The sequence below is a fragment of the Pleurodeles waltl genome, chromosome 1_1, assembly GCF_031143425.1.
Source record: "Pleurodeles waltl isolate 20211129_DDA chromosome 1_1, aPleWal1.hap1.20221129, whole genome shotgun sequence".
NCBI classification, from domain to species: Eukaryota; Metazoa; Chordata; class Amphibia; order Caudata; family Salamandridae; genus Pleurodeles; species Pleurodeles waltl.
Window position 1 is genome coordinate 553,144,442 of NC_090436.1, and position 72,089 is coordinate 553,216,530.

The window sequence follows — 72,089 nt, forward strand, 5'->3', positions numbered from 1 at the left end:
TTGTTGCTGTCATCATGATTGCAGTTGCTGCCTCACTTACAGAAAGGCCCTCATTACGAGTCCGGTGGTCTTAGTACTGTCAGACTCGAGGTGACAGTTTGACAACCACCAAAGCGGTGGTCGGACCGCTTTGGTGGTGGTCAGACAGCCACACGATGACCATGGCGAACAGGGCCTCAGTCGGACCCCTGGCACCTCTAATTTCCCACCACAGGAAGGGCTGGAAGTGCCGGTGGTCCTAATCCACCAAGGCAGCGCTGCATGCAGCGCTGCCCTGGGGATTACGAGTGCACTCTCCACCAGCTATTGCATGGCGGCAGCACCGCCATGTAAAAGCTGGCAGAGACAGGATCAGGGGCCCCATAGTGGCCCCTGCACTGCCCATGCACTTGGCATAGGCAGTGCAGGGCCCCCCATGGACAGCCCCATCCTGCTTTTTACTGTCTGTTTAGCAGACAGTGAAAAGTGCAACGGGTGCTGTTGCACTCTACGCACAGCAACATTGCCGCTGGCTTGATTGCAAGCCGGCATCAATGTTGTGGGCCGTTTCCTCATAGTAGGGGCCACGGAAAGGTCAGTGCAGGAGTTTGGTAGGAGGTCATTCCGCCCGCCAAACTTGTAATGAGGGCCATAGTCTTGGGCTTAGGTTAGGCTTGTGCTATTGATGTGGGAGTTCTGCTCCCAGGTTCCTCCTCTGCAGTCAGTGTGGCAGGCATACGTCTCCCGAAAAAGGTTACGGTCGGAATGCCACTGGTGGAAAGCTGCTTCTTCGCTCTGACCACTTTTTGCGAGCAACTTTATTTCGGGCCATGTTAAAGCTCTCAGTTGTCAGTGGCACTGACCTACACAAGCAGAAGAGATTAGAGGTCTGAAATCAGTGTACAGGCCTTCTCTTTGGCAGTACTGTGAGTGATGTGACATCTATTCTGTTGTGTACCTAAAAGCAACCAAGCAAGAAAAACATGCATTTAATGAAATGTGACATTGTTGCAGTTTGGAATAGTACAGACAAATGCACTATGAGTGCAGTTGGTTACTTGTGTGATAAATACCAATTTAATTAAACATTGTAAAGTCAAACCACACCACCACACCATAACATTTAATTTTAAACCAGGTAACACAACATGCAGATATAGCTCTTTGCTTTAGCTCCATCTGTTTTAAAGGGGATAGTAAGAGAGAGGCACATGGGTAAATGGAATAATCCTTAAAAAACCTATGGTGGCAATGTGGTCCAGGGTAAATGGGATAATCATTAACAATGTATTTATGCTGCTGATCTGTCTGCAGTGCACCGCAGCCAGGGTGTCCAGGAGGAAATGAAATTATCATACACCTGAAAAAATCAAATGCTGTAGCACGACTGTGCGCCTATGGTGGAAGGAGGAACGGATGGATCAAGACAAAATGCAGAATAAAAAAAATGTAAGAGCAACAAAATTCTAAAATAAAAATAAAAAAAGTAATAAAAACTTTAACAAATCTAAATAAAGAACAAGAAATTACACTGAAAAAAATAAATTAAAATACAAAATTAAAATACAAAAACGAAAAAAAAAAAAAAACGTCAAATAAAAACCTAAAATATAAACTTCAATGAAACAAATTATCAATAATATTGATGTTTGTGTGGGGGATAAAAATGAAAAAATGAAGGAAATCATGCAAAGTTCATCAGAATCATGTTCTTTTAATATATATATATATATATATATATAGATATATATATATATATATCTATATATATATATATATATATATGTATGTACACACATATATATAACAATGATCCCCAAGCATATCAATACTAGAGTGGTATCACATGAATCCATGGAAGCCTATGGCAAAGGAACACTGGCTGGATGTACAAAATGGCCACCAGCCACATGGTCAAACAACAACAATATGGACGAAGGAGGCATGGGGAACAAAGAACAAATGCAAGCCTATGGCGAAGGCACACTGGCTTGATGCACAAAATGGCTGTCAGCCTCATGGCCAAACAACGAGCAAGGTGGCATAGGTAACAAAGAACACATGCAAGCATGCAAGCATAATGGCAAAAGCACATTGGCTGGATGCACAAAATGGCCACCAGCCACATGGCCAAACAACACCAACAAACAGCAATGAGGTGTGGGGAACAAAGAACATATGTAAGCCTAGGGAAAAGGCATGCTGGCTAAATGCACAAAATGACCACTAGCCTCATGGTCAAACAACAACAATAGTGAGCAAGGAGGCATGCAGAACAAAGAACATATGCAAGCCTATGGTAAAAGCACACTGGCTGGATGCATAAAATGGCCAACCACCACATTGTCAAACATTCTATGTCCCTTCCCTCTCCATTCCCTCTTGTGTTCTGCTTTCACCTTGATTTCTCTTTCCTGTCCAGTCTCTTTTTCAACTCCATTATTTCTCTCACTTTCTCTCCACTCCTTTGTCTCTCTTAAGCATTTTTCCCTCTATTTTCTCACTTTCTCTTGCCCCATTCACTTTCTCTCTCTCTTCTCCATGCTCATCTTCTCTCAACCCTTTCTCCTGTCATTCCATTCCCTCCCTCTTCTTAATTCTCTCCCTTTGCTCAGTTATTTTGCACAATCTCTCATCCATTCTCTATTTCACTGTCTTCTCATTTCTCTTTCTCACAATGCACTCCGTTCTCTCTCAGCCTCTACTCTCCATTCACTTTCACTTTATCCTCCATTCTCTTTCTCTGTCTCAATGTTCTCTTTTCTGCATTCTATTGCTCTCTCTTCTAGATTGCTTGAGTTTAGTGAATTCTGAAACATGATCCAAGGGCCACCAGTCAGGACTTGGGTGCCCTAGCATGCCTAGACTAAACATATCATCTTCCTGTGGATCTTTAATCACTCCTTTTTCACTCTGACAATTCTCCTTTTCTCATTGTCCATGTCTTAATAGTCATCACCATAGGCTTCAAACACATCCTCATTTAAGGTTATCTCATTAAAACTTGACCCATCTTGAAAATACAAACTTTTCTCATAGGTCTAAAGCCAATGTGACTCTACCCTGAAGACCAATAATCAATTATTTCAACCATAAAGGTTTGTTTTAGAATATTAATCCAACAAGAATATATGCAAAACAGTACATTTAAAAGATATAACAACACCGTCTGAAGATCAAAGACCAAAATGTGCCTGTAAATTTAGTCATAATAAAACAAGAAACAAAATAGTAATACCCAGAATGCAAAGGAAACAGATTGACACCATCAGATGTTCCATAAAGGAACGTTCTTTTTCTAATATAAGCATATTTTAGGACCAAGTCCCTTTTGGGGGATTTCTAAAGGAATACAAGAAGGTATGTCAATCAGTCACTGTGTCCATTGAAAGTGTGAATCCACATAGTCACACTTGATGCGTGGACGAGCCATATAAAATTGTTAAACATGGTACACGGGACATACCTAGGAAAATAATGGTGTTATTACTGCAATGTCATTTCTTACCTCTATTATGACTAGGAAATGGATACGCATGTCACTGAAAGTCTCAGTGATAATGACATTCTTATCATATTTCACATGTGATAGGCACTAATACCATCTATCCATTTGCCATGAGGTTCCAGGCCATGCCACTAATGATACAGCACTGAAAACTGTGGTGTAGATGTGTTTCTGACCTTGTGACGTAACTTTATTTGAACTTTTATGACCATCTAAGGATCTTAAAATGACAGCTTCCTGACCTACTATACTAGTCCTTAAGAAGTCGTCATGACAGTAGGCAGTTACTACCCGGGTGGATATTGCCATTGGAACACATTGCTGCCTTTGGCAGTCTTGGGCCAATGGCGATGTCTGCCAGTGGTGAGGGTGTTTTACATGGCGGACGTGACCGCCATTTCATACTTCATCTCTCACTTGACTCCTGATACTGCTGCCAGTAACACCTCCATGACTTAAGCTGTTGTGTGCTGCATCTGGGAGCAATCATGCAACATCCTACAGGTGATAGGGCCCCTGCTTTCTCACCCAAGGAGCTTGAGAAGCTGGTGGAGGAGATCCTACCCCTGTATGAACAGCTCTATGGTGCACAAGATGAGCAGGTAAGTGCACCATGTGCACAAACATTTCCTTGTCCCAACTATATTTCGTGAAACTAATCAAAGGTTTTTTTTTTATATATATTTTTTATTAACATTTTACTTACAGACATAATTTCAGTACTGTTTACATTACTTGTTTCTATGTTCACACTTATTGCTTCATCATACATTTTGGGTTATGCATCAATATCAAACTAATTCTTGGTAACAAATCATTCGTGGTTGTGATATTCCTCATGCGTATAGGTAGTGATTTTTCATAGTCATTTATGTAGTAGTTACCTGTCTGATTCCATTCAGAACTATGTACACGATGGTGGTATGCAGTGCTAGTACGGTGCTGTGTTGAGGGGGGTCCATTGATATTAGTTTATTCAGTTCTGAGTTAATCCTTAATTACTGAATCTAGTAATGTAGGGGGGAAGGTCTCTACATGTGCATGCAATGTGTTGATGCCGTTATGCCCACTCCTCCACCGGGTCTGTTATGTTGTGGTGCAGTCTGACTCTATGGGGGTCATTACAACATCGGCGGTAAAAACCGCTTTCCGCCGTGCAGAAGAACGCCAATACACCACTGCAGCTGCGGAATTCCGCCACAGCTATTATGACCCACATCTCGGTATTCGCCGAAATTCAGACACCCACACAACTCCGCCACACCAAAGGTCAGTGATAAACTGGCGAAAACAAATCCTCCACCGTCACGCCAACAGAAACACGCCCATGCTATTACGACACACGAATCCACGCAGCGGTCTTTCAACCGCAGTATTCCATTGGCGGTACACACCGCTGCGCTCAAAATACACACACATCTCCAAAACACCGCCACATTGGACAATTCAAAATACACACACCTGATACACATACAAACACCACTCCCACACACCCAACACAATATAAAACACACACTCACATCACCCACAAACACCTACGACCAAAAAATAGAGACGAAGGCGACAGAGAGAGCACAGCAGTAGACAACCCCACCACACAGAGGCACACAACACCATCACCCACACAACATCCACGCACAAAACACCACACACCACTGCACATCACCACACTCATTACCACATACACCACCCCACACATCACCTACACCACCCCATGGCACGCCAAAGACACCCCAGGTTTTCCGAGGAGGAGCTCAGGGTTATGGTAGTGGAAATCGTACGGGTAGAGCCACAGCTATTTGGATCACAGGTGCAGCACACCTCTATAGCTAGGAAGATGGAGCTATGGTGAAAAATCGTCGACAGGGTCAACGCAGTGGGACAGCACCCAAGAAATCGGGACGACATCAGGAAGAGGTGGAACGACCTACGGGGGAAGGTGCGTTCCGTGGTCTCCAGGCACAACATCGCGATTCAGCGGACTGGCGGCGGACTCCCACCCCCTCCCCCACAACTAACAACATGGGGGGAGCAGGTCTTGACCATTATGCATCCTGAGGGCCTCGGAGGAGTCGGTGGAGGAATAGACACTGGTAAGTCAAATCAAATCAAATCAAATCAAATCATTAACATTTATAAAGCGGGCTACTCACCCGTGCGGGTCTCAAGGCGCTAGGGGAAAAAGTGGGGGTTATCGCTGCTCGAACAGCCAGGTCTTTAGGAGTCTCCGGAAAGCGGAGTGGTCCTGAGGCTGGTGGGGAGGGAGTTCCAGGTCTTGGCTGCCAGGAAGGAGAAGGACCTCCCACCCGCCGTGGAGCGGCGGATGGGAGGGACGGCAGCGAGCGCGAGGCCAGAGGAACGGAGGAGACGGGTGGGGACGTAGAAGCTGAGGCGTCTGTTGAGGTATTCCGGTCCCTTGTCGTGGAGGGCTTTGTGTGCGTGGGTGAGAAGTCGGAAGGTGATCCTTTTGCTGACTGGGAGCCAATGCAGGTGTCTCAGGTGTGCGGAGATGTGGCTGCAGCGGGGTACGTCGAGGATGAGGCGGGCCGAGGCGTTTTGAATGCGTTGCAGGCGATTTTGGAGATTGGCTGTGGTCCCGGCGTAGAGGGTGTTGCCGTAGTCCAGGCGGCTCGTGATGAGGGCGTGGGTCACGGTTTTTCTGGTGTCGGCGGGGATCCAGCGGAAGATCTTGTGGAGCATGCGGAGGGTGAGGAAGCAGGCGGAGGACACGGCGTTGACTTGCTTGGTGAGAAGAGGGTCCAAGATGAAGCCGAGGTTGCGGGCGTGGTCTGTGGGGGTCGGTGCGGTGCCGAGGGCCGTGGGCCACCAGGAGTCGTCCCATGCGGTCGGGGTGCTGCCGAGGATGAGGACTTCCGTTTTGTCTGAGTTCAGTTTCAGACGGCTGAGCCTCATCCAATCTGCGACGTCCTTCATGCCATCTTGTAGGTTGGTCTTAGCGCTGGCGGGGTCCTTGGTGAGGGAGAGTATAAGTTGGGTGTCGTCGGCGTAGGAGGTGATGATGATGTCGTGCTTGCGTACGATGTTGGCGAGGGGGGTCATGTAGACATTGAAGAGTGTCGGGCTGAGCGATGAGCCTTGAGGGACGCCGCAGATGATCTCGGTGGGTTCTGAGCGAAATGGAGGGAGGTAAACTCTTTGGGAACGGTTTGCGAGGAAGGAGGCGATCCAGTCCAGGGCCTGGCCTTGGATCCCAGTGGAGCGGAGGCGGGTGATTAGGGTGCGGTGACAGACGGTGTCAAAGGCAGCCGAGAGGTCGAAAAGAATCAGGGCGACTGTTTCACCGTTGTCCATCAGGGTTCTGATGTCGTCTGTGACTGAGATGAGGGCGGTTTCAGTGCTGTGGTTGGTTCGGAATCCGGTTTGTGAGGGGTCGAGCAGGTTGTTGTCTTCCAGGAAGGTGGTCAGCTGTTTGTTGACGGTCTTCTCTATTACTTTGGCTGGGAAAGGCAGAAGAGAGATGGGGCGGAAGTTTTTCATGTCGCTCGGGTCAGCCGTAGGTTTCTTTAGTAGAGCGTTGACTTCGGCGTGTTTCCAGCATTCGGGGAAGGTAGCAGAAGAAAAAGAAGAGTTGATGACGGTCTGGAGGTGCGGGGCGATGATGTCGTCGGCTTTGTTAAAGATGAAGTGCGGGCAGGGGTCCGAAGGGGCGCCGGAGTGGATAGAGTTCATGATGGATTTGGTTTCTTCCGTGTTGATGTGGGTCCAGTTGTTGAGGGTGATGGCCGGGGATGCGGGTTCGGTGGTGTTTGGTTGGGTCTGGTGTCCGAAGCTGTCGTGGAGGTCGCTGATCTTGCGATGGAAGAAAGTGGCAAGGGATTCGCACAAATCCTGTGAGGGCGTGACGGTGTTGGCGTTGGCGCTGGGGTTGGAGAACTCCTTTACGATGCTGAAGAGTTCTCTGCTGTTGTGGCTGTTTTTGTCCAGTCTGTCGGTGAAAAAGTTCCTTTTGGCAGCGCGGATCAGGTGGTGGTGTTCGCGGGTAGCGTTCTTGAGGGCGGTCATGTTGTCAGCGGTGTGGTCCTTGCGCCAGGCTTTCTCAAGGGCGCAACAAGTTTTCTTAGATTCTTTGAGGGTGTCAGAGAACCAGAGAGGTGTTTTGGTGTTGGTCTGTCGAGGGGAGCAAGGTTGTCTGCGCAGTTGGAGATCCAGTTTGTGAGGTTGAGGGCTGCGTCGTTGAGGTCGGTGGTGAGGGTGGGTTGGTTGGCACCGAGTGCGGAGAGGAGTTGCTCTTCAGGGATCTTGTTCCACTGTCGACGTGGGATGGGTTGAGTGCGGAGGTGGCGGGTCTCGCGTCGGAATGTGAAGTGGACGCAGCTGTGGTCGGTCCAGTGTAGGGTGGAGGTGTGGCTGAAGAAGACGTGTTTGCTGGCGGAGAAGATAGGGTCGAGCGTGTGTCCGGCGATGTGGGTGGCCGTGTTCACCAGTTGTTTGAGGCCGAGGTTGGCGAGGTTGTCGAGCAGGGTGGTGGTGTTGAGGTCGTTGTTTTGTTCCAGATGGAAGTTGAGGTCGCCTAGGAGGATGTAGTCCGGTGAGGCGAGGGCGTGCGGGGAGATGAAGTCGGCGATGGCGTCGCTGAAAGGGGCGCGTGGTCCGGGAGGACGGTAGACGAGGGATCCTCTGAGGGTGGTCCTCGGGTCGGTGCGAATCTGAAAATGCAGGTGTTCAGCGGCGAGAGGGGTGTCTTCGGTGTAGGTGGTGACGCTGATGGAGTCTTTGAAGACGATGGCGATACCTCCTCCTGCTTGGTTGGTGTGGTCTTTCCTGGAGATCTTGTAGCCTTCGGGGATGGCGGTGGCGATGTCTGGAGCAGAGGAGGCGTTCATCCAGGTCTCCGTGATGAAGGCGACGTCCGGTGCTGTGGAGTCCAGGAGGTCCCAGAGTTCAACGCCGTGTTTGTGGACGGAGCGAGCGTTGACTAGGATGCACTTGAGGTGGTTGATGGAGCGTGGGCTTGTGGTTGTGGTAGTTGCGTGGTGGAAGATGCGTTTGCAGGAGTTGCAGGCGAAGGGTCCATGGGTGCGTTTGGGGTGAGCTTGGAAGCAGGTGTTGGAGCGTCCTGGGTTGAGGGCGTGGTGGGTGGTGGGGTCGTAGCGGATCAGCGGGGCTTGGGAGAGCTGGGGACCAGGGGTCGTGGCGCTGGGCGCGGGCCAGGCGCGGACGGGCGCAGACGGGCTTGCCTCTGGCACGCCAGCGGCGCGGTCGCGCAGCGGCCGCCATATGTGGTAGGAGGGGTCAGCTGGGGGCGAATGGGAGCTGGGGGGCGGGGGCGTGCAGGAGGTCGCGGCGGGAAAGCGCGAAGGAGTGGGGGGACAGGTAGAGTGAGAAGAGCTGAGGGAGGGGGGTTTAAGGATGGAGGGGGGTGAGTGTTAGGAGGTTTAGGAGATTAGGGAGAAAGATAGGAGTAGGGTTGTGAAGATAGGGGAGGGGGGGTTGTAGAGGTGGGTGAGGGTGAGAGGTAGAGTGAGAGGATAGGAAGATAGGTAATAGAGGGGGTGGCGGGAGGGGGGAGAGATAGAAAAATAGATAGAGAAAATAGATAGATAAAGAAATCGATAGATAGAGAAATAGATAGAGAGATAGGAAGATAGGAGGAGGTGGAGAGTGAGGGAGTTAGATAGTGGGATAGAAAGATAGAGAGATAGGTAGATAGGAGGAGTGAGGGAGGTAGATAGTGAACGGGTTAGATAGGGGAGATAGAGAGGGGGATGCGAGTGAGGGAGGGGGATGAGGCAGGAGCAGGAGGGCAGGCGTGGGGAGAAGAAGACGGAGGAGGCAGAAGAGCCGAAGGCAGAAGATAGAAGACAGAAGACCAGAAGACCGGAAGAACAGAAGAACAGAAGAACAGAAGAACAGAAGAACGGAAGACCGGAAGAACAGAAGAAAGGAAGACCGGAAGAACACAGAAGAACACAGAAGAAGATACAGAAAACGAAGAACAGAGGGCAGAAGACCACAGAAGAAGATGAGGAGGAAGAGAGGCGACAGGAGAGGCTGAGAAGCACACAGAAGAAGAGAGAAGAAGAGAGAAGACGGGGAAAAGAAGAGTACAGAAGAAGATTACAGACGAGGAGCGAGGAGGAAGAACAGAGAGAAGAAAAGTCTAATCTTAACTATCATATCCCCCACCCTACCTGCATGCTATCGCACACCCCCACCCTCACCCCCTCCCCTATCACTCCACCTCCTCACTAATGTACTAATAACACAAACCACACATCCCAACACCAAGCCCTGCATGACACAACAAAGCATGGACACCCATCACTAAAGCATGCCCACTGCACATACCCATAACAACCCCTAACCATCATCACACAAGCCCCCACACAGGAAAGCTAGCACTGGGGTACACGCTCCACCCACCCATTGCACACCATGACACACACACATGCAATAATCATGCTTTTATACCCCTACAGGACCACTACCTAACATCACCAGACAGGAGGGTCCAGACATCTCCACCCCACCCACAGAAGAGGCCCACAGTGATGACAGCAGCTCTGGCCAACTGGATCAAGATGACCAGCCCGGACCATCATGGGCCTCGGGACAGTCGGTTCCCCTCGCACAGGCACAGCACAACACTGACCTTCCAACCTCTGGTAACACCAGCACAGCACCTACTCAGCGGGCCCATACCTCCGTTCCCAGGACACGTCAATCAGCTGTGTGTCCACCACTACAGGGAACCCAGGATAACCCACCACCCCAACAACAACAGGGACATGGGGGCAGTGGCAGTGGGCACACAGTCCAGGGGACGGAGGCACAGGAACATAGGGGAACTGGGAGGGCTGCTGTGCGACAGGGGGCGGACAGGCCCGGGGAACCCACTCTCCACGAGGCCCTCTCCTCCATCATGGGAGCATACCACCACTCCCAGGTGACGATGGCGACGGTCCAGGCCAAGTTTAAGGAGACCCAGCGCATGCAGGACGAACTGTATTTGGGGTTCAGGGAGGAGCTCAGAACCATCAGCTCCGCCCTGGGCACCATAGTAGGGGTGCTGAAGGATATACAGAAGACCATGAGGGACACCATGGCACTCCAAGGGGCCCCTGACACTAGACTGGACGATGAACTGCCCACCACCTCCGCCGGTGCTAGTGGACAGGACGCCCCGCCACAGGACCACCACACCAGCACCCCACCCCCTTTAGACGGAGAACCACCCCGCAAGCGGTCCCTGAGATCCAGGAACAGGACAGAGCAAGATGGCAAGACCCCCGCCAGGAAATTAGACCACCCTGATTGTCATCCCACTGTCCCACTTTGTGACCCTGTTCAGATTGGAACAGTTCCAGCTCCACTTCCTATGCCCATATGGGCAGTGGACCTGTGAGACTAATAGACTGGACCCTGCCATGGACATTCCTCCACAATCACCCATCACCATTTAGCCACCACCTCCAATAATTAGCACTTCAATAAACACCCTTGAACCACAAAACAATCCGGAGCCAGTCTGTGATTTTGAAAATGTGTATTAGCTATGACAATGACAAAATCCGTTTGAAAATGTAATGTCAACATACCTATGTCACACATCACAAGCCCATGAAGGATGCAAGCAGATGACACACGTTTGTAACCACACCTGTGAAACCATAATGGAAATGTACCACTCAGTTAGCATATACTGCTTCAAATTGACAGACAGGATAGAGGTAGAAGTGTGAAAGTAAAAGTAATAGTAAAAAAATGTGTTCTCACCTGTGTGTCACTGGAAATATTGCTGTATGACAGAGTCCCTGTTATCAATGTCTTCTTCCTCTGCTTCCTCATCATCACTGTCCACAGGCTCCACAGCTGCTACAACACCATCATCTGGACCATCCTCCTGCAGAAAAGGCACCTGGCGTCGCCTAGCAAGATTGTGAAGCATAGATCAGGCGATGATGATCTGGCACACCTTCTTTGGTGAGTAGAACAGGGAACCACCTGTCATATGGAGGCACCTGAACCTGGCCTTCAGGAGGCCGAAGGTGCGTTCGATCACCCTCCTAGTCCACCCATGGGCCTCATTGTAGCGTTCCTCTGCCCTGGTCCTGGGATTCCTCACTGGGGTCAATAGCCATGACATGTTGGGGTAACCAGAGTCCCCTAATAGCCACACACGGTGCCTCTGGAGTTGACCCATCACATACGGGATGCTGCTATTCCGCAGGATGTAGGCGTCATGCACTGAGCCAGGGAACATAGCATTTACCTGCAAGATGTACTGGTCTGCCAAACATACCATCTGTACATTCATCAAATGATAACTCTTCCGGTTCCTGTACACCTGTTCACTCCTGTGGGGGGGGACCAAAGTCACATGGGTCCCATCAATGGCACCTATGATGTAAGGGATATGTCCCAGGGCATAGAAGTCACCTTTAACTGTAGCCAAATCCTCCACCTGAGGGAAAACGATGTAGCTCCTCACGTGTTTCAGCAGGGCAGACAACACTCTGGACAACACGTTGGAAAACATAGGCTGGGACATCCCTGATGCCATGGCCACTGTTGTTTGAAATGACCCACTTGCAAGGAAATGGAGTACTGACAGCACCTGCACTTGAGGGGGGATTCCTGTGGGATGGCGGATTGGTGATATCAGATCTGGCTCCAACTGGGTACACAGTTCCTGGACTGTGGCACGGTCAAACCTGTAGGTGATGATTAAATGTCGCTCCTCCATTGTCAACAGGTCCACCAGCGGTCGGTACACCGGAGGATTCCGCCATCTCCTCACATGTCCCAGCTGACGGTGCCTAGGAAGGACAACAGCGACCACAGAGTCAAGCAACTCAGAAGTATGTACCCACAGCTACACAGTACACGAAACATAATCCAAAAAGTTGTCTGTAAGTGTGTTGAGTCCAGGCCTAGGTATGTGTGACGCAGTTGTAAATGAAGCCATGTGGGCCCCTGAAATGGAGGCTGCCTGACCTCTAAACTGGGACAATTGGATGTGAGGTAACTGCGCTGGCGTTGTACACCGTTGCGGTAGGCGGTCGAAGACCGCGGCTTAATGCTGCATTGGTTAACATTGGACCCTATGGGTCCCAGGAGCCAATGAGGAAGTGCGCCGGCGGTGATGATACGCACCGCCGCGGATGTCACGGCCGCGGACGTGAACGCCATTTTCTATCTGTTCAATCACTCGATACCTGATCTTCGACAGGAGAGGACCTACACTGCAAGTGCTGCTGTGACCTCGGTCTGGAAGAGACAATGGCACGTGCTTCTGGGGAAAGGGCCCCTGCCTTCATTGAACAGGAGTTGGAGAAGCTCGTGGACGGGCTCCTCCCCCAGTACACGCTACTCTACGGTCCTCCAGACCAACAGGTGAGTACATAGGGTGCAAGTTGTATGGCCTATGCCTGGGTGGAGAGGGCTGGATGTAAGTAGGAAGGGGGCGGAGATATGCGAGCATGAAGGAGTGTGAATGCATGCGCCACATGGCAGGGATGAGGGCCACTCACTTCGACGGTGCTGTTGCTAATGACTTCTCTTCTTCCCCTATACATGTCATGTAGGTCAGCGCCCACCAGAAGAAGGATATTTGGCGTGCCATCGCCAAGGAAGTCCGGACTCTGGGGGTCCACCAAAGACGGAGCACCCACTGCCGTAAAAGATGGGAGGACATTCGCCGCTGGAGCAAGAAGACGGCGGAGGCTCAGCTGGGGATGGCCTCCCAATGTGGGAGGGGTGCTCGTCGCACCATGACCCCCCTGATGTTCCGGATCCTGGTGGTGGCCTACCCTGAGTTTGGATGGGCGCTTGAGGGCATCACAGCAGACACAAGGGGGTGAGTACACTCACATTCTGATGACTTTGCGCGCAGTGGAGGGGTCTGGGTGGGGGAGGAGGGCTGTGGGTTTCCGTAGGCCAGGACGAGTTCCGTAGGCTAGGCCCCTCCGTAATGCAGGCCATGTGCCACTCCACCCCACCTCTGTAGAGTGCCAAGTACAGGTATACATGCTCCTGTGTCATCTATGTGGACAGATGACACTCATAGCCATGTAGGCCATATCCCAGGAACTGCATCTGTAGAGGCCAAGAGCACAGCGTAGAGCAGGGGGCTGCTGTGTCTGTATTGTCCGCCAACGGTAGTGGCAAGCCCTGCACTCAACCTGTCTTTCTTCTGTTTCCCCACCACTTTTTGTGCTCTCCCTGTTCTTTTGTGCATCAGCATCATCAGGCGGAGGGACAGTGGCACCGGAGCACAAGGGAGCTGCATCCCACATGGCCATGGAGGGCCACACCACAGACTCCGAATACACCAGTGGGACGGAGGGTGAGGGGAGTTTCACGTTGGTCACCGGATCAGCAGACAGCGACACGGACTCGTCCTCCCATGGGAGCTCCCTTGTGGTGGCAGCACCATCTGTGCCCCACACTTCTACAGGTACAGCCGCCACCCCCCCTACCAGCACCACCCTCCCAGCAGCCCCTCAGCCTTCGCTCCGTGCCCGCTCACCCAGGAGGGTGGGCATCACCTCCGCCCCAGGCACCTCAGCCCCTGCCCCTGTCACCCCTGCTGCCCTCAGTGAGGAGGCCATTGACCTCCTCAGGTCACTCACTGTTGGGCAGTCTACCATTGTGAATGCCATCCAGGGTGTAGAAAGGGAGTTGCAACACAATAATACATTCCTGGAGGGCATTCATTCTAGTCAGGCTGCCCTTCATCGAACCCTGCAATCTCTGGCCTCAGCACTGATGGCAGCCATTGTCCCTGAGTCTAGCCTCCCCCCTCCAACTTCCTCCACCCAGACCCAACCCCCTGTACCCCAGCCTATCCCAAACACACAATCATAACAGCCTGCACACACCTCATAAAACAAAAGGCAAACATAGGCACAACACATCCCACAGGCACTCACACAAGCAGCACCCACATACAGACACAGCAACATCTACTGCCTCCACTGTGTCCCCCTCCTCGTTGTCTCCCTCCTCCCTCCTCCCTCCTAGTGTTGTCTACACTCTCACCTGCATGCACTACATCTACAGCCACTAGGACTCGCACCAGAACACCCAGCACCACACCCCGCTCACCTGCACTCACCACCCCCACTGCCATTTACACGTCCCCTGTGTCTTCTCCCAGTGTGTCTGTGACGCCCCCTCCCAGAGTACACAAACGCGGGCACCCACACACCCAACATCCATCCACCTCACGACAGCCTCCAGAACATGCACCTGCACCCAAATCATCTAAAGTTACACCTCCTACAACCACCTCCTCTTCCTCCACTGCCCAGACCCCCTCCATCTACCCATCCCAGTGTTCGTCAGCAACTTTTCCTGAGCAACGTTGACCTCTTTCCCACCACCCCCTCCCTCCAATTCATAGGTCCCGTACTAGCACCTCAGCCAAAAAAAGTCTGGTTCCAGTGGTGCGTGTTAGAGGTATATGGAGTGCACCGGGCACCAGGGCAGCCAGTGTGACACGGAACCAAAGCACTGCCAGTCCACCCCCTGTAAAGCACCAGAAGTTGGACAGTGCCCGGCGGGAGAGGGTGAAGGCTCCTGCCGGCAAAGCCGCTCACAAGGGTCCCGGGGGCAGTGCCGAGTCAGCTGTGACTCCTCACAAGGTGGTGAAGGGGCAGAAGAAGTCTCCAAAGTCTGGGAAGAGCAGCACGGCGGAGAAGGCCGCCATCTTTCCTGCTGACCAGGACGCCACCGCCAGCACAATCGTCACTGGTCCGGAGACCACCGCCACAGTCAGTGCCCAGGAGGGCAGCACAATCGTCACTGGTCTGGAGACCACCGCCAGAGTCAGTGCCCAGGAGGGCAGCACAATCGTCACTGGTCCGGAGACCACCGCCAGCGTCAGTGCCCTGGAGGGCCCCGGCAGCCACAGCCCCGCTGGGCACTGAGGGACCGTCATGCAACACACCGCTGCACAGGTCAGAGACAGCAAAGTCAAGCACCGCTGAACAGGGCAAAGACCGCCATAGCAAGCACCGCTGAACAGAGCAAGCACCGCTGAACAGGGAAAGCACCGCTGAACAAGGCAAAGACCGCCACGGCAAAGCGCCGCTGAACAGGGCAAGCACCGCTGAACAGGGCAAAGACCGCCACGGCAAAGCACCGCTGAACAGGGCAAGCACCGCTGAACAGGGCAAAGACCGCCATGGCAAGCACCGCTGAACAGGGCAAGCACCGCTGAACAAGGCAAAGACCGCCATGGCAAAGCACTGCTGAACAGGACAAAGACCGCCAACTCAAGCATCGTTAGTACATGTGCAGCTGGACAGTGACGGAACTGGGACCGTCACGGGGTGCGTGATGCACTCTGGGCACCAGTCCCCCTCCAGAACCAGAGGAGAACTGCATCCACTACCTGAATCCTTCACAGGATGAAGCACTCTGGGCACCAGTCCCCCTCCAGAACCAGTGGAGAACTACATCCACTACCTGAATCCTTCACAGGATGAAGCACTCTGGGCACCAGTCCCCCTCCAGAACCAGTGGAGACATGCATCGACTTGAGAGACTGTGGCTTTGCACTCCCCAGGATGGTACAGTGGGCAAACCAACCACTGTAGAGACTTGAGAGACTGTGGCTTTGCACTCCCCAGGATGGTTCAGTGGGCAAACCACCCAATGTAGAGACTTGAGAGACTGTGGCTTTGCACTCCCCAGGATGGTACAGTGGGCAAACCAACCACTGTGTGAGACTTGAGAGACTGTGGCTTTGCACTCCCCAGGATGGTACAGTGGGCAAACCAACCACTGTAGAGACTTGAGAGACTGTGGCTTTGCACTCCCCCGGATGGTACAGTGGGCAAACTACCCACTGTAGAGACTTGAGAGACTGTGGCTTTGCACTCCCCAGGATGGTACAGTGGGCAAACTACCCACTGTAGAGACTTGAGAGACTGTGGCTTTGCACTCCCCAGGATGGTACAGTGGGCAAACCAACCACTGTAGAGACTTGAGAGACTGTGGCTTTGCACTCTCCAGGATACATCAATGGGCATGGAGCCCCGTCGTGGATCTGGCGTGATGCACTCATCTGGCTGAGGTGCCCCCCTTCCTTTCCCCCTGAGGTGCCTGTTGTATTTCTATCTGATGCCCCTGCAGTGTTCTCTCCGTTTGTGGACAGGTATCTAGTGTGGGCCTCGCCCATGCATTGTGGGCCCAGTGGTCCACGGACATTGAAATGTGCATACCTGCATTACTAATCGTGATATATATATTTGGAATGTGTATATATTTCTGTATATATGAGCTTACTGTATTTGGATACATTACAATGGTTCAAGTATTTTGGTTTTGTCTTTGCATTCTTCCGGGGGGGTTGTGGGTTGTTCCTGTGATGTTTGGGAATGCATTGGTGGGTGTTGTAGTGTGCGAGGGTCGGGTTGAGGGTGGGGGTGTTGCTTGTGTGTGTCCCTGACTTTTGCCTCCCCCCTCCCCTATGTCGTAGGTGCAGTACTCAACGTTGTCTTCGGCGCCGCCGTTGCTGGTGTTCATAGAGGAGCAGGAAGACAAGCGCAGGGAGTATTTGGAGTTCGGGCTCCATGGTGGCCTCCTTCCTCGTGGAGTGTGTTCAGCTGAGCGTTTTCCCATTGCAAAAGCTGTTTCCGCCATGTTTTTATCCACGGTGAATCTGCCCCGGAAAGGTGGCGGATTGGTGTGTTGTAATACTGTGGGCGGTACTTTGTCTTCCGCCTGTCTGTTGGCGGTGACCGCCGCGCTGCTTGTCTGTACCGCCGTGGCGGTCGGTGTGTTAAAGTGGCTGTCTATGTTGGCGGTTTCCGCCACGGTCATAATTCCCTTTTTTTTCCGCCGGCCTGTTTGCGGTATTACCGCCGCTTTAACACCGTCCGCCAGGGTTGTAATGACCCCCTATCTTCTTGCGCCTACTATGTTGCTACTTGACCTGCCTTCTCTTCCCCTATCTAGCAAGCTTGCTACTGTGTGCTCCTTGCTCCTAATTTCTATTCTAAGGAGGGGGGTCCGTCGTCTCTCCATTAGTTCCCCTTTCCTGAATTTCCTGCCCCCATTTATCTAAGATTTCCTCCCAGTCAGGAGCAATGGGTTTCAGGCGTAGCCCCTTCATCTCCTCTCGCCTCAGCGCTTGAAGTTCAGCTCTCGCCCACTTTGAGACATCTCTTCTCCAGATTTATAGAGGGGGGTTTTCATTAGATTTCCATCTAATAGCAATCTGTCTCCTAAATAGTACCAGAGCCAGGTCCAAGAATCTTGTTTTTACCGATCCAGCCCCTGCTCCTGCATACAGTCCCATCAGACATGCCGATGGGGACTGATCTAGTTCCCTTTCCAGCAGCGACCCCAGCTTGTCTAGTACCTCTCCCCAGGCATGCCGGATCTCGGGGCAATGCCACAGCATATGGTCCAGGTCCGCATCTAGTTCCTGAGACACACCTGGGGCATGCTCTAGTTTCGCCTCCTAAATTATGTTTAGTCTATGTGGGGTGAGGTACGTCCTGTGAAGGTAGTTGTATTGGATATAGCGCAGTCGTGTGTTTCGGGATACCATCTTGGGGTAGGACAGTGCTCTCCTCCAGGCCGAATCCGTCAAGTCTTCCCCTAGAATTTTTTCCCAACGTTCTTTTAACGCCTGTAACGGCATCATGGAGCATTCCATTTGGGCCTTTTATAATTTAGCTATCAGGTGGGATTCATCACCTTGTGTTAGGAGGTAATGAAGGATCTTATGAACCTCGGCTTCCGCGTTGACAGTGTCCCAGAGTGATTTTATGCGGTGTGTTAGGTATTGATATTACAGGAACCTCCCTCCTGGGACATTATTTTTATCAGTCATGTCTGTGAAAGTTCTCATTATCCCGTTCTGGAAGAAATCTCCAACTGTCTGTACCCCGGCCCGCACCCAGACTCCCAGCGTGTGGCTGGTTAGTGGTTTATCTGGCGAGGTTTGTACCAGCACTGTTAATGGAAGGGCTGGTAAATAAGCTACTCCCACCCCTACTCGTCACGAGCAGCATTTCCAGCATGTTGTCGTAACCTTCATTAGGGCGCTTTCCTCCCCATGTGCTCCACCTCGAGCAATCATGTGTGCTAGTATCTTGACTATATCCTGCACTCCGGTGTCGGTGCATCTGTCCAATTGGCCTCTTCCCCCTAGCCATCCGGCTGTCCACTGGAGTTGACAGGCCAGGTAGTATAGCTCAAAGTCCGGTACTCCCAGACCCCCCATGAGCACTGGCCTAGTCAGGGCCAATAGCGATGTGCGCCTCCGGCCTCCATCCCACACGATCCCTGAGAAGTGTATTTAATCCGTGAAACTATGTCGAAGGCACGAGCACCGGGAGGTTGGCAACGAAGTAGAGAAGGCGTGGGAGCATGATCATCTTAGAAAGGGACTCCGTGCCCCCTTCCCTCCATCCAGAATCGGGCCGCTAGTGGTTCGATTGCCAGGGCAAACAACAAAGGGGACAATGGGCATCCTTGTCTAGTTCCCCTGTGTACAGGTTAGGTCTCAGAAATCATTTTACCCGTTCTCACTCGCGCCAGGGGAGTCGTGTATAGCAGATCCACCCAATGCACCTAGCCCTCACCCATCCCCATCTGGAGCATCACTGAGCACAAGAAATCCCATCGTATGGAGTCAAAGGCTTTTTCAAAACCTATTGCCAACAGCGTCGATTCATCAGGTTTTGCAGCTTGGGGCATATGTAAAAGATTAAACAGGCGTCTCAAGTTTAGGGAGGTGCTTCACGCTGGGATAAATCCATTTTGGTCTTCATGTATTAAATTGGGGATGTAGCTGATGAGTCTGTTGGCCAGTAGTTTACTCAAAATTTTAAAGTCACAGTTTAACATTGACAGCGGTCGGAAGTCTGTCACCGAGAGCTCACCTGTGTTCCGTTTGGGCAGGGGGACCACTAAAGCTTCTCTCAGTGTCCCTGGTAAGGATCCCCGTTGGAGAGCCTCCGCATACATTTCAACTAATCAAAGGTTAATAGGCAACATTTCTGATTGCATGCTTAAAGTCTGTAGATTGCCTAAATTGTGATAGAATGGGATGAGCTCCTTGTCATGTACGTACGTGTGGTGATAGAGTGTTAGTCCTGAGACATTGTGGAGAGTGTTTGATGTATGTTCCCTGACCCACCTTGTAACTGTTGCACAAAGTTAGTGGACTTGGTATACCAGACTCCTCCTGAAATAGCATGTTCGCAAATGTTTTTGCTATCTGGTCATAAGTGATGACATGACAGCTGGTGCTGAAGATGCATGCTGACTGCCTGTTTTTACCTCACATCTGGCTGACTGCATTTGCTCATCTATCAGTGGAGGGGATGTTAAAGACAGTATGTGTTTGGTTTGTTGTACTAACTAGTTATAACCCTGCCTATTGTAGTATGGTACATGTGGACAAGACATTATTTTTTATCTATGTCATCCATGCAGGTCAACCCTCATCAGAAAAAGGGGATTTGGTGTGCCATCGCCAAGAAAGAGCAGACCCTGGGAGTCCACAGCCGGCAGAGCGCCCAGTGTCGGAAGAGGTGGGAGGACCTGAGATGCTGAGTCCAGCATACTGCAGAGGCCCAGCCGGGGATGTCCTTCCAACAAGGACGGGGTGCCCATTGGACCCGACCCTCCAAATGGCCTGCAGTTTGGCGGTGGCCTACCCTGAGTTGGATGGGCATTTGAAGGCAGCACAGCAGCCCCAAGGGGGTAAGTACAGACCTAACTCATGTGTGTCCCTTTACCAGGTGATTGAGTGTAGGAACAGAATGTTGGCTCTGACAATGTGGTAAGTGCAAAGCGTCACATATTTCCTGTGTACACATTGATGTACTGTAGCCATCTATAGCAGACAGGTGTGCACATACAATTGTATTTAGAGGCATGCTACTCAATTATGTTGTTCCCTCAGTACAATAGCATATAATGGTGCACATATGAGTGTGTCACATGTGTACCAGTATCCTGCATTTTATACTTTGGTGATTGTAGATACCCACCAACAGGTTAATCCTCCTAATGAAATGGTGGTAAGGTGTGTAGGTCATTGATCTCTGTCTTCTGCAATATCTCAAGATTCCTGCTTATGTGCAACATAGAGTTTGACATATTATATTCATCAATAGTTTTCTAATGCTTTCTGATAAGGGACAGCAGCATGTGAGGCTTTGATGTCCATCTGACATGTCACATGACAGTTAACATCTTCAGACCTGTTACAAGGTAATCCCCCGTGGTAAGTGAGGGATATACATAGACATTTGTGATGCCTCAGAGTTGACAACATGCATGTTGGATACCATTGAGGTGTTCCAACATTTCTATGGGCATAAATTTATTGATATTATAAGCTAGGAATGTTACAACCTTGCTAATGTTCTGTTAGTAGAAAGTGGCCACACAGCATTGTCCTTGGGCATACTGTTGTATGCATAATACAGAGGCAATGGTAGCCTATTCACAGTTACATTCTTGATAGATATGTATCAACATCATGTACCATTTGAAAGGTTCAGGGAAGATTCAACATTGCAAATAGTTATGTATACCTGCTGTTGCTATGAAGGATGTGGCAAATGAGTCTTAGATATTTGGGAACCTAATGTTGGCATTGACACCTATGTTGTGCAGGTGTGGTAGTTCACATATACATGTGAGTAATCATGTAAGTGTATCTGGGCTTGTGGCTTGCATCATGGTGGTCATGTGCTTTGGCCCAGAGAATCATTCACAGGCAAATGTAAGGCTTGCCATGTCTGATGTGTGTGTAATGATGTACCCACTTAGTTAGTGGCCCAATTAAATACTTTGCATGATTAGGTAGGTCTGATTGTCATTGTGCTGCACAGTTTAGTTGTCTATATTTCTGCTACATTGTTGTTGATATCTTTTGGCTGTGTGTAGGACATAGGTCAGAGCTAACTTGACCCTTACTTGACTGATGATGTTTGTTGTCTGAAGACCAATGATCTAGTTTACTTGGTCCATATTGTATTTTCGATCCTTGATACATCACTATTGCTGCATGTGTATGTGACATGTGTTTTGACTCCTTTACCTTAACTTGCAAAGTATGGCAATTTGAATTCTAACAGGTTTGAATATGTCCAATGTGCATGATTATAAGTATGTGAAATTAAGGTTTGGCATTTCTACACTAGGCTTGCTTGCCTTTACTTTACAACAGATGTCATAGCTGGTACATGACATCAGATTAGAAATATTTGTATTTGTTGAGTGTGTGTTTTTGATCAGTGTAAAGCAATCTCACATTCCTAAACAATTCCTTCATTGGTGCTTGACCATGTTGTTGTGGACATGAAACCTCATGTGGCAAAGTCACCTTGTAATGGTATGGTCAGTGTGATTGGTCTTCTTCATTCATGGTATTGTAGGTTTCAGTTCGATAGCTTAGCTGGTGTTTTACAATGTTTATATTGAGGGACATACATCATATTTTGTTGTGACATGGTGTTGACAGTTTACTGGCACTACCTGGGGGTGTTAGTGAACAGGATGTAACGTGACTTATGTGTATTGTATTTTGGAAGAGTTGTCTTGTGAAAGTGATGACCATACCTGACTTTCTGTTTTTCAGCATCAGCACCATCAGGTGAAGGAGACGGGGCACAGATGAGTGGGGAAGCTTCTGGCCACAGCACCTCCAGTCACAAGAACTCTGACAGCGAGGGACCCAGTGACTTGAAGGGTGAGGGGAGTAGCACAGGGGAGACTGAATCAAGTATATCTTGTTCAGAATCCTCCTCCAGTGGCCACTTCCTAATGGTGGCGGACCTATTGGGGACCACACAAATACCATCTCTCTCCATCACCCCCAATTCCATCACTGTCCTCCCTGTAGCTCCGCACCTAGTTGGCCATGCCCGCCAATCCAAGAGGGTGAGCACCTCCTTCGCCACAGGCACATCTGCCCAAGTAACTTCTAGCCCTGCTGCCCTCAGTAAGGAGGATAATGACCTCCTGAGGTTGACTCTGTGGGTCAGTCAACCATTTTGAATGCCATATGGGAACTGGGAACTCAAATCCAAAAGAGCCTGGAGGGAACTCATGGTGCACTGGCTGGCCTGCAGAGATCATTTCAGGCATAGGCCTCCACACTGGTAGCAGCCAGTCACCCTTTCTCTACCGTCCCCCCTCCACCTTCCTGACCCCAGTCTGAATGCTCTCTTCCCCCACCCAGTCAAAGCACACAAAAAACAGGCATGCATTCACCTCAACATACAATGATAGTGCAGACAAACATAAGCACCACAAGACACACCACAGGCATGCACACAGACAACATCCACCTGCAGACACAGCAACAGTCGCAACCTTCTCTGACACCCCCTCCACCCCCAACATCACAGACACAACACTTGGCACATCTCCAGACACCACACCAACATTCAGTGACCCAGCCACCACACCTATCCTACCTGCAGACTCACCCGAGCAGACCCTCAGATATCCACCCCAGTCACCACACCTGCAGACACAACTACTGACATGACCATATGCAGCACATCCACATACCTGCAGTCACCACCCCAACAGACAGTCACCCACCCACCACAGCATCCCCCAGCACCTTCACCCCCCTCAGCCCAAAACACATAAAGACCCATACTCTCCCACCCAACAGACACCCACAAGCACAACTCCCACAAACATGCATCTAAAACATCTACACCGATACATCCTACAACCACTCCCTGACCCTCCACACCCAAACCTACTTCAGAGGACAGTCCGTATGTGTCCAGAAAAACATTACTTTCCAAGTTTGACCTATTCCCTACACCTCCTCACTTTGTGACACCCCCAAAAGGTCTGTTTCCCTCCCCAAGTCCATCCCTTCTAACTCCAAGGCCTCCTCTACCCCCCTGCCAGCACCATGCCCCTCCCCTGCCAAAAAGAAGGCCACCCCTCCCAAAAAGATCTGCCGCTTCCCATGCCAAAGCCTAAACACCCCCTCCCAAGCCTAAGCCCAACCCCCCCTCCACAACCACCCCTAAAGATCCCTGAGGTGCTTGCCTGCCCCCTTGATGACCCTACCTGTGGAATGTATACCATTTAGTGCCTTTAGTGCTGTTTTTCTACAGCTGAGGACTGGCCTAGGGCCTTGGACAATGTTTTTTCAACAGTATATAACATAAAGATTAAACAAACCAGTAGTTGGCTTTCACATTACATCTTTGTCCTGCATTTCCTTTCCTAGGTTATTGTTGTTCCTGGCTGACATTGGTTATGTGGCAGAATTTGTGTGTGTGTGTGTGTGTGTGTGCTGCTTGATGATTCCGGTATTGTCTGAGCAGTCTGTGAGGTTGCAGTCAGTGTTTTTATTCCCCAGGGATAGGGTGTGTTTTGTGTGATGGTTATGTGTATGTACCTGAATTGTTGTTGTCAGGGAGGTGTGTTGTGTTACTGTTGATATGTGTTTGCTGTAATGCTGTGTGGCTCTGTGTGTTTGGCCAGTTTGAGTCTGCGTGTATTGTGCATGGCATAATAGGTTTGGTGTACTGTGTTTGTGTGTGTGTGATGTACATGTCGATTGAAGGTTGCATGATGGTATAATTGCGTGTGTTCCATCACAGATGGTTGTATATTGTATTGTATGTGTGTGGAGTTCCTGGTCAGTGTCGGTTGTGAGTGTTTGACATGTGTTCATATTTGTGTGCTTGTGGTGTTGTTACAAGTTTGTTTGTTGTATGTGCATTGGTCAGGCTGGCCCTGTGCTGTGTTGCTGTGCATAAGTGTGTGTTCTTGACGTGTGGTGTATGCATGTGTGCTGACCGCAGTGTGCGCGATGTTTGTGTGGGTGTATTTGTTGCTGTATGTTAGTGTATATGTCACTGTACTGTTACATGTGAGTATATCCCTCACCCCTCCTCCCTATGGTATGTTATATTACAGTTCAAATTTATACATTTTACAAATGTAACAGGTGAGTGTATGTACTTACAGTTGTTGTTGTCCTCATCAGTGATGATTCTGTTGTCTTTTGGCAAGCAGGAGCAGCAGGGTGATGTCTAGTAGGGGTTCTCTGGCAGCTCCAGACGAGTATGGCTTCCTGGAGGTGAGTGTTTCCTTTTCTTCTCTTCGTTTCAGCCTGGTGTTGTTGATGGTCCGACCACTGCGGTTGTGTTGGCAGTGTGCAGCCTCGTAATGAGTCAGTCTGAAACATGATCTCCACTGGACTGATGGTGGCTCCACTCAACTGCATCAGTCTGACCGCACTTGCGGTGCAGGTGGTGCTTTGGCAGGCTTCTGTATGCATCACTGCCAACATCATAATTTGGCGGTTTTCTCCACCAGCCTGATAGCGGTCAGACCGCCACCACCAACATGGCAGTCCTCAGACTGCCAAACTCATAATGAGGCTCAAAGATTGGATCCATAGGACCACTGCTTACCCCACCCCACACTGAAAAATGTTTCCCAAATGGGAAACCTTTATTTTCTTTAATACAGTACCAGTTTCATTAAGCAAAGTGAAACGTTTTCTGTTTGCTAATACAAACACAGTGAGGGTGGTCTGCTGTTTCTTGCTTTTAGACCATTATTCTTACCATTATAGCTAACCACAGTGGGTTGCAAATAGCAACCCACCTCATTGGTATTTATTAGACAGGTCATTCTGTGACTCTTTGTGACTGGGGACTGGCTGTCTATTAGTACACAGGTTGAAGGCAGGCTGAAATAATGAATATGCAATTTGCAACCACTTTTTAAACCTGTCTCTTAGTACAATTGGTCCAAAATGTCTGAAAACATAGCTAAAGATATCTGCAACCAGAAATAATGTGGTTTTCTGGAACATCCAAGAAGCTTTTACTCTTAGTTATTTTGGAATACTCTTCACCAGTTTTTCTGCAGATTTTCTTTAAGTGTGAAGGACAAAATATGAGCCTGCTGTCTTATCATTTTGCAAATAGGTAAACAGTCATGAACTGGCTGTCAAATGAAAAATCACACTAAATCATAAAATCCATGCTTTTGGTATCTTAGCACTCCAAACTAAACCCACACCAGTGTGATACTTAAATTTGGAATCCAAAATAGCAATTACTATATACCAATTCACAAATAATATATAAAGTATTCGTAATTAGTAAATAGTCAAGGAACGAGTAATTTGCACAAACAATTTACCACCAAGTGAAGTAGTTTGTAACCAGGTGCAAAGAATAAAAGGAAGCCCGGAATGCAATGGCAGGCCTCTATACAATGGCATATAGAATGCATATAGAAAGGAATACAGAGAGAAGAGGGTATATAGGAACAGGCGCTCACAACATTTCACCTAATTATTTTATGAAAAAATCAATCATAGGTACGGTGCTCCTGACAGGAGGGTCCTCCCCACCCCTCCAATGTTTCCCTAAGAAAAACAAAGCATAATCAAAGAACGTCAGGGCACACGTGAATTAACAAATGGACAAAAAGTCCGTGTTCAGATACAATAAAGTCCTCTTCACAAATAGTCAAGTGTACTGTAGACCGGGAAATATTAGCATAAATTCAATTTATTCTTCAGGTGTGATTTTCGTATACTGGTAAAACAGACAACAGCCAACACGTGTTTCGTCCTATGAGAGAATCGTTTCAAAGACTTCCTCGGGGCTGTAAAAAATGCAATTATTACCAGTATTAAACACATAAACTTTGTGTTAGGTCTTAAAAATGATAACATATTGGCAAATCATTAGCCGAACTCCAAAAACCATCCCCAAGTGACTTTGTGGTAAACATCATTGTGTAGATAATTATGTTTGCTAAATGTGACAATTCATGAGTATTTGACGAAGACATGAAACCACCCAAAGGTGTAATAATTAAATATGAGGAAAAAGTATACAAAATATAAGACACTCATTTTAAGCCAAGAAATACACACAGCTGGTCGTGACATCCGCATGCAACACAGAGGGGCAACCGTAAAAGAGCCCCACAAACAAAATTTAGAAAGAAAGTGAGCCAAAATTCCCAAGTTTTATAGGGAAACACATTTTTGAAAAGGTAAATCAAAGTATGGAGGTTCATACCTCAGTAAAAAGTTAGAACAATAGTGATAACGATACAGTAGTGGTCAAAATTGTTTTCCTTAAGATTACAAATGAAAAGGATCTGAGAGAAAATCATAAACGTAATGGCCAAATTAATAATTAATCCATATAAATTTTAGATGGAGCTAAAGACCCGAGTTTACATAGGTATAAATAGTTAAAGCAGATACCCACCCAGTATTCAAAGCTGCATTACTAGGTCCGCGTTTGCTCGTGAGGGGTGCATGTATAAACACCACTTATCTGCAAGCCAAAGCGAAAAAGATAAGAGTAAAATTTGATAAGGATCCGCAAGTTCGCGGTCACCAGCAGCAAAGAAACAAAGACGCTTACCTAGAAGTAACAGAAAGGCACGGAGTAGCATGTCCGGAAGAGCCAAATCACACTCTCCGACCGGCGTGTAAGCGTGCCGCCACGGAGAGAAGTCCGTCCTTTAATGACGGGTTGCTAATCGTGTTTAGACAGCAAAGAAGGACTGTAGTCCTTATTTGCGAGCGCCATCTTGGAGTGTGTAACGATTCCCTGTAGAGTCAGGTAGACAAAATGGCCCGGTAGACAGAAGAATTAAAAAAGTTAAAGTATTTTATAGTCGGTGGGCACCATTTTGTACATAAATATAAAGGAGATGGAGATTACGATTAAACCAGGGACTAGAATCCCTCTTCATTCGCACCATCGTGGAAGAGTATAAATCAGTTCCCTTTAACATTCGGTTTGTCAAACTCAAACAGGAAGACAAAATTACAAGACTGTAGTGTTGAATAGTACGTGGGCACCCTTTTGGACAGGAAAAACAAAGTAAAAAAAGGGAAAAAAGGGTTTATGAATGCATCTGTACATCACCATCTCTTGTGGGAGATAAAAAAAAAAAACAAAGAGCAAAATTTCAATAATTTCACGATATCAGAGAAGGTAGAAAAATACTAAAAAACATGATGTCAACACCAAGGTCAACGGCAGTAGAAATAGGACCATGTCCCACTTAAGGCAAACTGTTTCATGTGTGTGTCATGGCAGTCATGGGATACATCCACTTAGATGAGAACTATCCCCCAAAACAAAATGTACTCCATAACATCTAATGTAAAGACATTTACCCTCGACTGGGAATTAATCCTGACGATGTAAATGTTTACAAAGTGAATAATCCAAAGTGGCAAAAATAAAGAAATACTTTTTCTTTCTTTCCGCCCAACATGAATAAGGCCTAGATGATCACTAACTAGTTACATAGTTCACTTGCAGTATAATTCAGAATCGACATAAAACACATAGAGGGTCATTCTGACCCTGGCGTCCGGTGGCCGCCAGGGCCACCGACCACGGGAGCACCGCCGACAGGCTGGCGGTGCTCCAATGAGCATTCTGACCGCGGCGGTTCAGCCGCGGTCAGAAGCGGAAAGTCAGCGGTCTCCCGCTGACTTTCCGCTGCTCATTGGAATCCTCCATGGCTGCGGAGCGCGCTCCGCAGCCATGAGGATTCTGACCCCCCCTACCGCCATCCAGTTCATGGCGGGAAAGCCGCCATGAACAGGATGGCGGTAGGGGGGGTCGCGGGGCCCCTGGGGGCCCCTGCCGTGCCCATGCCAATGGCATGGGCACGGCAGGGGCCCCCATAAGAGGGCCCCAAAATGTATTTCACTGTCTGCCTTGCAGACTGTGAAATACGCGACGGGTGCAGTAGCACCCGTCGCACCTTCCCACTCCGCCGGCTCGATTACGAGCCGGCATCCTCGTGGGAAGGTCGTTTTCCCCTGGGCTGGCGGGCGGTTTAACTGGAACCGCACGCCAGCCCAGGGGAAAACTCGTAATACCCGCCGCGGTCTTTTGACCGCGGCGCGGTAATTTGGAGGGCGGGATCCTGGCGGGCGGCCTCCGCCGCCCGCCAGGGTCATAATGAGGCCCATATTGTACAAAGCTAAATCATTCACCCAGGAAATATTCAATTTCATAATTTGAATTGAGACCTTCTTCCACTGCCCTTAATTTGAGAATCCAATAACATTCGCGCCTTCTGAGTGATAGCTCCCTTTTTCCTCCACGGGGATCCTTGTTTCTGTACTCAAAGCCAAAAAATTCAAAACTCTTTGTCTGACCCTGTTTGGGGCATTGTTTCATGTGTGTTACTATAGGATATCAATCATCATCTTGTCTCATAGCCCTATGATGCTCACTTATTCTTATTTTTAGCGATCTGATCGTGCTGCCCACATAATATAATCTGCACTTACAAACAATCATATATATAACATAATTGCTGTTACAAGTAATGTTCGAAATAATGCGGAATTGGTCACCAGCCTGATTGTTGAAGGTGGAAATTTCAGATTTGGCCCATTGGCACATTCCACAGTGACCACATTTATAGAAACCTTTGTTGCGCCTGGTAAGCCAGTCTTCATGTTGACGTACAGTGGGGTAACTGGGGTACAATATATTCTTGAGGGTCCGTTCCCTACGGTATGTAAAACTCAGGGTATTCAAAATGAATCCCTTGAGGGTTGCATCTGCTGTCACCACATGCCAATGTTTAGTCATGCATTTACGTAATAATGCAGAAGTCTGTGTATAGTTAACTATACACCTAATATTGGTATTGGTGGGTCTAGTTTTATGTCTGAGAGTCTCCCTCCTTGTCATACAGATAACTCTATTGCGTGCTTTTTTAAGAATGTGTGGCGGATAGCCACGTTGTTTAAATCTGACCTCCATGTCATTAATACATTTTAAAAAATCAGTTTCCAAACTACAGTTCCTCCTTGCCCACACCATTTCACCATACGGAATCAAATTTATCTGGTGTCTGGGATGTGAGCTGGTTGCATATAGTATGGAGTTACAAGCTGTACTTTTTCTAAAGAGACGACTTTCAATCCTGTCATCATGAATGAAGAGTTCCACATCCAAAAACAGAATACTAACCATACTATGCTCCCAAGTGAATCTGATATTAAGGTCATTAGAATTCAGATATACTATGAAATTGTTGAGTTTCTGTTTATCACCTGTCCATATCATTATGCAATCATCAATATATCTGCCCCTGAAAATTATAATCATATTCCATGTATTACCTTCAGTACTCCAAATGACCTTCTGTTCAAAATACCCCATAAAGAGGTTTGCATATGCCGGTGAAAATCTGGATCCCATGACAACCCCTTGTTTCTGGCGATACCATTCTTTTTTTAATAGGAAAACATTATTATCCAAGATCATTTCAATCATAGCAAGAAGCATTTCGGTATGTTCGTATAGACTAGCTGATCTATTGTGGAGGAAATAGCGTAAGCCAATCATTCCCAAATTATAATTGATGCTTGTGTAGAGGGATGTCACATCAACAGTTACCAAGGTCATACCAGGTTACCAATTAATATCCGCTAGGATACTCAGAATATGTTTAGTATCTTTAATGAAAGACGGGAGATTCACCACAGAGGGTTGCAATAAAGTGTCTACGTATTCAGAAAGTCTCTCCGTTGGACCACCCATTCCTGATACTATTGGCCTGCCAGGTGGGAAACTGAGATTTTTGTGGATTTTTGGTAAAGTGTAAATACAAGGGTATCTAGGTCTAAAGACACGAAGGTACATACATTCGTCTTCATTCAATAAATGTTGATCAAAACACTGTTTTAAGAATTTTTGGACCTTATTGGTCAGTCCTGGCATAGGATCTGATCCAATTTTCTCATAACATGTGGTATCATCCAACTGGCTAAAGATCTCTAGTTCATAATCCCGGGTGTTCATGATCATGATATTGCCACCCTTATCAGCCTCTTTAATAGTTATATCGCTGCGTGTCTGTAAGTATCTTAAAGTTGTAATTTCTTCCTGGCTCAGATTACTGTTATGAGTACAATAATTTGTCTTGTTTTTGCGTTCCAAAATATTTAAGTCTCGCCACACTAACTTATAGAAAGTGTCTATACAGTTACCACTAATGAGATTAGGTATCCATCTGGATTTAAATTTCAGACCACTACTTAGTGTATCCGATGGAATATCTAACTCTGCCAAAATCTGTGAGACAGTAGTGGGGTCCTGCTCATAATCTGTGATGGATAGTAGTGCCATTGTGTTATGAACATCCTTGATTGAAAGAGGATGATGGTCTTTATTAATGTCATACAGAATATCATTACCCCTATTGTCAGTGTGGAGGGTAAAAAACTTTTTGAGTTTCAAATGTCTAATGAACTTAAAAAAATCAATCTTTGTTTTTTCAAAATCACCAAAATCTCCTGGGCAGAATCCAAGGCCCTTGCTTAATAGTGAGACGCCATGTGTTGTTAGTTCTAGGTTGGAAAGATTTACAATGGATATTGTGCTCTCATTTATATCTTTTATTTCTGCTTGTTCCAAGACCTGGTTTTCATTCCCTTTCTTACTTCTGTACTTCCCTTCTCTCTTACCCCTCCTTGTTTTACGGGGTCCTCCATGCGTCGATTTGTTTCCCATTGTCCCTGTCTGATCCATTAAAAAAGAAGGGGTACCCTGTTGGACTGTGACATCTTGTCTAGAGGTATTAGAGCTCCTACTCGATTCACTATTACTGACTGAGATAGCTCTGAGTGATGATAGAGAACCTGAATCCTAAGTCGATAGATCATCCCCCTTTCCTATCAAATGATCATATTTTTGTGAAAATGTGAAGATCCTTCCATTCCTATAGTCTAATTCATCCCGTTTAAGGTTGCGTGCTTTTCTTTGCGTGATCTCATATTGGTGTTGATTAATGACCTCATTCAAGATCGCATAGTTCTTGGTAATTGCTTCTTCTAAATTTTAATTTTTTCAATAAAGCAGAAGGAGAGATTTTACATGTCATGAGCCATGCCGTTTGCAGACGTTGAGTTAGATCTATGCAGTATATATGTGTTTATAGATTAAGCTGCACATTAGAATTAACAGATTATCTGCAGGAACATCCAGTACAGTCATTTTATGAGCTCCCTATGGCTGCTTGCATCAGCGAGCTACCCGGGCATTGTTACAGTGGCAGGCAGAATATCACAGAGTACAATTTTCTGTGTTTTATGAGCATTTGTGGTGCTCTGGTTAAGTAGAATCTACAAATTATATTTCCAAACACCCAAAAGGAGTTGCAAGACATGGTGAGAAGCTATTGTGTAGCACAATTGCATCGAGTCATTGGGCATGCAGATCGTACACAATTACTAACATGTTTCCTTCCAGTAACAGAGTACCTGTACCCCAGTTGATAAGTCTACCTTTGGTGAACATACAAGTGATGTGAAAAAAAGACATTATAGTAGGATATCCTGGAACTATCGACGATGCATTCATGCACTACCAGTGTAATCTACATCAACATCTGGCATGTGGAGAGCCTTGAAACTGATACCTCTTAGGTAAGTTTAAACGCATTATCTTTTGAACCTGTTCTTCCACCAAACAACACACATGCCTCAAGGCATAGCAACTTTTGTAAGTGACAGTGGCTATACTACCAAACCATGTGTCATGAAAACTGAAAACAAAGGGGAACAAGGTACAATATTACTCAAAAGAGAACAAGCCCAGTGGTGGTAAGTACATTTGGACTACTGAAAAGTAGATTTAGGTGCCTAAACAAAAAAGTGGTAAAGCCTTTCAGTATACCTCAGAGACCTATTGTAAGATCTCAGTGTGCTGGGTGGCCTGTATATTTCTGCTACCTTCAGCCTGCGGTAGCACTTTCATATGCTGTACTTCACCAGCACTTTACACTTCTATTCTGTGACTGGAAATATCCTCACCTGCAATAGGTTCTGCCTTCACCATTTTGCTTACCTCTCTTGATTACCTTTCTTGTTTTGAAGATCTTTAAAGAGGTTTGAACCTTCCCCAAACTCCCTGCCACCTCACTGCTGAGAAGTCTCATTTCCTGTTCAAAGTCTTTTTGAGTTTTATAGGAAGACAATAGAACAGACAAAAAGAGCACCAATTAGGTACCTGCAAGTTTCAATATTAAAGTCATATAATAATACATGTGCAATGATAATTGCAACACAATATTATAATCGAACAGAAAAGGCAGAAAACAATAAAGAATGCCGGTATAAATATATCTAACAAGGCTACTTGCCATAACCTGAAAGTCCTTACATTTAAACAATCGTACATTACAAATACTTATTAATAAATATAATGTTATATAATTCGCAATCAGTTTCCAAAATAAATGATAAGTAGCTGTATTGTGTACTACACCCAACAGAGTAGATTACCCCCCCTTCTAGTAAACATTATCCAAGACCACCAATCACGGATTGATAATGATGAATCATTTCCCAATTTGTAGTAATACATTTTAGGGCAGCAGAGATTAGAAGATGTAGAAGTTTGTTATTTTAATCTGATATAATGGTGGTAAAGGACATAGATTTACGAATCAATACTTTATACAAGATGCTATCTGATGTATTAAATATTTTTGCAATAACATTCCAAGTCTTTTTACGAAACTTAGAAATAATATTATAGTCATAAAGTATATATATGTCTTAATGATCCTGGTTCCAAATTACAGTGCCAATAAGTAGGAAAATTGGAAAGTTTTGTGTTAAATAACGTTAAAGGAGCCCATTAACAGGTAGTATGAAATAAATAGTTTGGCATAACGAAACAGGTAATCATCCAAAATATAATTTTACTAAATGTTTTCTATATTTCTTGAGAAGGAGATATATTCAGTTTTTTATTCCAAAAATTGGAAAGTTCATACTATCACTTTCAAAATAATTCAAGTTTTTATGAAACATTGGCACAGTATGTAATGACATAGATATTGATTGAATGTAAATTTCTAAATCTGAGTTAACTATTAGGAGAAAATTGTTGGGAAATAAATCAAGGATGGAGTTACATAAAAGTTCATATTTAAAAACATCCAAAGGAGGCAAAAGAATGTTTTTTCCCAATTCATCAAAAGGTAAAAAGGTGTTATTGTGATATAGATCTTTTCGATATAAGATACAAAATTTTATCCATAATTGGCAGACTTTTGTATTACAAACCTGTTTTATCAATGGAATGTACCATAGTGACATATTTTAGCTACGTAAAATAGACAAGTGAAACAAAGAATACAGCTCCTGTAATAATAATGTTGTAGATTTCAGAATTGTGGATTTTTTCACCAAAGTAGAAAAATTATACATTGTCAATAATGCAGGTAAAGGAAATGGTGATATCAAACTTTATTCAATGAGAAGCCTTTAAGATGTGTTATTAACCTCTGTATGATGAAACCAAAAGGAACTCTGTTTTAAAATATATGGTTTATGATAATTAAGAAAATCTTCCAAATGGAAACCACCACTACATTTTGCGATTTTTAGTTTTTTATAACTCATACAAGGGGATTAGTTATTCCAAATACATTTAGATAAGAGTGTATCTATATTTGTATAAAACTTAAGAGGAAAATTGGATAGGTATCATGGAGAGTAGGCAGACATTTTTTGGTGCAATAGCCATTTTTTATAGAATCAATTTTTCCCCTCCAGGATTGATGCAAGGTGGACCACTTATGCAATTTGTCTTTGATATGATTACAAAACATTCACAATACAATGTAATTGAATGTTTAATGGTATTAGAAAATAGAACACCAACGTATTTATTTTATCCTTTTGCAATATTATCTCATTGTTATGAAGCATATCAGAGGGAGAATGAATCTTCAAAGGAAAAGAATCTGTCCTATAGGTGTTTAAAGCATAACCTGAAATCTGAGAGTAGGTTTGAATTATATTTAATGAAGGAAGAATGGAGTATTCAGCATTACTAATATAAAGTAACACATCATCAGCATATGCTAAAGTTCTATTAGCAACATCTTTAATAATAATGCCTTCAATTGTTGTATGGTTTCTAGTGGCAAAGAGTAAAAATTAAATAGCAAGGAGAAAAAGTAAATGTGAGAAAGGACAACCTTGCCTGGTGCCTCTAAACAGAGAAAAATTACTGGAAATTTGACCATTAATAAAGAGTCTGGTGGATTGACCAGAATAGAGTGCTGAGATCATGCGCATAAATGAACTGCCAAAATTGAAAGCTGATAAGGTACGAAATAAATACTGCTAACTTACTTTGTCAAAAGATTTTTCAGCATCTAATGCCAAGACGCCAGATGGTAGAGGTAATGATGGCTCAGTTTCAATCACATAAAATAATAATCTGGTATTGTTTACAGAGTATTTATTCTTCATAAACACGGATTAATCAATATGAATTAAAGTATCAAAGACTAAAGTCAATATTTTTGCAAGAATTTTTCCATAAAGTTTACAGTCTTGATTAATTATTGATATAAGTTATAATTTGTAACAATGGTGGGATCTTTATTAAGTTTCAGGAGAACTACAATCAAAAGTTCCAGTAAAAGATCCTGAAGTTGATCCTGAAATACTGAAATAGGAAAATAGTTTGAGTAAATGAGGTAAAAAGTGAGGAGAAAATTATTTATAAAATTCCGCAGTAATGTCATCTGGACCAGGAGATTTTCTAGGTTTAAGGGATTTAATAGCTGGTACATCCAATGTATTTCTAATTGATTACGAAATTTTAGTTAATGCACAAAACTTCAAGAAATTATCAAGATGAAAATTATCAAAGTTTGGAGGGTTGTTATATAGAGATGAATAATAGTATAAACATTAGTTAACTATTTGTTTATGAGGTATTGCAATATTACCAGTTGGACCATGGATTCATTGATTTGAGTTTTATATTTGTTAATTTGAAGATAATTTGCCAAAAGTCTTCCAGATCTATTAGCACTAAAACAAAATTTAGCATTATTGATAAAAATGTATATGCTGACCCTTTTGCTCAATAGAGAATTCAATTCATAATAAAGTTTTTGTAAGTGAAATTTGTATTTGATATCATCAGATGTAATAAAGAGGCATTCATATTTTGCTATTTGTTTATCCAAATCTTTAAGTTTAGAGTTGAACGTCTTATTTTCATATGCATAATAGATATGGTTACCCCTCTAATATATGCTTTAACAAATGTATTGCTGACAAAAGTTTGGATTTATTGTTTTTGTTAAGGCCAACATTTGCATTCATATGTCATTGACAGCAGGGTTTTTGAGTGGAATTAAGTTGTAAAACATATGAAATGAACGGAGGACATTATTTATAGTGGGATCAGAGACTGTGGATTATTGATGCGATATTTTAGAAAAAATCTATTCAAGAATAGGAATTATGAGGGTCAGAAAAAAATGTAAAATGTTTCTCTGTTGGATGATTTAAAGCTCAAACATATACCAACTTGGTAGCATTAAAAAGATGTAAGAGTGAAAAATGCTTTGGGAGGGTGATAGTTTGGGAAGTTCTATCCAAAAAGGGGTCACATATTAAGCTGAAGCCATCTCCAATAATGAGTGGGAAATTACCTAATTTAAGCAATTCGTAGGCAAGTAGAGACGAAAAATTAGGATCATCATTTGTTGGGACATAAACATTAATGACGTAAAGAATGGTATGATCAACTTACATGTTTTGCTATAAGATAACGACTGTTGCAATCAGAACATTTGCTTAGCATTTTAAGATGTAATGTGTTTGCAAAAAGAATAGAAACTCCACTTTTTGTGAATTGCAGGAAAAGAAATAATGTTGAGAAACCAATTTATTATTCATGTAAAATAAAACAGAATCATCTATATCAGTCTCCTGAAGTAAACAAATATCAGCTGTATGCCTTCCTCAGTCATCTAGAACTTTAAAACGCCTAACAGTAGGAGCCTCATTTCTACTTGGTTGTTTGCAGTCACTGTTACCAAACAAAACACCAGTGATAATTGCAAGCTGGTCAGAGTACCTGCCAAAATCTCATGGCAGCTCAGAAGATGACTCTTCCAGCATATGTTGTCCATGGGTCCCTCATATATTGAAGTGCATAAGTCACTGACAGGTTCCATCACCTTCTGCATCAATCTGTTCATGTCTTTCTGGCCTTCAGTTAATGACTAAAATCTCTCCTTCATCATCTTTTGTAGGCCTAGTACTCATTTCCCCATCATCTTGAGTGTCTTTAGCAGTCATTGCTGAACAGATAGCATGGAATTTTCCATGAGCAGGACATACATAGGTGTCTTTTCATCCCCACTACATCTGTAATGTCTAATACTTCTCTTCTGCCTTACTTTCTGCAGAGATGTTGAATATTTTGCCAGTGAGTAGTGCTGTGCTACCTGTGTTTCATGGGTCCTGTGTGCTGGTCTTCTTGTAGGGGATGATTTGAGTTGTGCAGCTGTTATTACTAGTTGGGCTGTGCTGATCTATTCCATTTCAGCTCCCTCGTCTTTGTAAGCCATGGTGCTCTCCCCTTCCTCTGTCCTCACAGCATCACACATGGGAACATGCAGTCCGCAGTCTGACATGAAAGTTACTTGTCCAATAAATTTACTAAGTACACTTGTACATGCATATAGATGTTGGGGGTTATAAGTTTAAAGAATTGAGGGGGTCATTCCAACTTTGGCGGAGGCCGCCCGCCAAAATTCCACCGCCAGAAAACCGCACCGCGGTCAAAAGACCGCAGCGTTCATTCTGGCTTTCCCGCTGGGCTGGCGGGTGACCGCCAAAAGGCCGCCTGCCCGCCCAGCGGGAAAGCACCAGCAACGAGGATGCCGGCTCCGAATGGAGCCGGCGGAGTTGCTGGTGTGCGACGGGTGCAGTTGCACCCGTCGCGATTTTCAGTGTCTGCCAAGCAGACATTGAAAATCAATGTGGGGCCCAGTTAGGGGGCCCTCCAGTGCCCATGCCAGTGGCATGGGCACTGCAGGGGCCCCCAGAGGCCCCACGACACCCGTTCCCGCCATCCTGTTTCTGGTGGCGAAAACCGCCAGAAACAGGATGGCGGGAAGGGGGTCGCAATCCCCATGGCGGCGCTGCTTGCAGTGCCGCCGTGGAGGATTCCCTGGGGCCGCGGGAAACCGGCGGGAAACCGCTGGTTTCCCTTTGTGACCGCGGCTGTACCGCCGCGGTCAGAATGGCCCCAGAAGCACCGCCAGCCTGTTGGTGGTGCTTCCGCGGTCGTTGGCCCTGGCGGTCCACGACCGCCAGGGTCAGAATGACCCCCTGAGTTCTTAGTTGTGGAGGGTAGAAGCCCCATTTAAACAAACACAGTCCTTGTCACGGTGAAGCACAAAAGCAATCAGGCTTTACTAGGAGGCAACGTGTAAAGCATTAATGTAGCACTCAGAAATAAAGCAAAAATCACACTACAAGAAAAACCTCAAACCAATTTTGAAATGTAGAATAAAATGTAATCAATAAAATGGCAGTAAAACAACAAAAATTCAATCAGTAAAACCAGAGCTATGAGTTTTTAAGGTTCTAGATGAAAATAGCACCAAAAAGCTCAAAGCGTCACTCACAGATTTCTGGTCTCTCAGGACCGGGTGAAACTCCCATTTTCAGACCGATAAAAATGGAGCACAGTTTTGATACAGGAACATGGTTAATCCTGCTGAAGAACTACCCTCTCAAGTCCTGTGTGAAGTGTGTCATTTACATTGGCGGGTACTGCACGGAGGAGCAGGTCTGACTGGAACTTTGCACTGATAGTCATTACAGGCAGTCGGTTCTTGCCACGAAGAGGTTACCTTGCGGTCTTGAAGAGCCCAAAACATCTGCATCATCACATTTTCTTCAAGAGGGGCGCACTCTGATGCCTACTAAGGGTGTGGGACCTGGGAAACACCAGTTGGGAATCAGGACTAACTCTAGAACAGGCCAGCAGCAGGGATGAGGAAGGCCCAGTTGGTGCTGGTCAGCTGGGCAGTTGCGGGGAGGCTTCTGGAAGAGTGTTGTGTCCCTTTAACTCAAAAAGGAGGTCAGCCAACTGATCCTTGAGGTCACCTCTGGATAGCCTGGGTTCAAGGCAAGCAGGTCCAATCTTCTTTCATCAGACAGCAGGGTAGTCCTTCTTCTGAACCTTCCACCTGGTGCCAGATTTTGTGTGGAGAAAACTGGTTCTGGGCAGTTTCAATTCTTCCTTAGAGGTATCCTTTACTAGGGACTCACAGGTAAATTGAAATTAAATATACCTACTAGGTCTATGCCACCTTTACCATGTACGAAGGAGAGAGTGCAAGCACTTTGCCAGTGATTAGCAGGGAAAAAGTGCTAAAAGTGAATAAAAATGGGTACAGCCACAGTGGGCAGAGGAACGCAAAAATCTGTGGTAACCCTGCAGAGTGGACATGATTGAACAATAAGACTTGTTTATTGTACATGGAGTGCAGATATATAAAAATGAAATTGGGCCAAAACTGTTTTTCATTTCCTCTCTAATAGTACATTTGTTAACGCCTGTAAAATCATCGTATCTCATTTAATGCTGGTCTGGATTAAAATAAAACACGTGTACTGTCTTTTCAGCTTAGTTGTTACATGATTTTATAATAAATACCTTCATACTGTCAAAATATGCACTAACTATCAAAGGGATGTTGATGAGTGTCTTTCACTTGTATGTCTCAGACATTTTTTCAGATGTGTCAATGTTACTGTCTCTGGTTAGGCCACCTGATGTTGTGATTGTTTTTATAAACTCCTATCACGGTCTTGGTGGTTCACAGTAGATGACACTCGTGTGCCATTGGCTCCTTGGACCCTAGTGGCCAGTTTCTCCATCTCTGTCTCCATCTTAAGTCATACGATCTATTTCTTATCACCTCCGTGCTGCAATGGGTGACTCCAAAAGTATTTCTTTTCCCTTTGACTCTATCCTTGTTTTTGCTAGCCTGTAGCACTAATAGCAATTGCTTCCCAAATAAATAATCATCATACAGCACACATTCCTCTGACGAAATCTCCAGCACCATTTCAGAAAAGTTCACACTTTTCCCTTCTCCTCTATGGAAGGCTCCCACACAACCATTTTCACCCGTGATCTCACTGCTCCTGAGAAACTCTTCTCAACTGTCTTCAGCCCAACAATGTAACTGAACAGGAGTGCTTGATTGTGACGTCATCAATCACTTCCAGTGCGACATTATCGATTTGCAGTCAATAACTCACAATTTGCAATAATTACAGATTCATGGTTTGCAAATTCTATATTTGTGAATGCAGCTCATAAGCAATCACAAAATGGCAATATGGCGCCTTAACACATTACATTTTGCAAATCGTTAAATGTGACTTAGACATGTTTGCAAATTCTGAATTTTAATTTTGATATTTCATACACTGCATCCTAATATGAATCATATATGTTAAATAAATTAATAGGTAGACTTGCATATTACAGCACTGAAAAGAGAAGCATCTCTAGCAGGCTCATCCCAAGTTCCCCAATCAGGCTGAATGGTTAGTTGAAAACTTACATAAGATCGCAGTCATGCTAATTATGCCAATCATCATCAAACATGTTTAGTACCAAGTCAAGACTTTAGGTAATGCATTTCGCAAAATCGTGTGGAAAGATGCATATTTCGGATGAAAAGGTGGGAGTTATGGGTCCACCTACAGTACAAGTACTAATCTGGAACAGAACTATGGAGGTGGGTTAGGTCTGGTATCCAGTTTTGTAATTTTTGGTTTGGGGTTACATCATCTAAACCCTGATACTTAAAACACAATTTTCTTTATTTGGACCGGACATGGTATAGTTAATCCGCATGTGCATTTGCATAAAGTTTGATGTAGTATATTTGAAACTAATATCCTAAAGTTTCTAATCAAATCTGTAGCTAATAAACAAATGTTTAGCACTTAGCTAAAGCATGCAAAATGATGTATGCCTGCAAACATATGCTTTTCATAGGAGCAGTTTCCTAATGCATTTCTTGTGTTTCAACTATTCATGAGCTTGATTGAAAATGTCTCAGATCGCTGCAACACTTGTGAAAACCATTCGGATTCCTGTGCACTTTCAAGACATTCCTCAATCATCAGGGTGCGTTGCAAATATATTGAAATCACCTGGTGTCATTCAGATCAGAAGTAATCAAAGCTTTGAAAACTGCTTCCATATTTCATGAATATTTACAGATCATTTTAAATAATGTTTTAGTTTTAAATCCTCTGAAAATATGATTTTAAAGTACCTACATTTAACTCACGTGTCTCACTTTAATGACATATGAGAAGGTTATAATGGTGGAATTCTAACTAGCCCTGAGTGAATATATCGTCATGGGCGCACAATCCTTATGGTTGTTGCTTAGGTTCTGGTTTAAATAACAGACACATTTCTTTTAGTATTCATATTGAAGGGAGAAGAGGGGGGTGGTCAACCTCACTAGAAATAAACAACTGATAATAAATAATTCTGATATTTAGGGTACTTCTTGAAGCTTTTTTCACAAACGGAGTTGAAAGGAAAAGAGTGACTTGGGAGGAACCTTTTAGTGTAGGGAGACTTGCTCCCATGTCGTAACACCTGGGTGGGTAGCTAAGTACACCCCAATAATATTGCTCAAGTTGATTCTGAACTACTTCATTATGGATTGCACTGTATTCCCTTGTTTTTTTTATATATACATGCGGGCTGATAAACCCACCTCATGTGCTTCATAATATTTTGTGCTCAGTTTCATTGAAATCTAAACATTGTCTATCTCGGTGCCAGTTCCACACGTATATCTAACTTTTTGCTGTGTTCCTAGTTTTTACTGTGTTTTTGTTGACCTTATTAGCTTTTGCCCTGTGGCCAGCGTAAGAAACTAAAGAACATCTCGTTTCTTGTGCTTTTTCCTAAAATATGGTGACAACTTTATTTTAGTTGACCTTGATAGCTTTTGCCCTCTGGGCGGGCGATTCTAAACTGCCTCTGTCGTCTTATGATTTTCCCTAAACTATGATGACAGTTTGGGCTAATTAATTGGTAGCAACTTCTACAGTCATCAGTAATTATTTTCTTTCATACTTCTTCTCAGCCCCTGAAAGGTGTGTATTTGTAACATCTCAGAGCAAATCGTTGGTTCTATGATACAATATCAAAACCACAAATATAGTGATACAGAACTATTGTGTCAAAAATATCTTGATCGCAAAAATATTGTTTTCCTCTACATACAATGGTAAGTACAAAATATTGAAAAATAATATAGTTTAACAGTAATATCTAAAAATATATCGTTTTTAATATATATGTCGTTAAAACTATACATCATAAATAATTTAACATACATTAATTTAATGTAGACTAAATATATTTTGGTAATATTTAAACATATAGAAACATATACCTATTTAAAGAAACAAACACAAATATGTCAAATATATAAGTTAATGCTTATATAAACATATATCTTGTAAAACTATTATAAGAAATATTAATTTCAATTTATATTATAATTTTCTATTTTTCAATTTATTAATGTAACATAGATATACATAAACAATAAGACATGTATCAAATAAACTACAAATAAATGTACATGTTTTCCAATTTAAATATACATAAAAAGTAAACAATAGATACAAATTAATTTAACTAAAAATTTAAAAACTTACATACGAACAGGAGAGGTCACATTTACTATTCCCACTCTAGTGTGTGCAACAGAAGGGAAAATGTTGGACTCATAAAGTGTAACATTTACGATTACCACTCCAATCTGTGCAACAGTAGGGTAAGTGTTGGACATCAGAGGGTAACATTTACTATTCCCACTCTAGTGTGTGCAACAGTAGGAAAAGTGTTGGACTCAGGAGAGGTTAAATTTACTATTCCCACTCCAGTAAGTGCAACATCAGGGAAAACGTTAGACTTAGGATGGGTAAAATTTACTCTTCCCACTCGAGTAACTGCAACAGTAGGGAAAATGTTAGATTCAGAAGAGTTACATTTATTAAAAATGTGTTAGTGGTGGTGTTGTTTTGTTTAGGAGAAGGGTGAGCAGTATATTCTGAGCTTGTAGCAGGTGTGTTGTTAATTGTGATAACTATGTGAGGGTCACAAAAGTCCTGTTTTTCAATATAGTGTTCCTCTTCCAGTAGGCTTAGGAGGCATTTTGTTGGGTCTTTGTGTGTTGGTGATGGACTTGGTGACTGAGAGAGACATGACTGTACTTTTTTTGTAGGGTAATCTTATTATGTAATAGACTAGGGGATGCAAAGTTGTTAAGAGTGGCATGTTGTTTATTTTGTTTGTGTCTGTTTAGTGTTGAAGGAGTATGGGTTAGGGGTGGTGGAGGAGAATGTGGATCATAATGTAAGGCTCTAAATTGTGTAATGGATGAGAGGCGGGTGAATGAATGTTGCTGTGTTGGGGTGGTTGTGTTAGATGTTTGTGAAGAGTGAGAATGTCGTGGTAAAAATTGGTCAGGATTTGTATTCTTTGAGTTGTCATGAGAGTGAGAGTTGGTGTGATGGAAAGTATAATGAAAGTCTGTGTTTTTTGATGTGCTGATGTGTGTGGTCTGTTTTGTTTTTGTGGAAAAGCGGGATGGGATATTGATGTAGTGGTTTTCTGTGAAGGATCTGTATGTGAGTTAGTGCTGGTGAGTGGTATTAGAGTATTACAGGGTATGTTGATATGTTTTGAGATGAGTGTATAAGGTGTGTAATAGGGGATGGATGTGTATAAGGGGTGTTTGTGTTAGTTGTGATGACTGGAAGAGGTAATATGTGTGGTGGAGTGGAGTATAAGGATTGTATGGTTGTGTGTAATTGGTGAAGGGTGTTTGTGGATGGTGTGTTGGAAGGCTGGGTTTAGGTATTGTCATGATAAAAGGGGTCTGGCAGGAACAAATAGAGGATAGGGCTGTTGGTATGTATGAACAGGGAGTGTATATCTGGATCACTGAAAGTAAAGTATAATTTGGTTTTGTGTTGTGTGGGTGATGGCAGGTTGTGTTAGTGGGAATGGACAGAGTAGTGTTTGCTGTGAGAATGAAGGTGTTTTACTGTTGTAGTTGTGGTGGATATGTGTATAGATGTTGCATATGGGGTTTTGTGTTGGTTGATGAGACATTGCAATCTGTTTGAGGCCAGTTTGTGATGCAAGAGTTGGATATCTTTGCTGATAATGTGTTTTCATGTTGATGGATGTGTAGGGAGTAAGGTCCTTTCTGGTAAATGGGAAATTGGGCAGCATTTCAGGCCCTATGCTCGAACAGGCCCAAACAGGCAAATGCCCTTGTCCTCTCTGCTCTTAGCCTTGACGTCAGGGCTGAGACGCCCTGAGCCCTAGGCTTAAATAGCCCTACTGTCCAATAGAAACCTAGTCCTAACCCTAAAAAATCAGATTTGTAATCCGCAATCCCACAACCAATGGGAGACCCAGCCCTATTCACCAATCATATGCCTTTTCCTGACAACCAATCACAACCCCAAACCTGAAACCAGAAACCAATAAGAATGTCAACCCTAGTACCAATCACAACCCCAAAGCCAAAAACAAGAACCAATAAGAATCTCAACCCTAGTACCAATCACAACCCCAATCCTAAAACCAGGAATGTTGGAAATGGCCTTTCTGCAGGGTCACCCCTAAAACTTTTTGCCTTCCTCCTTCTCTTTTTCTGACCTCATTTTTGCTGGCTTTAGGACTCTGCGCACTTTACCACTGCTAATCAGTGCTAAAGTGCATATGCTCTCTACTCAGAAACATGATGACATTGGCTCATACCCAATTGGCTTATTTACTTTACTTGTAAGTTCCTAGTCAAATGTACTACATTTGCCTAGGGCCTGTAAATTAAATGCTACTAGTAGACTGCAGCACTGGTTGTGCCACCCACATAAGTAGCCCCCTAACCATGTCTCAGGCCTGCCTCTTCAGTGCCTGTGTATGCAGTTTCACTGCCACTTCGACTTAGCATTTAAAAGTACTTGCCATGCCTTAAACTCTACTTTTTCTACATATAAGTCACCCCTATGGTAGGCCCTAGGTAACCCATAGGGCAGGGTGCTATGTAGGTAAAAGGCATGACATGAACATGTGTGCTCTATATGTCCTGATAGTGTAAAACTCTTAAATTCGTTTTACACTGCTGTGAGGCCTGCTCCTTTCATAGGATAGCATTAGGTCTACCCTCATATACTGTTTGAGTGGTAGATCCTGGTCTGAAAGGAGTAGCCAGGTCATATGCGATATGGCCAGAATGGTGATACAAAATCATGCTTAATGGTGACGTTGAACTCTATATTACTATTTTAGAAATGCTACTTTTAGAAAGTGAGCATTTTTCTACACTTAAATCCTTATGTGCCTTTCAATCCACGTCTGTCTAGGGTTAGTTGACAGCTCCCTTGTGCATTCACTCAGACAACCTCATACACAGGATGCTCAGTCACACTTGCATACATCTGCATTTGAATTGGTCTTCCTGGGCTGGGAGGGTGGAAGGCTTGACACTTAGATATCAAAGGACAGTAGCTTGCCCTCACACAAAGGACTGCACACCTCCTACTGGGACTCTGGCAGACACGATGGAACTGAAAGGTGACCTTTTGCCACTTCTAAGCCACTCTTTGGGGTCTTCCCCACTTCAAAGGCACATTTGGGTATTCAAACAGGGCCTCTGCCCCTACCAACTCAGACACTTTTGTGGTAGACACTCTACTTCATCAAGACACTTGCTGGAGAAGAGAACCTGAACCAGAACCTGCAACCTGCCGAGAAGAACTGCCTGGCTGCCCAAAGGACTCACCTGACTGCTTTCTGTGAAGGACTGCTGCCTTGCTGTTGCCCTGCTGCCTTGCTGCTCCCTGGCTGTGCTGAGAAGTGCTCTCCAAGGGCTTGAATATAGCTTGCCTCCTGTTCCCTGAAGTCTCAGGAAAAAAAAGACTTCATTCCTACAAGAAGAACTCCCTGTGTGGTGAAAATCGGCGCACAGCCTTTCAGAAACGACGCACAGCCTGCATTGCGGTGAAAAATTCACTGCACTCCGAACCGGAATGACGTAGCCCAACTTCGCAATGAGAAGATCGACGAAGCACCAGCGTAGCGACCGGAAATTCGACGCACGGTCCACTGGATCGACAGACAGCCGAGCTGGAATGACGTAGCCCATCCTCCAGAGAGGATCCACACAGCGCCTGCCATGCGGTAGAAATTTCCAAGCAACACCCACCGGTTTGACGTAGCCCCTGTGACTTCATTCTGTCAGCACCGGATTTCAACGCATCTCAAGATGTACTTATTACATTTTAATCATTTTGACCTGCATCTTATCAGATAAATATTATATATTTTTCTAAACTCTGTGTGGTGTATTTTTGTGGTGTTCTACTGTGTTACTGTGTGATTTATTTCACAAATACTTTACACATTGCCTTGTAAGTTAAGCCTGACTGCTCAGTGCCAAGTTACCCAAGGGTGTTCACAGGATAATTTGGATTGTGTGTGACTTACACTGACTAGAGTGAGGGTACTTGCTTGGACAGGGGGTAACCTGACTGCCAACCAAAGACCCGATTTCCAACAAGGAACCAATAAGAGTCTCAACCCTGGTACCAATCAAAACCCTAACCCTAAAAACAAGAACCAATAAGAATCTCGAACCTAGTACCAGTCACGGCCCCAACCCTAAAAACAGGAACCAATAGGAATCACAACCCTAGTATCAATCACAAGCCCAACCCTAATCCTTAAGCCAATAGAAAGACCATCCCCAACAACCTATCACAACACCATCTGCAGCAACCAATTGAAGCTCATATAAGGGCCAAGTTAACTGAAGCCCCAGCCCCGGTGGGAAGGGAGGAGGGAGCGCCTGCTCTATTCAGAATCTCCTTGGATACAGTCAGGCTGAAACCACACTTCCAATCTAGCCGAGTCTACTTTCCAGGTAAGGGTGAGATTGTAAAATAACACTGAAATACTGCTTTTTGCTCACTCAGAAATTTGTCTTTTTCAAGGCAAAATCCGATGATCCGGACTGTTTCTAGACACAATTAAATCACAGAAACAGATTAAGCAGTCTCCTAAGCACACTCTGGTGTATATAGCCTTTTTGCTTACAAAAGAAGCAGGGCTTTATGCAGTCTTTTGCTACAAACTAGACAGGAAAGTTCAAACAGTCATTGGTAAAGAACAGCACCTTAAAAAGGCCAAGCTGGGACAAGATGGCGGCAGCGTATTTTTGAGCGGTGGCAGGGTGCCTCCTCCTTTCACTCCCCATGGTGTGAGCAGTCCTTTTTTGTTGTTATAACTCTTTTTACTTATCTTCTCTGTGGAATGCTCAGGCGGGGTCCCGGAGTGTTGGTGCTGCTTGCCGCTGGGGTCCTGGGAAGCCGGTCCTGCTGTGGTCGTGGAGCGAGGGGCTGCGGTGTGCCGGCGTCGGTAGCTGTTGGCGGTGAGGAAAGCCCGTGGAGGAGTGAACGGGCTCATGGTTAAGTGTCGGCAGCCATGCCCGTGCCCGCGCAGCGTATCACAAAAAAACCCTGCTGGACTCGGGGGAAGACGGGTGCAGGCGCAGTTGAACGGAGGCAGCCTCGCTCCTTGAGGGGTGCCTCCAATGATGGACCGAAGCTGTTTTCTAAGCCCCAGGGAATTTATTCCAGAAAAGAGCCCGAACAATTCAAGAACTCTAGCACAGAACGTGGATTCAGCCTGTTGTACAGACTGGTGATGGTCCAGTGATCCCGGATATTTTCAAAGCCTGCAACAAATAAGAAGGCTAACAACTCCAACTGGGAAAACAGCAGCTGGCTCTACAACTTCAGCGCTGCAGGATCAGTCGCAGGAAACAGATGACACTCGCATTGGAACTTAATGCTAACTCCCCCCAGGTCACTTAGGGGTATCAGTATCGCCCAGAGAGTGCAGGGCTTTTCAAGGGGTGCAAAATTACTGTCAAAGCATACCACCGCCTCAACATGCAATAGATGTGAGGCATAATGATGAGGTCACTCTTGCACAGCATCATGGTGGTGAAAACCTAAGGCTAAGTGGAGACACTCACGCAGCCGTTACAGACATCCGACCACCCAAGATTTTGAAGCTGTACAGTGTGAGGCTGAGGAAAACCTTTTTCACTGTTAGATCAATCTGGGAGGGGGGGACTATAGCTCATCCACAGAATTGGATTCCATCCATAGCTCCGCCACCTCTAACTCGGGGTCAAGGTAGAAAGCAGCTGAAAAAAGTTCCAAAAAAGCTATTTTTGGGGAAAGAGAAATAAACATTGTCAGAAAGAAAAAGGAAAAGTCTGCAAAGGGGTCAAGGGCAATATCTTGGGGTTATTCCGTGACTCAGAAATTCCATGGCAATTTAGCTGTTCCCTCTAATGAACCCACTGATCTTGACCCTGGCCCGATAGAGCTCCTTGAACCTCCCTCTCTGTATCTTATTTATCAAACACTGATGTCACACCCTAAACAGACACAGACCGACAGCAAGAAAGCCATGATCGACAGTAAGCAGATCCAAGTTGCGGTAAGAAAGATTGTGACATCCTGCTCTGAGATTAGCTAACGCATCACTGCAATGGAGGCTCATGTCAGTATGCTAGAGACTGATGTGAGTCACAGCTTACAGATCTCCAATGGAAAATAGAAGACTTTAAAAATTGTCAACAACACAATAATCTGCACGTTTTTGGGATTAAATAAGGGGTGGAAGGCCAAAATTCCAGGGTTTATATCACCAAATAATTTATAGGTGCCTTCCCCGAACTAGAAAGCTGGGACTGGGAGCAGTAGATACAGAGGGCTCACAGGTATCCGTTAAACTTGAAAAAACTAAAGGAAGAATCAATGGATCAGCTATCACAACCCAGGGCTGTGATTGTATATTTTGGTAACTATCTGCTGTGGCAGGTGGTTTTTGAGAAAGCCTGCCCTGACTCTAAAATTGATTGTGAAGGTGTTTCTTTTTTTCTCACCCTGACAATTGTCAAGTTACTGTTGAACGACATTGGTGACTGAGAGAAATGATAAACCCCTTCCGGGAGAAAGAGGCAAAAGGATATCTACTGAATCCCGCACGTTTAAAAACTGTCCACAAGGGTGGTATACAGGTATTCTCTTCAGAAATTAAGGCCAAAGAATATTTGGAAAACCTGTCCTGAATTTAGACTGTTGATGGCACAAGATGTCATAAAACAAATTATTTGCTAAGATCAAAATTTTAGACGGATTATTGTTGGTGTCCAATACCCCCCCCCATCTCCCCACCGGGCACTAACTATGGGGTTTTTTTTTAGGCAAGGGAAAAGAGGGAGGAAAGAGAAAAAACACTCAAATATCCCAGACTGCTTTGAGTCCCCAGGAGACGGCCATCTTTTGCATCATCTGCTCCCACTCACAATCCAACAAGCGCTATAAAGCGCGAGGGGGCACACCGCAGCGCTGGACATGTGCGGGCCGAGGGCGGGCCCATCCGCGCCTGTCAGAGCCTGGAAGAGGCTGTGCTGGGCCATTACTCTTGGTCTGTGCCAATAGATAGGAGTTTAGGGGAGTAGGGCCTTAGAACAACCCCTGGTGAGAGGTAAGGTCATTGCATTTAACGTTTGAGTTAGAGGTGGACAAAGCATCTAGATTAATGGACATGGAGAAACGTAAAGCACCTGAGCTCCTGGGGGAAAGGACAAAACCTCAAAAAAATTCATAAACGCAGGAGAAAATTGGAGGATTTCAAAAATTGACGATCTAAAAGAGGAGGTCGAATCTCTGACCTACACTAACCCTAACCCTCGGGAAGGTCCCAACAAAAAGGTAACTTCCTATTATGCAAAAACGTTGGAAATGCGAAAGGAACAAATTATTGATAGGAAGGGGAAAGCTGACCAGCAAGTGCTACATCTAAGCCCAGATACTAATATAAATAGATGTAATGATGATGCTGTACAGGCCCACGACATGTCCCAAAACTAACTGAAAGCACTGGAAGAGAGGTTCTTGCTCAGGAGTGTGGTATAGTATGTTCTAATAGATATGTAGTCTTGGCGGCAGTCGAGGCAAATAATGCTCTGGAGGAAAAATCCATGGATACACATATCCAAATTAGCCCTGTAACACAGCCAGTCATGGACAGACTACTACCATTAGACCAAGAATCGGACAATTGTCCAAAATGTATAGCAAGGAACTTAGTAGATCTATATGATCTGGTGGGAAGATTAATGCAGGAAGTTAGGGAGTTAAAGTCAGAGGTAGGAACCCTGTTGGCTTTCATGGAGAAAGGCAAGGGAAAGGATATACATAGAGAAAAGCATGAAAATAGGGTTTCAATTGGACCCTTGCATCTAATGGGTAGATGTACAACTTCTCAGTGGCCTACCAAACAGTCTAACCTAAATTTAAGTAAAGGCAGCGCTACTTATGCAATACGAGGGCACATAAATAAGGACAATGAGTGTAATACTGGGCTAAGCAACCCCCCAGTGTCTAAGGCAGGAGTACTCCATGAAGAATCTTGTAATCCTACTTGGGGGAGCAGCCCCAAATTGTGGCCATTAGAAACGAAAGCAGGATGCACATTTAGTTCATATACTCTATCACATAGCAGTAGGACAATTACACCAACATACAGGCAATACGTCGAGAGAGATTTAAGGCCCTCTAGGGAAAATGTAATTTACTTAACAAATGTCCCAAAATTGTCCCAATTCAGTAGGGAGGATGAGGACTCCCTTAAAAATAAACGTATGTATTGGATCAGGCATAAACGCAACTGCTTATCTTTAATTCGATCAGACATCCCAGCATCCTTTCATGAGGGTAGAAAGGATGCCGGGAGATAGTGGGAGGTATTATGCTATTGTTTTGACATTAAGGGACAAGAGACTAATTGAAGGCCTAATTGCCATGGAGCTGAGAGTCAGTGTCCCCCTTCAAACTGCTTTGAGATTTAGCTTGGATAATCCATTCCCCTCAAACCATACGGTTAAGAGGAACCAACAAGGAGATAAGGGATCGACAATAACAAATAAGGGAGATACTGACCTCGAGGCAGTAGGTTGACTGTTTCCACTAGATCTTTCAGGCCAGGGACAGACTGTTGTTATAATAGTGGATCCAACCCTAGATAAGAATAACCTACAAGCTAAGAGGGAAGGGAGTGCAGAGGAGCAACTACCTGGAAGTAATGAGCTGATAATATCTCTGGGACCCTTTTGGCTAGGGGCTCTGTCCCCATGGTCTCGTGGAATTTAGCAGGCCTAAAGAGTAAGCTCATAGACCCTGAATGGCACAACTATATTGACCAATTCCACCTTTGTCTCTTCCAGGAGACTTGGTTAACGGAACCACCCTATAAATTAGGGTATACAACTTATTACACTAGCGCCACCACAGAAGCAAGAGGGAAGCCTTTTGGGGATTGGTTATATGGGTGAAAATCTCCCTTAATGTGGAAATAAACAAATATGACACAGGCTCTGCCGACATTCTGTGGGTGTCATTAAGCGACAAAAATAAGATTTTCGTCTATTTTTACAATGTCTATATAAGGCCCAGGAGGCCAAATCAGGAGTCACATGAAATTGAAATTTTGATGACATGCTAAAGAAAGTCCTGATAGGAGAAACAATATTGATAGGGGGTGATTTTAATTGCAATTACGAGCCTATAATCGGCCTTGAGCAACTGGTGGAGGATGAAGATATGGCAAGAGCTATCCGCCTCTTATCTACTGAAAAGTCAGTTCCTGGTACGGTCACGGCCTTACAACTCATGATCTCTACTTTAAAGCACGGGCTGTGGGCCTGCAATGGCAGAGTGGGACAAAGTGGCGATAATTTGAAAAACTTTTCAAAGAGGTAGAGTAGGTTCAAAATTGGACTATATTATGCACAGTACAATTACATGGGAGAGGATAGCAACTTTTAAAATAGATAACAGAAGAGAAAGCAACCACTTTCCGCTAGTTATAGAACTGAGGAAGTGCCTTCTGGATCTAGCCTGCACGGGCAAGGATAGGGTGGAGTATCAACCTATTGTTAGCAATAACCGTAGGACAGTAAAATGGGCAGTAATACTGGGCAACCTGGGGGTCATGGCAAGCATATACAATACATTTACAGAATTATTGGATCCTCATGTGCATAAAAGTCCCATTGACATTCCAAGCTTAGATATCCATTAATCATTGAGCACAGCCCTGAGGACCTTCCTCACCAAACAGATTCAAAGAAAGCCTGAACAAAGCAGGAAACATCCTAGGTTGGCTAATCCCTGGTATACTACCGAATGCATAGAGGGCAAAATACTGCTACTGGAAGCCTTAAAGCTAAAAAATCCAATAGCATTGCAGCAGGCAAGGACCAATTACAGGAAAATTCTCTCTAGCGCAGAGAAAAACTGGGAAGATCAAAATTGGTCCGATCTCCTTGCGGCAGCCAAATGCAAAGACACAGTATCTTTCTGGAAGATAGTTACACATGGTAGTAAAGAAGGGATATCTAATACTAAGAATCATATAGATCCTAGTACGTGGGTTAAACATTTCTCGAAACTATATTTAGATTCGTCAGAATACAACGCCCATCTTTCCCTGCCTAAGGATCAACCTATCCAGGACAAAACATCAGATATACATTTTAGCCTGGAAGAAACAGTGGTAACTATAAATGCAATTAAAATAGGCAAAGCCCTGGGCTTGGATAAAATCCTGGGGATCTGCTTAAGCATAGTGTGGATGTTTGGGTACTAATTAGTAATGCCATAGCAAGGGGAGAACCAGTCCCTGAGACGTGGAAAGGAGCGGAAATCATCCCAGTTTATAAAAAAGGATCCAGGCAGGAAGCTGGGAATTATAGGCCAATCAGTTTAATTGATGTCATCCAAAAATCCTACGCCAGACAGCTATTGAATAGAATAACTAGCTGGATGGAGGGGAATAACATTCTAACAGCATATCAAGCAGGTTTTAGGCCAAGGACTAGCCAATTGACCAGGTATTTAGGCTACTATTCATTATATGGAAATACTCCAAACTGATGAGGGGCCATCTCTACATCACATTTGTGGATTTGCATGCAGCCTTTGACCTGGTTCCGAGAGATATCTTATGGCTTTCACTAGGGAAACAGGGTATGCTGGGGAATCTTTTACACCAGATAATTAGGATACATGAAAATCCCATGCAAAGGTTCGGTGGGGTCCAAATGGAGAGTTAACAGATCCAATTTCTATTAAGAGGGGATAAGGCAAGGCTGTGTGTTTGCCCCAACCTTCTTCTCCCTTTATAACAATGATCTGGTTGACTATCTTAAACAGAGTGACCATGATTCTCCAAGATTAAATGGAGATCCTGTCCCTGCCCTCCTTTTTGCAGATGATACCATCTCATTGTCCCAAACTCCTATGAGGCTACAGACTCTTCTGGAATCAGCAAATATTGCACGCTGAAGGGACTAGAAATGAATACAAACAAAACAAAATATTTGATTGTTAAATCTCACAGATCGCTCAAAAGAAACATTCTGATTAATGGGCAAGAATTGGAATGTGTTAAAATTTTTAATTATTTAAGGATATCAAGAATGAATAAAGTAAAAACACTCTTAGTTCACAACTCTACGGTGATAAGCAACAAATATAAAAACTCAAGAACAGAAATAGTCCCCCTAGTGTTTGAGGTGTATACACATAAAGCGCAGGCCGCTGCATTGTATAGTGCTGAGCTATAGGGAACAGCTAATCTGACAGAATTGCGAGAAGAATATTAGGATTGCCAGCATCTACACCATTGGTCCCTCTCTTTCATGACCTAAATATTTAGCAAATAGGCCACTTAGCAGCTTTGAGGCCAATGCTTTATTGATGTAGGCTATGGTCAACTCAATATCTGATCCATTACAGGAAGGCACTAATCGAGCTAATGGATCTGGATAAGACAGTGCCTTTCCCTTGGCTTTGCCACGTAAGGTCCTGGTTCCTCAAGCTTGGTCTCAAATCCTTTTGGGACGAACCACATACCCTTATGATACAAGAGCCACCTAAATCAAGTCTATTAGGACTATCTCTTGAATAATCTCTTCCAAAATACGGGTCTAGGAAGATTGACTTCTCACTTTCTGGATATTAAGCCAAAACCTAGGTTTGAGGAATTGCTAGATATAATTTAGCACAGGCGGGCAAAATTACTATACATGAAATTCCGATATGGAATCCTTTAAACCAAGGCATTTACTAATAAATGGGGCCCTCAAAACGAGGATAGTCATGATTTTATTTGTGGGTTATACAATATGAACACCATTGAAACTGTTGAACATGTTTTATTGTTTTGTAAATCCCATGAGAAGCCCAAGAGGTAATGGATTCGACCAATCTGTAAAAACCTAGGAACTAGGAACTACAAAGAAGCCGTAAGACTATTAAGGTCTAGCACCATTCCCCTTATAGTCTTTATTGTCACTTCTTGCTAGCAGTATCATATATTAGAGATAGTGAGGACCTGAGGCTGTAAAGTAATGTGCTGTTTACTCATCCTGCTCCTTTATGTAATCATATCATCTAAAGAGCGATAGGTGCAAAAAGATACAAGCATGAAATCTTGCATGTTAGGCCCGACTTAAGATCCTAGTAAACTGATTGATAGTATTGGGATTAAATGACTTCCTGTGGTTATATTTAACATTGATTTTAGGAGTTTTAATTGATATTTATGTAATTGTTTTATTATTTATCATCTATTTATAAGATCATTTTTATGATGTGTTTTTTATTGTAATGTCATTTTATGGCTTATAGCTGAATAAAGGTAAATGAAAGTAAAAAAACAACAAAAAACACAAAAGAAGGGCAAGGTAATTCAAAAGGGAAAGAAGGAAAAAAGAAAAAATGAGATGGAGGGGAAGGAAAAAAAGAAAGAGAAAAGAATGGGGAAAGGAAAAGAAAAGAAAGGGCCTACTTGGCATTAGGACCTCGAGATTTAGTGATGCCATGGGGGGAGGGGGCAACCTTTCCATCTTATAGACCACAGTCTGGTAGTCTTGGGGGGTGGGCAGCTCAGTGGGTGTGGTAGGGTTGGGCTTGGGGCAAGGAGTGGCAGGGAGGGGTGGAGGAGTTTGGTAGGTCTGGGGGTGCGCACAAAAGGTGCAATAGGTCAACGGATTGAACGGTTTGAAGCTAGGGTATTCGTAGTTGGAGCTATAGGGGCACAGGGACATGCAAATATAGATTTAAATGAGACATGACAATAACTTGTGAATTGCTACACTAAATGTTGGTGTGTTAAATGACGGGAGAAAACTACGCTTTGTAGCTCAAGGTTTAAAAATGTTGAAGGCAGATGTTATTTGCATGCAGGAGACGTATATCACTGGCTCCAAAAAACACCTGCTGTAATTCGCGGGATATAAATTATTGGTACATCCGACTCAGGGCTCAACAACCAAGGGAGTGGTAGTGTTGGCACGTAGTAAAATGGTAAAAGTGGTTAAAAGATCTTTGGACAAGCTGGGCCAATGGGTGATTTTAGAAAGTTCAATAGGCAGGTCTACATTTTCCCTCCGCTCAATTTATGGATCTAATTTTGATGAACCAGAAGTAATTGATTTCATTAATATCAAACTAACAGCATGGACTTTACCCCTTATTGTTTGTGGGGATCTGAATATTCATATCAACAGTAATCTGCCTATGCAGCAGCAGGGCGATATGTAGGGAGGAAACCAACAGTATATCAGGCTTTGCAAACGCTGGTTGTGAAGCATGTGTTGTTTGATGGGTGGCAGCAATGTAAGGCTCCCGACCCTGTTTCCATTTTTTTTTCCTATCCCCATAACAAATCTGTTAGGCATAGATTATTTTTTATTACCAACTTCATTATCCGAGGGGTTATTGATCGATAAGTACCTTAGAATAATGTCTCAACACAATTCTCTGGTAAGTGAATTGTTGGCTTTAATTAAGGTGCAACACCCTAAGACATGGTCATTTGACAGGGGATTGCTGTTGGATCAAGCATATATTACACATATGAAAAAGTAGATACCTGATTTCCTGGAAACCAATCGAGGGTCTGCTCCGAGTGGGGTGGTTTGGGACACCTTAAAGGCAGGAATCGGAGGGAGACCTTAAGTTACAGTTTAAGAAAGGGTAAGCTATGTTCAAAATTCTTAAATACTGCCCAGGTTGAACTGGTAGCATTAGAAGCTCAGATAGCGGAAACTACCAAAAACAAACTACTGATGCAGGGGATTCTAAATCAAATTGCAACAGTAAGGGCTAGAATTATGCAGTTTTATTGAGAGCATGACATTGCAGATATGTCGACAGGAATGTTATGAGTCCAGCGAAACGGCTGGCAGGCTTTTGGCCTTTAAAACTAGACAAAAAATCTTGTGCAGTGTTATCAACGTGATCAAAGAAAAAGACGGACAGATAGTGAAGAGAAAGGTAGCAGTTTTAAGGTTGTTTAGAGAATTTTACCCAACACTATATCAACAGGAGGCCCAGGATGCCCATACGCTTGAACGCAAATGTAATCTATATCTCGATGAAACCCCCCTGGGATGATTGTACTATGATGACAAGGGTGAGCTTGCTATGCCTATAACATCCGATGAGATAGTAGCTGCATTGAATTCTCTGGACAGTGGAAAGGCTGCAGGCCCAGATATGATTCCTTTGGAATTTTTTAGGTGTTTTATCAGTAATTGAGCAATAACCTTCTTACATTATTTAAGGCGATCCAAGATGGACACCCACCCCGGCATCATGGCTTTCGGCAAATATTACAATTTTTCTGAAAAAAGAGAAAGACCTGTTATTACTGAGCTCTTATCACCCTATTTCTCAAATTAATGGGGATGCCAGACTATACATGAAGGTCATTGCCACTAGGCTGTCGCATGTGATTGATAAACTGGTTTTCCCTTCTCAGCATGGCTTTATTCTGGGCAGAGATACCACTGATCATATGAGGTGTGTCATAGCAATGCTAGACTATACTCAAGCTGTCAGGGCACCGATGGCCTTAATTGTGTTAGAAACAGAAAAGGCTTTTGACTCTATAAGTTGTGTTTATTTATGGGCAACTCTTTTTCAATACAATATTGACCCTACCTTTAATAGGGCCATTCAGGGGCTATATAAGAACCCAAATGCAAGGATACAAATGTTTGGGGTAGGATCTGATACTTTTTGTATGACAAGGGGCACAAGGCAGGGGTGCCCCTTCTCACCACTGCTTTTTGAGCCTTATATTGACCCTCTTATAAGAAAGCTGCTAGGCAATAATCTAATTATTCCAAAGGAAGCAATTGAGGTGAATGTTAAAACATTACCATATGCAGATGAGATTGCTATAGTATCACCAGACCCAGAGACATTGTTAATAGAAATCGAGAAGGAAACGTCCAAATTTGGGGAGGTATCCAGTTATCTTTTAAATTGGGCCAAATGTCAGATAATGGTTAATGAATGGGCAACTTTAGAGGATGAGCGGAAAGCAGCACAAGTAACTTATTTAGGGATTAGGCTAACAGCCAAGTTGGATAATATTGTTGGTAATAATATTGCCCCTATGTTTGCCAAGATAAAAAGGAATTGCAAGATATGAACAATTTGTATCTCTCAATTGTAGGACGATGTAATGTTATCAAAATGTTTGTTCTACCTCGGTTCCTATATTTCTTCAGAACCGTTCCACTAGAATTCGATAAGGGCTGGTTTAGCGGTATGGAGGCATTAGCAAACAGATTTATATGGTCCTTTTCTAGACCTCGGCAAACTTTTAAGTATTTAACACTCCACAGAGCACGAGGTGGATGGGCAGTTCCCAGCTTTCGTCTACATTACTGAGCTGCAGTCCTGTAATATATGCAGCCCCTAATTATATATGATGACCTCAGTCAATCACCAGGGCGGCTGTGTCCAACTATATATAGTATGATTTGGGGCAGTACAACCAATGGGACTTTTTTGAGAATTGTGGATCCAAGCTACTTTTTGCACCATAGAGCTGTCCATGGAGGGGTATGACCTCCTCCACCAGCTTTTCCAGCTCCTCTGGGGAGAAGGAAGGGGTTGTATCAACTGCTGGACATGGCATGATTACTCCCAGAGCGGTACACAGCAGCTCAGGTCATGGAGGTCTCTACTGGCAGCAGTGTCAGGAGTCAAGTGAGGGATTTTTCAGAACATGCAGGTCAGGTCTGCTGGAGGACATAGCCACTGGCCCAAGACTGCCACTGCCAACAACGTTAGCCTATGGCTGTGTCTGCCATGGTAGCAAGTGCCTACCACCATGATGACTTCTATTGGCGAATGTGGCCGGTACTTAGTGTTTAGTGGAGTAGGATAGGCACCCGTCATTTTAAGTGCATTTTCTGTTGTATTTGGCAAATTAGAAATGCTTCACAACTCAGAAAAATGGTCTGTACAACTGATAAGTGCTGGAATTGTCCTGACATGTTCTTCTACTTTGATAGGATTTTTGCACATTGCCAGGCAAATATGGCAACTTTATTTTTGCCACAGAAACTCCTTCCCTGGGTTATTTTAAATTAGGCTACACTACAAGTAGCATGTTTCCTTTTTAAATATCGTTGCTGTCCAGAGAAATGATGTGTACACATTTGTGGTGAGACAATGGGGAAACGTTACTTCTGTGTAATTGACATTGGTAACGTGTACTGGCCATCATGTCATCAAATCATGGCATGTCTTGTCACAGTATGTCAATAACATGCATTAAGTATGTTGCAAGAAAGGAATTGGATGATGGCAATACACATTACTTGTACTACTTAGGTACCCAAGGAGGGGAAGGATCGGACAATCTCCTGTCTACCATCCACTGCCAGACCTTCAGCCCATGGAAGAAAGACACATCATGCAGATGTACCGTTTGAATAGGCAAACAATTGTGGATCTCTGTCATCAATTGGAGCCAGATATACTGCCTGCCATTTCTCATCCCAATACCATACCACCCGTTGTCCACCTTTGAGAACCGCAGGATTGATTTGGAGTGTTACAGAGTGAAATTCAGTTTGAAGACCCGGACCGGAAACGTCGTCCTGCATCCGGGCGAAGCCTCGTCTGGAGATTCTCGCCTCGCCCACGTCAGGGTTGAAGCAGAGCAGAGTGGAGCAGTGCACACCACCGGAGCGCCTGCTGCCCAGATCCCGGACCCCAGAATCGAGTGCCGCCGCGGCGGTGCAGCAGTAGCGGCATCCATCCGGCCGGTCCCCTGGTCTCCCGGCGCGAGTAAAGCGCGAGTAAGGGGGTTGGGTGGACTGCAGGAGCAGCCTGTAGCTCCCCCACACTGGACCCCTACAGAAGTGGCCCGACCGGGCGTGGCTTGTGGGGGAGGGTGAGTGGGGAGCGGCTCCCATCACCACAGAAATGCCACTGCAACCCCGCCACAACAGCCAACAGCCACTGGAAAGAAGCCCCGCCTCCTCAAGAATTCCGAGGAGTGGTGGAAGGGGTGGAGGCGCGGACCAGACAGGACCCAGGACCCACCACGGTTGCTTGCGTAGCAGCTCAGCAGCAGCGGCACAGCAGTAGCCCCATTCCCGGCGCAGAATTCACAGAGAATTCAAGGAGCCCCAAACACAGGGCAGGGGCAAGAGTACAGGAGTGTTTAGGGAGAGGGTGTGGTCCCCAGCGCACTGAAGCGCACCAAGCCAAGCCCAGCCGAAGGCAAGCAGGAATCAAACCAAGGATGCTCAGAGGCAGGGACATGGGACAAGCAAGGTGTGAGGTGCTATTGATAATGCTGTCAAAGCTATCAAAGCATTAAGGAGGAGGAGAAGGAAGGAGGACCCCAGCAGTAGTGAGGAGGTGAGGAGCAGAGAGGCAGGTGGGGGGGTTCGGTAAGGGGAGAGAGACTGAGTGATTGACCCGCCACCCTCCCCCCACCCCCAGCATCACAATATATCATATTAGGCATACAACCAACCACACAATCCAGCCACCTCCACAAGAAAGTGGGATAGGCAGCACAGCACTACGGAGCACAGCAGCAATGTTGGTGCAGTTTTGCAGGTGTTCTAGTGGTGGTACAGCGGGATTTGCCTAGGGTCAGGAATACCACGAGAGGAAAGTGGGACGTCACAACCAGAATTAATTAAAAAACAGTAAACAACAATAGCTCAGCCCTCAAAATGAGGTCAGGACCTGAAAGACAAGTGACAACAAGAGCAAACAAGCGGAGAGGGATGCAGACGGGGCAAACGTCGAAAAAGTAAAGGCAAACGCAGCAAGGGAAAATACAGAACTAATATCTCCCGTCGCAAGAATGTCTGAAAAACTACAGAAAATCCCAGAAAATTGTAATTTCCTAAAGGACCCAGTAGGGATATTCTTCTCCACCCCAATGGATACAAACGTACTTACTGCTCCAATTACACCAATAAAATCCAGCCCCATGAAGGCAAAGGACCTAAAGATCAATGTAAGAGAGAACTCACAGCAAAGCAAGCTAGAATGTTCTGCAAGTAAGCGAGAACATGAAAATTAGGAGAAAATGGAAGATAGTGCAGTGCTAGGGTGGGGGTCGGTAACCAACACAGATTTTTTATCAATTCTGCCAGAGTCCCCATTCCAGCAAAACGGCAAAAGGGAGAATAAAAATGCCCTGCTGAGAAATGGGCAGCCAGCGCTAATAGAAGTAATTGTGGAAGTGACTGGGAACAAAATAGGGGAAACAAAGGGACAAGTATTAAAATCAGAGGGAAAGGATAGTACAGAAATAATTGAAATGAAAATGGAGGGTGATGATAAAGAGATGGGAAAATATGTGCCCCACCAAAATAGCATGAAGTCTAAAGTTCAACAAGCGACACAGCTCACACATGTTAGCCAAGAAAACCCAAGAGACAAACAAAGTAAGACACTAGACGTATGGGAAGTGGTGTTCAAAACATCACAACTGACACTCGAGGCACTAACATATCAATCAAATAAAATGGATGTCCAGATAGAACTATTAAATATAATAGCAACTTCAATATCAGGTATTGACCAGAAAATGGTGGATCTAAATAATTTGATTATTCGAGCACAAACTTGGCAGAAATAACAAATATAGAATGTGCGTGTGCCCTGATAGTGGAAAAATTTAAACAAATTCCTGAAGTCCTAAGCACTATCATAGATGATATAAAAAAGAATAATCTTACAGGGCACAGTAAAAAAATAGAGAACGAAAGGGACACGTGTAACAACCTAAGGAGGGAAGACCATGAAATAAAAGTTAATGAAGTAACAAAAGGCGTTGAAGATGACTCTCCTGGACATCTCAATGTAGGTGTTAAACAGAGCATTATAGGAAAAAAGGAGAGCAACAACCAAAACGACGAGGCAGAAAATCCGGAAAAATCCATGGTGTTCAAGCAACAAGGAAAAAAACATGCACCGGCATGGGGGACAACAAAAAAAACAGAGGAAGAAACTGCATAAAGCAAGAAAAAAGAAACAAATAAGCTCAGCAAAATTAGAATTCCTAATCGCAAGCCAAAAGATGGAAAAAACCTGTGAGTCAACACTAGAAACAGGAGAAAGAACAAACAAAGGTGGTCATTCTAACCCTGGCGGTAAAAACCGTCAGGGCGAATGACCGCGGTAGCACCGCCAACAGGCTGGCGGTGCACTGCTGGGCATTCTGACCTCGGCGGTTCAGCCGCGGCCAGAAACGGAAACGGTACACCGCCGACTTTCCGCGCGCTCCGGCGCCATGGGGATTCTGACACCCCCTACCGCAGACCCGCCAGGAACAGGATGGCGGTAGGGGGTGCCGCGGGGCCCCCGTAAGAGGGCCCCAAAAAGAATTTCAGTGTCTGCCTAGCAGACACTGAAATTCGCGACGGGTGCTACTGCACCCGTCGCACTCCAGCAACTCCGCCGGCTCCATTCAGAGCCGGCTTCATCGTTGCTGGGTCTTTCCCGCTGTGCTGGCGGGCGGCCTTTTGGCGGTCATTTGGCGGTGACCGCATGGCGGGCGGCGACCGCCGCCCGCCGCGGTTAGAATCACCGCCAAAATCTTTTCTAATCTTTCAAAAGCACGATAAGGGAAATGAGGATAACACTGGAAGGGTAGCAGATGTAAAACCAACTAGGAGAGCAAATCACGCAAAATCCACAATGAAAGAAGAAGTCTTTCATTACAATTCCTGCAAGCGACGGGGAGAACTCAATTTCTGAACTGAGCCCATAAAAACAGCAGCTAAATGAAACTCCCAAAAATATGTGAATTACAGGGAATAAAGAATTAACTACCAACCTCAGCAGATAAACAGCGAGGGGAATAATAAGGACAGGACTAAGCAACCTCCAGCCTTAAATGAGTATGCGTCAAAAGTGTAAGGTATAATTGGGAAAGACATGGGGGGTCATTCCTAGATTGGCGGGAACCGCCAGAAGACCGTACCGCGGTCAAAAGACCGCGGCGGTCATTCTGAGTTTCCCGCTGGGCTGGCGGGCAACCGCCAGAAGGCCGTCCGCCCAGCGGGAAACCCCCTTTCACGAGGATGCCGGCTCCGAATGGAGCCGGCGGAGTGGAAGGGGTGCGACGGGTGCAGTGGCACCCGTCGCGATTTTCAGTGTCTGCATAGCAGACACTGAAAATTTTAATGGTGCCCTGTTAGGGGGCCCCTGCACTGCCCATGCCACGGCCCCAGACACCCGTTCCCGCCATCCTGTTCCTGGCGGTGAAAACCGCCAGGAACAGGATGGCGGTAAGGGGGTCGGAATCCCCATGGCGGCGCTGCAAGCAGCGCCGCCGTGGAGGATTCCCTGGGGCAGCAGGAAACCGGCGGGACACCGCCGGTTTCCTGTTTCTGACCGCGGCTTTACCGCCGTGTTCAGAATGCCCCCGGAAGCACCGCCAGCCTGTTGGCGGTGCTTCCTCCGTCACCTACCCTGGCGGTCATAGACCGCCAGGGTAGGAATGACCCCCATGATGTGCCGACTACCGGATTATGAAGAGGAAGGAAGCAGGAAATGGGAAAAAAGAGGCGGGACTAAAGCTACAGGAAGAAGTTCAAGGGGAAGAGAAGACCAGAACACTAACATAGAAAGCCCGAATGTTTCAGATAAACTAATGTTTATTCCCACATATAAATCTAGAGGTGCACACGACATTTTGAACAGGGGTAATATATTAAATTTACTGCATGCAATTCCAGCACTGACAAACATAACATCGTACGATATAGTGTCAATTGAATTTCTGGAACTTACAGAGGGGAGTGTATAGGAAGCCACTATGGCATCATTTCAAAATAGCTCACTGGCCCAGGCAGTGATGGGAGAAAAATCTGTATTTGCAGCCTGGGGAATACAAGTATCAACACCCATAAAAAATATGTATCCAGAACCATTTATGATAGTAAGATCCAAGAACGGGGGAGGTCAATCACACTCAGTTCTTAGAGAGGCGAAAGGAAGGATGGAAAAGCCAGATGAGAGTCAAGACGTATACACCAGAGAGGGAAAGGAAAGCCCAATAATAGTAAATGCAGGTTGGCTTACTGAGGTACTACATGAAAAGTGTAGGACATGATCTATTGGGTGTAGCGGGGAAAGTAGACGGAACGACTTTTTAGACATTAGATCATGGAATATAAACGGAGCACAAACTAAGTCCCAGAAGAAAGATATAGCTGTGATGCTAGTAGGAAGTCAAACTCAAATTCAAATCAATCTTTATTCGGATTTTACTCCATAAAAGATAAACGATCTCTTTAAAAAGGATAATAGTATACAATAAAATACTTCAAAAGAAAGAAAAAAAAGAAAACATTACTAATAAATATATAAATAAAACCTTTGCTACAATAAATTGGGCGATCATTCATTCTCATAACGGAGGTTTTCTAAATACGACAGCTTTTTTCTTTGTTCTATGGCCTATAGGGTACATTTTATCACTGCATCTCATTTCTCATTAGTATCCAATTTACATAAATAATTAAAAGCTTCTCTACAATAAAATAATTTGTTAATAACAAATAAAGGTTTCAAAAAAATGTTTCCTAATGTCATGATAAAATTTACAAGACATAATAAAGTGCACTGTAGATTGTGCAAATCGTCCCACACAGGGGCACTTCGGTAGGCTTTTGCTCCAAATCCTCCCCTTTGGAAAAGCTATTAAAAAGTGCAACATTCTAAAGCGCATTTGAGTCAAATAAAATCTATCCTGAGTATTTGCAACTGTCAGTAAGTAATCTGGGATTACCTCGTTAGTTTCAATCATATAAAGTGCTACTGTTAATTTCCTACATTCTCTATTATCTCTATCACTATCCCTCCATGTCATTAGTTGGTTTTTCAATTCTTTCTTGCTAAATTAGAGGATAATACCATGGATTGCCCAAATTTGGAGCTAGATTTATGCCTTTCAACAAATCTTATAAATGCACAAACCATGGAATTCTATCCCGATATTCTAATGTAAGGCAATCTTTAATAATCTTTTGGATAAATTGCATCCCTTCTTTAGACCAGATGGCATGCCAAGCCAACAGCGCATTGGTATATATTAGATCTTCCACATAAGGGCAGCCCAGTTCCTTATTTACCATAAATGTGGAGGTGGTATTTGGCACTGCAAGTAGTCTGCTAAAAAATTTGTTCTCTAGCACTTGTAATGAATGGATCTCGGGCATTGAACCCCAAAGGGCAGAACCATACATAATGCTGCTAATTGATTGACTTTTGTAAATTTGCAACATTTCCCCAAGGGGTTTATTACCAATTTTTTTTGAAAATCTAAAAACAGCCTCAGTTTTCCCTTAAATACTTCATCTTGGTAATTTCTAGATGTTGTTTCCAATGACCCATATTAGAAAACTGTATACCCAGATATGTAAATCTATTCACCTCTTCACATTTATGGCCCTTAATAAAATAAGTTTTCTTCCTGGCCTTTCCCTGTCCACAAGTCATTACAACAGTTTTGCTCATATTCAACAATATATCTCTTTCCTCCATAAATTCCACAAAGCCCTCGATTAGCCGATGCAACCCATTTGCAGTTTGTGACAGCAGTACTGCATCATCTGCATATAAAAGGACTGGGATAGGACATTCTCCTATTTTAGGGGTATCAATTTCTATATTTTTTAGTTGGGCATCTACTCCATTTATATAAAGGGAAAATAGAAGGGGTGCCAAAACACAACCTTGACGTATTCCTCTCCCTATCCTAAAACCTGGGGTAGACTCGCCGTTTCTTCCATATCGCACCTGTGCTGTTAGATGGTTATATAATTGCGCCAAGAAGCTAATTATATCTAAGGGCGCACCCATATCTGTTAAGACTTTTCACAGCTTTGCATGATTCACCAAATCAAAAGGGCTGCTAAGATCTGCAAAACAAAGGAACACATGACCCTTCCTTGCTATTGTATATTTACTTATTATTAAATACATTGTTCCAGAGTACCAACCCCAGGTCTAAATCCCAATTGAGCCTCTGTGAGTATATGATTGTTGGTTACCCATAACTCTAGTCTTTCTAGGAGTACTCTTCTCAGCAACTAAACAGAGGTATCTAAAAGGGAAATAGGTTGATAGCATTTGGGGTCACCTCTATCTCCCTTTTTAAAAATAGGAACAATTATACTTTCAGTCCATGTTGTTAAAATATATCCCTTTGTCACACTCAAAAAAACTTGGGTCAAAATAGGGCACCATAGATCGACGTGTGTCAAATAGGCATCTACTGGCAACCCCGTCGGGGCCCGGTGCCTTCCCTTTCAAGCATCTTCCCATAGCAGATTTCACTTCCCCTAAACTAACTTGTTTCAAGAAGGGTGGCTTGATCTCAATTATCCCAGTATTCGATAAATTAATCGTCAGATTATCTGGGTTGAAAATTGAGCCAAAATGAGAAAGCCATTCCAATGATGGGATGTGTACAGTTATTTCGAGTGCATCACTACTTTTTAGGAATGGTTGGTTAATTGTTTTCCAGAATAGAGTACTATCTCTTAGTGTTGTTGCTTGCTCAAGATTAACCCATGCCCTGGCTCTCAGTTGTGCCTTCCTGGTCTTTAGTGCATGTTTGTAGCTAGAGCGTTTAATAATTACTTCTTCCCTATTTCTTGGTCGAGCCTGCAGGGCTTGTTTTAATTCCTGGCTTGCTAGTGAACAATTATGATCAAACCACCCAATTTTTTCTCTCTTTTTATTCCCCGATGTTCTCACTAGGCTTCCTGCGATGGCGTTTCTAAGATGGTTAAAAGATCCTATAATCTCGTATGGACTTTGATTATATTCTGTACATGTGAACATTTCTTGACTGTGTTGTGTCACAACTTTTGTCATCACATCTATTTCATTTACCCCAGTCCATTTAAGTACAATTCCATTTTCCCTTCTTATTCCTATATTCGTGGTCAATTCTTCACCTATGTTAAAGGGTTTAGCTAATCTCATAGTAAGTAATAAGGGGTGATGATAACTATAGATAGTTGGCTCAATCTTCAGGGATTCAACCATATCTATATTACTCTTAGAAATTAATATATGGTCGATTAATGAAAAATGTCCTCTTCCTATAAACGTTGGAAGCTTCATTCCTTTAAGCCCATCTTGTTCCGTCAATTCTAAATCATATCTAGATATTATTTCATTCAGTACAGTTCCATAATTATTATGCAAAAAGTGCGATGGGGCACTTCCCCCATCATCAATAAATCCACGTGTCTTTCCTACAGTATTCTGGCATGTCCCGATATTAAAATCTCCAGCCCATATTATTGTAAAACTAGAAGTTTGCAAGTCGCAAATTGCTATGCAGTACGGTGTCTCAGACACCGACTGCGACTCGCTATGGGGTCGCAATGACCCACCTCATGAATATTCATGAGGTGGGTCGCAAATTGCGGCCCCATAGCGAGTATAGGCACTCCTTGGCATCTATGATTTCTATCCGATTGCTCCATTTGATTAGTCATAGGTACCTTAGACTGGGGAATTTCTTCCTGTATGGGGTACCAGCATTCCATACTTCTTTTATTAGGATCTGCTTTCCCTGTCATTGCACTGTTCCTTATATCTACAGCCACTTGACTCTCATTTGATATATTATCACTACCAAGGGACAACATTTTTGCTATAGTCACTGAATTAACACTTACTTCTATCTTAGTTATGCGTTCTTTTATCTCCTTGAATTCTAACAATACTTTTGACTCTATATGGTCTAGCTTGCCATGCAATTTCTTGAGAAGAGTTTCCATACGTTTTTGTAAGGGACCATCGTTACCTGATGGTAGTACTACTGAATGACCCCCATGCATTTCAGTAATTATTTTGCTGCCCTTAGGGGACTGTGGAGGTGGTAACATAAACTTAGATTTGGTGATCTGACTACTTCTTTTTTTCTCGGGTGGTGGAAGAATTTGGTCATCTGTACTGTTCGATGGATCGATTTCTTCTATTGTGTCTGTAGGTAATAAAGGGCCTAAGGAAAATCTAGGATCCACCCCAGTACATTTTTCCTTTGGGGATTTTAATTCAGTAATTAAACCTACAGCCTCAGTGCTCACTTCAGTGATGGCCTCATGTAAGACATTTTTGTTGCCACTAAACGTGCTTCAACATTAATAATTTCTTCATTAATTTTCCCCATTGCATCTGGAAGATAATTGGTTTTCGTATTAGTGCTTCTCAGGGTTTTTGTGTCGATACCGTTCCCCATTGGATTTTGCTTTCTTTTCCCCATTATAAATATGGGGTTACTATATTAGATACTCTTTGCTAGTCACAGCAAAGTATATACAAATCTCTAAACCAGGTATCAACAAGGTATGCCCAGCCCAGCCTCCTCCGGGCTCTGATGGGCGCAGACAGGCCCGCTCTTGGCCCGGTCTTGGCCCGGTCTTCACCAGGGGGGGAGCGCTACAATGTTTTTAAAGAGGGCTCCTGCCCTGTGAGTGGCCCAGCAGCAGCGGCGGTGATTAGCGTGCCCCGCAAGGTGGGATCGCTACAATGTTTTTAAAGAGGGCTCCTGCCCTGTGAGTTGCCCAGCAGCAGCGGCGATGATTAGCGCGTCCCGCGAGGCGGGAGCGCTACAATGTTTTTAAAGAGGGCTCCTGCCCTGTGAGTTGCCCCGCAGCAGCGGTGGTGATTAGCGTGTCCCGTAAGGCGGGAGCGCTACAATGTTTTTAAAGAGGGTTCCTGCCCTGTGAGTGGCCCAGCAGCAGCGGCGGTGATTAGCGCGTCCGCTAGAAGGAAGTCAAATTATATGTCTCCAAGAAACATGGGCAACTGAACCCTTCAATATAGTAGGGTATGCAGAATATTATAGACCAGCAACAAAAATTAACAAACAGGGGAGACCAAAGGGAGGCTTAGCAACTTTTATAGAAATACCGCTCAGAATAGAAGCAGTCCAGGTACCGATAGCAAATAATAATATCCTGATACTAAAACTAAATAATTGGAGGGAAGATACACAAATTCCCTTATATATAATAAATGTGTATTTTCCCCAAACGATAAAATAAAGTCTACAATAGTGAACGAGTTATGTGAGGTTATAATGTGCATACTACAGGAACAAAATGTACCAGACATAATATTAACAGGAGATTTTAATATGGACTTGATGCACATTTCGGAGCGTGAAGAGCAAGCAATCCAGCAAGATTATGTATGGTTAATTACTCCCCAAAGGAATAGGGATCACTGTAGAAGAACATATGATAAAAGGGCAAACTCCTTAATAAAAGGACCTGGTGTCCCTAGGGATGAGAACCCTAAATGGGAGATTTTCCTCAGATAGTGGACCTATTACTCACCCTCCGCTTGCTCCATAATAGATTATACAATAGTAACGCTAAATCTCTGGGGAAGGATAAAATCCTTCAGTATAAAAAAAAACATCAAGTAGTGATCATGGACAACAGAAAATGGTGCTTGCAACACAAATACAATATCGAAAACAGTTACCCTCGTGAGTGGGGGAAGACATCACAATAAATTATCGAAGGCTAATATGGTCTAGTGAAGTGAGCACCCAAGTAAAAGAGTTAGTCAAAACGTTAGTAAAGAAAACTCTAGCAAATGGATATGGCAACTAGGTTAAACAGTGGGGGAATTTCCTTAATAGTATGATAGAAAAGGGAGTTGCAAAGAAGCCCCTTAGGGGTCCGTGAGGAAGATTAGAGGAGGAGACCCGGGGAAGAGTAAAATTATCCATAGCCGTTCGGAAGTTAAGAAAAGAAAGGAATGAACTGCAAAGGAAAATTATGAAAGATCCACACAAAAAAGAACTACAGCATAGCTTCCGGAAGGTAAAAAAGAGTTTGCAAAAACTAATCTGGGAATTAAAAAAGAGAAAGAAATAATGAGCTCTGGGCAAAGATACTATTTTTGGCTAAACAAAAAAATGCAAAACAGTTTTGGAAAACAGTAAATGGAATAAATCGGCCTCAAAGACCAGTAGTAAACTCCAATATAGCAGAACAGAGATGGGTTAAATTTTTGAATGAAATATTCAAACCAATAACAACAGGGCCTAGTAAGGGAAAGTCAAAAAGCGAAGATATAAGGAATGGGGGCATAGAAAACAAAGATAGCATTATAGACACCTTCCAAGATAATCAAATAAGATAAATAGTATTAAAGTCCAGGAAGGACGGTGCTCCAGGACCAAATGGCCTTCCTCAAGCTTTGTATTTGTCAAATACAGATTTATGGATACCAATACTAACCACGGTTTATAACTGTGTGCAACAACTACAGATAGTACCAGATTCATGGCGGGGGTCTATAATAAACCCGGTTTACAAGAAAGGCAACGGAGATGCACCAGAAAATTACCGACTAATTACATTAAAAGATATAGAAGCAAAGTATTTTGCCAGTCTACTTCTAAATTAACTAAGAGAATGGGCAACTGATAGAAATATTGTCCCTCTAAATCAAACTGGATTCACACAAGGAGTAGGAACAGAAACTAACATACTAGCATTATCCATGTTAATGGATAAACAAACTCAAAAGAAGTTACCAATGTATCTCTGCTTTGTTAATTTGAAATCAGCCTTTGACTCTGTAAATCGAAACTTGTTATGGAGGAAGCTTACAGAATTAGGCATTCCATCTAGTCTTCTTAAAGCTATACAGCTCTTGTACACTGACACTTGGGCGAGGATACGGATAGGGTACGGGTCTGTCTTGTCAAGAAAAATAGATACCTTTCAAGGACTAAAGCAAGGCTGTGTCCTCGCACCCTATCTTTTTAATTTGCTTTTAGCAGATTTATCAGAAGAACTAGAAGCAGTAAACTCACATGCACCGAGTTTAGGCCAGACAATGATAACTAATCTGCTATATGCGGACGATGTAGTTCTGATAAGTCAAACACAAGTCGGGCTTCAAAGATTACTGGGAGGGCTAGCAAATTATTCAAAGCAAAATGGTTTGATAGTAAATTTAGAAAAGACAAAGGTAATGGAATGTAGCCGTAGGATATTTTTTTTTTATAGCTGGTCCTTGAATGAAGAAAGGGTAGAATTAGTCCATTCCTATTGCTACCTGGGAGTGGGGTTTGATGAACGGGGTGCTTTACCCAATATAGGGAGGAGTTAAAAAGGAAAGGTCTAACACTACGCATTGCGCTGTCAAAACGAAAAAGAACCTTGAATGGCCCGAGCATTATACCATTACTAAAGGTGATATCAGCCAAATTGGCACCTAGCTTAACATATGGCAGTGTTGCCCTGAGAGTACACGATGAACTATGTTTAAATACAACTATAATAAGAACATATAGACAGTTATTTTGCATTCCTCCAAATGCATCACCAGCACAGATACGATTAGAGTTTGGGCTAATAAATCAAACAATAGAAAGGAAAGGGGCCTATATGAAAACTTGGCACAGAATAAAAACCAATAAGAGGAATGACCTGTGTCAAGTTTTGTGGCAAGAACTCCAAAAAAATGGTGAGCATCCGGCTGCACTCTATCTAAAAAAGGCAATAAATGAATTAGGGCTGCAAGAAAGCTGGGAATGCAACCTAACCGTAGCATGTTTCAAAAGAGTAGTAAAAAACAAAACCAAGATGTTATCTCTACTCAAGTATAAAGAAATATTATCGAAAAGATCGCATGCTTGGGGGGTATTAAATGAGTATAAATGTCTGTGACAGCAGCTCTATTTCGAAGAAGGCTGGTCCCCTGCTCTGAGAATGGAATTTCTGCATATCCGACTAGGGAAGTTACCTGGTGATGAAAAAGATTATGGGGGTCATTCTGACCCTGGCGGCCGGGGAGCACCGCCAACAGGCTGGCGGTGCTCCCACGAGCATTCTGACCGCGGCGGTTCAGCCGCGGTCAGAAGCGGAAAGTCGGCGGTCTCCCGCCGACTTCCCGCTGCTCGGGGGAATCCTCCATGGCTGCGGAGCGCGCTCCGCAGCCATGGGGATTCTGACACCCCCTACCGCCATTCTGTTCCTGGCGGGTCTCCCGCCAGGAACAGGATGGCAGTAGGGGGTGCCGCGGGGCCCCTGGGGGCCCCTGCAGTGCCCATGCCAATGGCATGGGCACTGCAGGGGCCCCCGTAAGAGGGCCCCACTGTGTATTTCAGTGTCTGCAATGCAGACACTGAAATACGTGACGGGTACAAACTGCACCCGTCGCACCCCTGCAACTACGCCGGCTCAATTCTGAGCCGGCGTCCTCGTTGCAGGGGCATTTCCTCTGGGCCGGCGGGCGCTCTTTTGGAGAGCGCCCGCCGGCCCAGAGGAAATATCTGAATGGCCGCCGCGGTCTTTTGACCGCGGTGCGGTCATTTGGTGGCTCCCTCCAGGCGGGCGGCTCCCGCCGCCCGCCGGGCTCAGAATGAGCCCCTATGTAGGGGGGAAGGAGAGCCCTAAGGTAGTGTGTAGGTTATGTAATAAGGGTAAATGGAATATGATTCACCTTTTATGTCTATGCCTCGACCTAGAGCAAGAGAGGAAATGCTTGCTAAAAACGCATTTTAATCAACGTGGCATGAGGACATGCAGACAAGCAGTTATAGCATGCCTAAAACCAGGCGACCCAATCTTGAACTCACATATGGTGAAAATTTTAAAGAAGGCTGAGAAGAAATGTTTAGGGAAATGAATAGAATGATGAGACAGGAGCGGGACAAACAAAGGAAACGGCGTTGTATAATTTTTTACCCTTTTAAGTCATATTTATTAAATGTAATAGTTATGTATTTTTATATGTAAAAAAATTCTCTGATTTTTCTGCTGACAATATTTTGCACATCATTGTAATGGTTTTAATTAACTGTACAATAAAGATTATTCATTCATTCATTCACATCATGGCAGTGTTGTACTTCCTGGCCACAGGATCCTTCTAAAATACAGTGGTCCTATCTTTTGCGATGTCCCAACCTATGTTCAGTCTTATGTTGAAGGATGTACTCTCAGCAATGTTGAAACACCAGGACAGTTATATCCGGTTTCCTCCACATGAAGTTTTTGCATATGTGAAGGCTGACTTCTATAGTTTGACACACATCCCACATGTTGTAGGAGCCATTGATGGTACACATGTTGCCTTGGTTCCACCCCATATCAACAAACAAGTCAACAGGAAGAACTTCCATTCCATCAATCTCCAAGTTGTTTGTTTGGCAGACCTATACTTTTCACAGGTATATGCACATTATCCAGGTTCAGTCCATGATGC